The sequence below is a fragment of the Nelumbo lutea genome, chromosome 4, assembly GCF_056320005.1.
Source record: "Nelumbo lutea isolate HS-2025 chromosome 4, American lotus-T2T, whole genome shotgun sequence".
NCBI classification, from domain to species: domain Eukaryota; kingdom Viridiplantae; phylum Streptophyta; class Magnoliopsida; order Proteales; family Nelumbonaceae; genus Nelumbo; species Nelumbo lutea.
Window position 1 is genome coordinate 7,966,023 of NC_142687.1, and position 71,478 is coordinate 8,037,500.

General features: G+C 39.8%; 1 protein-coding gene and 1 long non-coding RNA gene across 7 annotated transcripts; one reads left to right on the forward strand and one right to left on the reverse strand.

Annotated features, from left to right (window-relative positions):
* Positions 1 to 9,570: 9,570 nt before the first annotated feature.
* On the reverse strand, positions 9,571 to 11,555 carry LOC148853709 (uncharacterized). The gene is made up of 2 exons (XR_016112476.1): positions 10,308 to 11,555; positions 9,571 to 10,104 (listed from the first exon to the last, which is right to left on the reverse strand). It is a non-coding gene; the product is annotated as an uncharacterized LOC148853709 (long non-coding RNA).
* Positions 11,556 to 26,972: 15,417 nt separating this feature from the next.
* On the forward strand, positions 26,973 to 60,093 carry LOC148853710 (uncharacterized). Of its 6 annotated transcripts, none has more exons than XM_088983764.1 (9): positions 26,973 to 27,339; positions 45,741 to 46,108; positions 47,391 to 47,585; positions 51,352 to 51,489; positions 51,586 to 51,672; positions 53,669 to 53,758; positions 54,284 to 54,342; positions 59,088 to 59,238; positions 59,326 to 60,093. In XM_088983764.1, exons 2-9 carry the CDS (start codon positions 45,761 to 45,763, stop codon positions 59,395 to 59,397), a joined length of 1,140 nt encoding a protein of 379 aa, XP_088839890.1. In that variant the 5' UTR covers positions 26,973 to 27,339; positions 45,741 to 45,760; the 3' UTR covers positions 59,398 to 60,093. The 6 variants fall into 6 exon arrangements, with proteins under 6 accessions (XP_088839890.1, XP_088839894.1, XP_088839892.1 ...); XM_088983766.1 differs by lacking the exon at positions 26,973 to 27,339 and adding an exon at positions 27,464 to 27,674; XM_088983765.1 differs by lacking the exon at positions 26,973 to 27,339 and adding an exon at positions 27,464 to 27,605.
* Positions 60,094 to 71,478: the final 11,385 nt, after the last annotated feature.

Consider the following 71,478-nt stretch of genomic DNA (forward strand, 5'->3'; position numbering starts at 1 on the left):
CAGTGTTTGATTTAAAACAATAGACTAATATGGTCACCGGGTCACGTTTCATTCAGGGTTGCATGCAACAAATTATACATGGTTATTATAATGTAAATGTACTCAACTTTAGTTTCAGGCTTTTAGTTTCAGCCTTTTAAGTCGAGATCAGCTTCCATCAGGGCAAAGCCCGTGCCCACACCGTTCCATCCGCATTTTGCAATTTTGCACTGGAAATTTCTCTTCATAAAATAAAGCATATAAGCAAGGAGATATTTTCAATACATGACTGTAAAAGCTGTTCGAATGAATTGCGCCCTGACCAACGCCAAATTCCTTTGAAGTTATGCCATGTGGTTCCTTTTTGAAGCCCAATAAACTTAATGGAGTTGAGACTGTCAACAGACATTTGGACTCCCCCCCCCCCTCTTTGTTCTTCAACTAACACTGTCACCACCCATCGGCACCTCCACTATGTCCTCCAACACCGCTGCAATCCCAACCTGTTCTCTCTCTCCTTTTCTTTGACACACCAATACCACTTTCAGTTATTCAAATTCTCTGAGATTATCCATGAACATCACTAAATGTCAAATTCATCTCCAAATGTAGATGACACCTGCATGAAATAAGAAACCCAAATAACATAACGAAGGAAGATACACACAGCAGGGTCCTCTGAGTCCATTATCATGGTTACCATTGGTTTAGCATCTTATTCACTAAGAAAACAAAGCGATGAGCTTTTCAGTTCAGGTTGTTCAGCCACTTCAGCTGTTATCAAACATGATATGGGTCCAAGTACAACAGTCCATGTTTGCTTTACACCTACAGGCCCATTATCATGTGTGAAACCCTCTAAGGAAGATAAGAGATCAAATCTGCACCCCACATGCACATCTCAACCTGCATTGGGAATATTTGTGGATAGGAGATGTTTCCAGTACACGACTGGGATATGCTGTGGGGTGTTTGTGGGCGCCTTCTGTGTGACACATATGTGACTGATATTTTGTATTTGTTTTTATTTTTATTATTTTCTATGGTGTCCAACTTTACAGCATGTTGCAGCCGTGAATTGAGAATATCTCCATTGAATGACAACATACAAATACAGGAGATATTCCCAAGTCACAATTGCCCATCCTGTACTATATGTGGGTTTGGCGTGGATCCGAGCTTGGCCAAGTCACAGTTATCATCTCTACTCAAACTATTTTTTAATAGATGTGTCTTAGCCCTTATTTGGGAGTACTTATTTTTTAAGTGTCGGGATCATAGAAAATCCCAAAAAAAGTATTTATTTGCATTTGATTAATAAACCCAAAATAAGTACTTATTTGAAATTACTGCTTAAAAAATGTGCTCAATTTTTTAGTTTTATTAAGGCTGCATTTGGCATTTCTTATTTTAAGGGCTTATCTCCTTAAAAACTTAGTTTTAATTACAGCCTAAGTGTTTATTGGATAAGCACTTTTTTTCCTTTTATTTTCCAATCTTATCCCCATCTTTTGACCTATTTTTAGATAAGGTATTCGATATCGAAGGTTCAAAACACTATAGGAAAGCCTATTGTTTCTCCATCGTTCTTTTTCCATTCACTTGTTTCCTTGTAATACTAGCGACCAAGGGAGAAAACTGTTACCCATGTTCATTTATAACATTTTTCTCCTTTTTTTTCTATATCTAATATATGCCTATGTTAAGTAAAGGTGAAAATTGTTATTTTCATTGAATATGCACTTAGGAGATAACCAATTCGCCAAACACTCAATAAGAATAAAGCGTTTGTTTTAAGCATAAATAATTCCAAAAAATTCACTTCCCAAGATGGATAGGGATCAGCTACAAACAAAATACTCCAAACATTGTCACAATAAGCTACCATAACCACACATTGGAATATCTCCCTTGTCATTTCATTCATATGGAGATATTTCAACGTGCAATGGCAATGGCACGTGGAAATAGTGTTGGGAGCATTGTTGGAAACATATTTGAATTCCTCCCAATATTAACAAATACTTATTAGATAAACACATAGAATAGGCTATTTCGGCACCTGATTGTTATGAAAATAGAGTGCTATGTAGACGACATGGTCGTCAAGACTCAACTTTCACAAGAATTAATACAAGACTTAGATTCTGTTTTCCAAATCCTGCGTCAGTTTAACATGAAGTTGAACCCCAACAAATGTGTCTTCGGTGTCACCTCGGGCAAGTTCTTAGGCTACATTGTCAATCGGCGCGGTATTGAGGCCAACCCGGACAAAATAAAAGTCATTCTATATATGAAACCACCTCGAAAAGTAAAAGAGGTTCACAGGCTAAACGGCCACATAGCCGCTCTAAGCTGCTTCTTGTCTAAGTCAGCAGACCGCTGCCTACCCTTCTTCAAAACAATCAAAGGCAAAGGGTTCGAGTGGACCTAGGACTGCCAGTTCGGGTTCGACGAACTAAAAGGTTACCTCGCTAGTGTGCCAACCTTAGCCCGGCCCGAGGTGAGCGAGGTCTTAGAACTGTACCTCTCGGCGAGAGACGAGGCGGTCAGTTCGGTACTGATAAAAGAAACAGACCAGGTCTAACGACCCATCTATTATGTTAGTAAAATTTTGTAGGGAGCAGAGGCAACGTACCCGGAGATAGAAAAACTAGCATACGCCCTAGTAATAGCAGCTCGGAAACTCCGCTCATACTTCCAGGCTCACACTATCATCGTCCTAACTGACAAACCTATTAGACAAGTTTTACTCAAACTCGAGGTTTCCGGTCGACTGACGAAATGGGCCATCGAACTCAGCGAGTACGACCTTCAGTACAAACCGAGAACCGCTATCAAGGCCCAAGTTTTGGCAGATTTTATCACCGAGTGCACTTTCAGCCACGAAGCCCCACAAGTCGAGCCCGAGGTCCCCAGTTCGGGCGAACCCGGAGCTCCTGAGCCCATAGAGTCCGAACCCCGTGAAGTAGCAGCCAGTGTGGCATCTCTCCTGGTCAGGCGAAGCGCGAACTGGGATGAGGAGCCCTGGATCCTTCACGTGGACGGTTCCACGAACCGGCAAAGCAGCGGAGCTGGAATAGTCTTGTGCGGCCCGGGTGGCACAAAATTAGAATACGCACTACGCTTTGAGTTCGCGGCATCCAACAACGAGGCAGAGTACGAAGCACTGATCGCCGGGCTGGACCTAGCGCGAAAGGTAAAGGCAAAACACTTGGTCATCTGCAGCGATTCTCATCTCGTGGTGAACCAAGTTACCGGCGAGTACGAAGCACGCGATCTCTCCATGATCGCATATTTGACCAAAGTAAAAGAAGCCCTGCTCAACTTCCGGTCAAACATCATCAGGCAAATCCCGAGGTCAGAAAACACTGAGGTCGACGCCCTGTCCCGGTTAGCCAGTACAAGTCACAACAATATGAGAACTGTGTACATAGAGGACTTACCTCGGCCTAGTATTCTCGGGGGGACAGAGGAGGTCGCTCCCGTCTTAGAGGCAGAGCCGAGCTGGATCGATCCACTCGCGAGCTTCTTGATAGACGGAACCCTCCCTGCAGAACGCAATGCGGCCAAGAGGGTGCAGCGCTAGGCAGCCAAATACGTCATAATAGACGAACGGTTATACCGACGGTCCTACACGCTCCCCTATTTGCATTGCCTGCGACCTGCCGAAGCCGAGTTCGTACTCCGCGACACTCATGAAGGCCTGTGCGGCGGACACTTGAGGGGCAGAGCACTCTCCCAAAAGGCACTTCGACAAAGATACTACTGACCAACGATGAAGGCAGAAGCTGTCGAGCTCGTCAGAAAATGCGACAAATGTCAGAAGCACGCTAATATCCACCATCAACCTGCCTCCGACCTCAAATACCTCGCCAGCCCGTGGCCCTTTGCACAATGGGGCATCGACCACCTAGGGCTATTCCCACCAGCAATAGGCGGAAGAAAATTCTTAGTTGTTGCAGTAGATTACTTTACGAAGTTGATAGAAGTCGAACCTCTAGCAACTGTTACGGCTCGAAACATACAGAACTTCTTTTGGAAGAACATAGTATGTCGGTTCGGGTTACCTCGGGTACTAATATCCGACAATGGCAAACAGTTCGAGGATATCAAGTTCCAAAAGTGGTGCCAGAACATGGGGATTCGGAAAAATTTCACGCCAGTCGCGCACCCGCAGGCAAACGGTCAAACGGAAGTAATGAACAGAGCCATCTTGCGCGGACTGAAAGCACGTCTGGATCGAGCTAAGGGATTGTGGGCCGAAGAGCTACCAAGTGTCTTATAGGCTCACCGAACTACCGAAAAAGCAGCCACGGGAGAAACCCCCTTCAACCTCACCTACGGCACTGAAGCAGTGATCCCGGCGGAAATCGAAATACCAACGTTGCGATCAGAAACATACGACGATCGGACGAACGGAGACGAGTTACGTACCAAACTCGACCTATTGGACGAGGTAAGGGACCTCGCGCACATTCGAACAACGGCATACCAGCAGCAGGTAGCTCGCTACTACAATAGCAGAGTAAAGCAACGAAGCTTCCGAATCGGCGACCTGGTCCTTCGTAAGATTATGGTGCCCGAACCCGGCATGGGCAAACTTGGACCTAAATGGGAAGGGCCCTATAAAGTAAAAAGAGCGCTCGGGGGCGCATACGAACTCGAAACCTTGGAAGGCAAACGGTCAAACGGAATCAGGCCCTATGTGCCACGAGGCAAGCCAAAAGGAACTTCGGCGTAGACAAACAAAGAAGAGCATATTATCAGCTCGGCAAAAAATCAGTTCGCGGCATAAAAGACCGTGAAAATTTAATAACCCGGACAGTGGCAAACAAAGAAACAGTCCGGGGAAGATGAGCAAGGGGAAAAAGACATACTCCATTGCAAGAAACAGTACATTGGCAAAAAAAAAAATTTACATGCTCGGAGCCACTTCTTCGCCATCGGAAGGCACTTCAACAACACCCGAAGGCCCTGCCTCTCCTTCAGAGTCCGGCTCGCCATCGGCAGCATTGGCCATCTCCTGAGTTATACGCGAAGTGGATATGGCACTTACATCGAGGTCGGGGTACGTATTCTGGATCATCCACCGACTCAACTTGAACCCCCTCCTGTAAGAGTCCACCATCAGATCGTCAAAACGCGGAGAGGCAATGTAGTCTTCAACTGCCTTCTTCTTGGCGTCTTCAATGCCTTGGGAAAAAATATGTGTTCTCTCCCCGATGTCCTCTTGAAGATATTCCACTTGATGCTGCAAATCCAACTTCAAGTCCGCCATATGCTTGACAAGTACCCCCATGGCCTCGGCGTCACGCTGAGACCTCGTCTGCCTGGCCATCGCGACGCGAGCAGCCTCTTCAACAGCGTAAACAGCCGCCTCAGCAGCCCGGGTATTTGCCTCTGCAGCACGGAAAGCTTCTTCAGCAGCATGAGCGGCAGCCTCAGCAGCTCGCGCCTGTCGCGAGCTCCTCTCCACTTGGGCTGCCAAGGCATGAATTGAAGAATTCACCTACCAAAAGAAACAAATGAGCAAATAATAGCAGAAGCAACAGAATAAAAAATGAAGACAGAATCTAACTTACCACCATGGCATTGTTACGGTGCGGCAAGCAACCTGATTCAAGGGAAGATCGGTCCACGCCGCGACCTCCTTAGGGAAAGTAGCGTCCATACTCTTCTAAAGAGCGCAGTTCGGCGACAACACGCTCCTAAACTCCCCTTGAGCTCCCGAGCCCGAGGGCCCAGCCCGCGTATGAGCAGACCCGGAGTGAGCAGGAGCACTTGAATATGCAGGAGCGCCCGTATGAGTGGTCTCAGCGTAAGGCGCCCCGGCAGTTTCGTGCACCGGTGGAGTCACTTCGGGCTCCCTGGGCAGATCCTCTGGCGTATGGTCTAGGGCTTGGGGCTCCTCATCCAGGGGCAGCTCGGTACGAGTTCGCTTGGCGACCCGCTTCCTCCTCTTCATACCTTGGAACAAACGCCCCCCACGAGTTCTCTCCGCGTCCATGACACCTGTAGAAACGAATTCGACATCAGAAAAAACGAAAAGAACAGAGCAAGCAAGAACCGCATAGATAGAAACCTACCCGAACTCAGGCCGGCTGCAATAAGCTTGGCCTCCGTTAAGTATTGGTGGCACTTTAAGCCTTGTCGCACCCATTGCCGGAGGCCCTTAATCGTCTCTTTATCGAGAGTCACACCTAAATCGGGAGCGGCCTCACCCCACCCGGTCTGAAAAGGCCATCATTGTGCACTTCGCACGCCGAAGTAGTCCCGCTTCCACGTCGGGACTTTGTTAGGAAGATCGTGCAGAAGCTTAAAACCCTGGCGAGGAATAAGGTAATACGCCCGTCTCCCCCCAAGAAGAGAACCCGCCTGTCTCTTGAGCATCAAGATAGAGGAGAATATCTCTAAGTCCAAAGGGAAGTTCTGCTCGCAAAAAAAGGAAACTGTCCCCACCAGGTTCCGAATAGTGTTCGGATGAAGCTGACCAATGGTGACACCGAAGTGGTTTATGACTTCGACGAGAAGGGGATGGAAAGGAAGTCGCAACCCTGCAGCGAGCTGCTCTCGAAAAATCATGATCCCGTCAGTACCGTGTTCCCAAGGAAAACTACCCGAAGGAATAAAATATGTGTACCCCCCAGGAAGATTGTAAGACAGAAGTATGGATTGAAGCCCCTCAGGCGTCATGGTCGAAGAACCAAACCTGTCTAGCATCCGACCTCGGCGGGAGGTAGATGCCAAACTGCCCGAAGCGACTCGGCCTACTGGTTCATAGTCCTCAAGCTCCACCTCAGGATCACTGAGGCAGTCTGGGGACACGGCTCGGTTGGTGGAACCTACGTCGGCCCTACTCGAAGAATCGTCTGAGCTATCAAAGCTAGACATTGGGGAAAAGATGGATTCAAGAAAGTATTCACCGGAAAGTTTGAAGAACAAGCCAAAGAACTGTGAAGACTGTATAACTAGCCTTGACGCGAGCTGGAAAAGACTTGGATGCGAGCTGAAATGTTGGACGCGAACTCAGTAGACAAACCGCAGAACTAACAAACCAACCGGGGTCCCCCACTATTTATAGCTACAATAACCAAGAATCGACCATGCAAACCGAAGACGATCCGACGGCCAACGTTCTTACCGACCGCACAACCCTTAAGGTCGAGACGTGATTGGCGCACGTCTTTCCGAAAAAAATGAAACGTCAGCGAACGTCTTTTTGAAACCGACGTCGCTTCGACACGCGTCTTTTCTGAAAGCGACGCACCACACGTCTCCTTGACAGTCGTCCGCGCACGTACAGCAGTGGCGCGCCTTTTTGAAATGACCCGCTGTCACGTCCCAGCGGCGCGAATTGGTTTGAAATTTAAAACGCGCGCTGTCACAACCACCAGCGTTCTTGAGTAAGCACGTTTCCAGCCTTCTCGGAAACCGAAAGAACCCTAGTAAAAGCATCTCGTGCAGTGAAGGTTCGAAGGACAGGACAAATCCACCTGCTACTTTGCGAAAACTCCCCGCACCATGGCAAGACCCCCGGCACAAGGAGTGAGGGGCAATTGATGAAGGAAGATTTGGCCCGACCTCTCTATTACGTGACACGTGACAGAAACAACAGCTCGGCAAAAGGGGCCATGCCTAGGCCGGAACAAGGGGACATGAGCGGACTGAACTCCCTACCGGGGGCCCGAACTGACCCACCTTGTAACAGCTCGGGATACACTTCGCCGAACTGACCTTGTAACAGCTCGGGTTATACTTCGCCAAACTAACCTTGTAACATCTCGGGTTACACTTCGCCGAACTGACCTTGTAACAGCTCGGGTTATACTTCGCCAAACTAACCTTGTAACAGCTCGGGATACACTTCGCCGAACTGACCCACCTTGTATCAGCTCGGGATACACTTCGCCGAACTAACCCACCTTGTAACAGTTCGGGTTATACTTCGCCAAACTAACCTTGTAACAGCTCAGGATACACTTCGCCGAACTGACTTACCTTGTAACAGCTCGAGATACACTTCGCCGAACTGACCCACCTTGTAACAGCTCAGGATACACTTCGCCGAACTGACATGCCCTATAGATACCTCCGAGCTCAAGATCGCCTCGCTCAGCACTTCGCATCACTTGGCACCAAAACCAAACAAGTCATACCACGCCTGACACTAAGGAAGTTCGTGCCCAAGGGCGCCGCACCTGACTGACTTTGGATCTGACGTTTGGCGGCAGCACCCTAAACGGCCACCTGCCACTGCCACTAACACCGCCATATCCAGTTAGATGACGGTTCTGTCTCAGCAGAAAGGATGACGGCCGAATTGACAAGCACAAGGGTAATCATACTTGACCTAACAAGGGCCCCGGGACAAGTGCACGAAGTGACTATAAGAGCCCCATGCCCCCCGACAACAGAGGTATGCAAACTTTGCGCTATCTGATATTACCTTGCCTTTGAAGGATTCTAACTTGAGCTTCGGAGCCTCTACACCGAGTTTCCCCCGGAGCTTCTCCATCTCCGTTTTAGATTCCTTGCTACCCCGTTCGAAAGCAAGGCAACAGAAAGCTAAGACCGACCGGATCGCGCTCCATCAATTTATAATTTAATGGTTTGGGATTGAATACGATAAAACATGACTTGAGCTCGATTCTAATCAGCTTCAAATTGAACTTGCGGGGTGACGACCCCTGCTTTGCACGGGTTAATGAGTGTAGAAAAACAATTCTTTTTTCATGCTTTGGATTGGAGGGGCTGCGAATTAGTTGAAATAAATTAATGACAATGGCCATGAGAATTTAAAGAGACAAACATCAAATATAAAATATTTATATATATATATATGTATATATATATATATATATAAATTAATATAAATAAAATATATTAAATTTTATTTTGTATATTTTTTAGCATAAAATATAATATATAAAAATATTTGTTTATTATTTTAAATATAATTATAGATATTTTATATGTTAAGATCTACAAATACTATAATATATATATAATTACATTAAGATTTTAATTGAACCAGATGTGTTCTATCTTAAAATCCATAAAAACACATCATTCACATCAAATGATAAAATTGGTGCAACGTAACCCGGAGACAAGAATAGTTCATCTCCAAGTCGGTTTTATGGAAAAAAAAAAAAAACTTTATATGAAAAAACAGACTAACAATCAGCCAATACGAAATTTTCAATGTCTAGAAAAAGCGAAGGCTCATCATACATGCCATCAAATATAAAGGCATCGACATTTATTGTCCAAGTACTTATAACAAATAAACAAATAAAAAACATTTCACTGTTTACAGATGCAATCAATTAAAGAGAAATGAAGGGTCGTTGAAACGAGTCAAATGACACTGTCAGCACTCATCCGTTTGATGTTGCAATCGAATAAAAAAGTAACGGAGGCTCATTGAAAGGACACCATCAGTTGTCTGACGTCCCGAGCCTCGAGCCTCAGCCTTGAGCCTCCTATATTGTCACTTGTGAGAAATGAAATATTTTTCATTTGCAATTCTCCACCAATCACTAACAACTGTCATATTAATTTTAAATTTCGATTAAATTCCGCACATTTAACAAATAACAAAGATTTTTTATTTTAAATCCCCATTCCATGAAGAAGAATTTTTTATCTGCCAAATTGGTCGACTTCCAACCATGAATATAATTCATTCCAATTCTATAAAAATCATAAAACAATTAATTTAAAAAACAAAAAAAAATAAAAAAAAGAAAGAAATCATGTTGGGTCGTTCAATTTACAGTTGGCTATTTACCCAGTTCCTCTGTAGTCTGTTGGCTACAGCTGGAGGAATCCGTGACTCCGTGGAAGGAGTCTGGCCGTCTAATCCCTTTGAGTCTTTGACGGTCATCATTAATACCCTCTATCATCCACACTACTACCTAAAAGCCATGCCGTTGATCAAGCACATCGAGACAACCATGGCTATCGCAATTGCACCATCTCTTCCTCTATGTTCCGATATTTCGTCAGCTCCACATCGAACACCTCAACCATTCATTCTTCTCTCTCTCACCATTGACTGGACCCACCTAGGCAAATCAATCCCTTCTTCCCTAAACGATACCTGATTCGGGGCCTTCCCTGTCAACAGCTCCAGTAACAATACACCGAAGCTATACATCAATACATGTTCGAAATGCCACTTTTTTTCATTTTAATACAAATTAAAAATGAGAAGAGGAATTTCCTTTGCTGTAACAGCTCGAGCTTCCATACCGTTCACCAGAGATAAGCGAGAGAAAGAGAAGGATTCCGGCTTAAAAAAAAAAAGAAAAAAATCGTACCATGCAGAAGAGCAAATAAACTTCCGGCGGCATGTAATCGTAGACAAGTAGCTTCTCGTCCTTTGTTTAGTAAAAAGCCCTTAGAGGAACCACAACTCCATCTGCATCTCGAATTCATTCTTTTGAACCACTGCATCCTCGAGTTTCTTCAGTACCACGGTCGTCCCTTCCTTTAGAACCGCTTTATATGAAGTACCGACACTTTCTTTCCCCAAAACCACCATAGAAACTCTCAGCAGATCTTCCAGATCGAAATTATAAGCCCCACCCTCGAAAAACACCAACTTATTTCTCTCGGCTTCCGCCACTCCACCTGCCATATCGTCCTTTGAAGGAGAGGTTCCCACCTCTGTAACCACCGACTGCGACCCATCATGATGCACAACTTCGCAATCACTGAGACGTGGTAGTCATGGGGAAGAGAGAGAGGGTTTCATGGGGAAGAAATAGAGAGGGGGAGTTGATGGGAGAAGCCTTGAGAGAGAGAGAGAGAGAGAGAGAGAGTGCATTAGAGAAGGGAGAAATACAAAGGGAGTTGAGAGAGGGGCCAGAGAAGTGGAGAGAATTTGAGAGCGTAGGATGATGGCTTTCTCGGCAAACTTCTCCTCGGAAGAGGTGAACGAAAAACGATGGGAGGGGCTGGTGAAGGTGAAGGTTAAGAAGTGCCGGGCAGTAACCTCTGAGGGTGCGGAATGGTTGGGAGCATGTAGAGGGCCATTGGCTGTCAAACATCAGGATGCCAGTGCTAGTCCGCCTGTAGCAGTCATGGGGAAGAGATAAGAGAGGGGGAGTCGAAGGGAGGACATGACAGAGAGAGAGAGAGAGGGATTCATGGGGAAGAGATGGTGGGAGGGGGAGTTGAAAGCAGGAACCAGAGAGAGGAGATGGCTTGCTTGGCAAGCTTGAACACCAGAACAAAGAAAGAGGGGGCAGAGAAAGATAGAAGAGAGAAAAAGTGAAGGTATTTGCACCCTGTAGTAGTCATGGGGAAGAGATAAGAGAGGGGAGTCGAAGGGAGTACATGAGAGAGAGAGGGGGATTCATGGGGAAGAGATAAGAGGGTGGGGGAGTTGAAAGCAGGAACCAGAGAGCGGAGATGGCTTGCTTGGCAAGCTTGAACACCAGAACAAATAGGGGGCAGAGAAAGATAAAGAGAGAAAAAGTGAAGGTATTCGCACGTTTAGATTAGTGTCACGATGGGTTGCTCTTACGTGGGGCATTCGCACGAGTAGATTCCATTTGATGCACGGAGAGACCATCCCAATCATATTATATATATATATATATATATATTTGGATCTCAATGTAAGTTACATTAGTTATTTGAATCCAAACTTGACTACTAAACAAGTTCGGCTAAAAAACTTGTGAGCATAGCTTAAATGTTTATAGGATATACATGTGTTGTAAAAATATATCATATATTTATAAAATATAAAAATATATTCATCTTCAAACTTTCGAGTTAAACTATGACTCACCAGATACTTAATCGAATCACATTCAAACAAATAAAAGAATTGAATTCGAGCTTGAATCTAATAATATTTTAATTGGAAAAATTTTTTAAAAATCTTTATAATTTAGTAAATTGACTAGATCTATTCCTATTTACTATTGTTTATATATTGTCTTAAAGTATTCTTAAGTTTTCTAGCAATTGATTACCTATATACCCATACTGTTATCATCCGTTGATATTTTTCAAAATCCTTACACATGTGACACCAAGTGACATATAAAATTATTTTAAAACTCAGTATTACCCTCAGTATAAGTTGGGTAATAATCACCACCGCCCATGAGAGGGATGACCCTCAAGCTCATGCCCATCATCGTGATCTTTCACACTAGTGTCTTGGGTATATCTTCGTTGTTGCTTTTGTCTCTACATTTTAGTCACTATTACGGTCTCCATAGTGGTGCCGAAAGATTTCGGTGCTGTTGTTATTGAAAGATCAGTCACTTTTATGATCAAAACCACCGAGTGTCTCGGATCTCGACAATTGTTGAGAACATAGGCTCAAAGAAGATTTGAAGGTTTCTCGTTCCAAAGAGAGAGATGTGAGAGAGTGAGTACTGAGGACCAGTGAGAGAGTTAGCCTAGTGGGAAAATGATCCAAGATAGAAACAAACCAATAGTAGCAATTCAATTAGAGCTCCTTCAATCTACGATCCTTCCATCCCTCTTCGTCATCTCTACCCCTAGTTCATCACCATCACCATCCTTGTTGCTGCAAGTGACATTTTCTCCCTTATCTCTTTGCCACCTCTCGTCTCCATATCTCTTGTTCTCTCTCTCTCTCTCTCTCTCTCTCTCTCTCTCTCTCACACACACACACACACACTTCCCCTATTTCATCACCCATGGTTTTTGAACTGCAATTGATTTAGACGGTTGGACCATTCGGTCCATGAACCATCCAAGCAATCGGTTCTATTTTACACCAAATCCAATCCCTGGCAAAAAAACCATTGAATCGGTCAATAAATTGTTGACCCTTTCAACAGTTTTAGGTCATTTTTTAATTTTATGTTTTCTTTTTATTTATTTTGTCAAAATGGACCATCTATTCATATTTGACGGTTGAACCATCGACTCAAAAATCGATGCCCATAATGGTTTCGATTTCAAGTCGTTTTTTAAAATATTGTCATCGCCGCCATTGCAAATTTGGTAACAACCTCTCTCACTCACTCTCCCACCATCTCTCTCTCGTCTATTCTTGGGACTCCACGTGGTCTTTTTTATTCACCTTCATCCACCTCGATTGGTTCTCTTCCGCCTACCACCAATACCCATTTCCCTTTGGACCCATCCCTACCATCCATAGTCTCTCCATGGTCTTAATATTCGTCATCATCTTCTTCAAGCTTCCGTTCTTCGTAAAAACCGGGATTCGAGACATCATTGTTTCACCAGTTCCACCCTTGAAGAATCGTCGTATAAAACCCCAATAAGAACCAAAGGAAGATTGATAAAAAAATGCTTCCCTTGATCTATTAAGAACTTTCACATCTCCTCTTCCTGGAAAATGAGTTGGTCATCAATTAAATTTTATTTTTAAAAATAAAAAAATAATGGAGGATAAATTTGATATTTTGCTTTTGTCGATATTTAATGATGATGAAATTGTCTAAAAACTTAGGGATACTTTAAGATAATTAGTAATTGAGATTTTTTCTTCATATTAATTACTTTAATTTTATATGCATTATAGTTAAGATAATAATTTAATAATTAATAAAAGTAACAATATAATTAAAAATAAACGTAAATGCTTGTTGTAAATGTGCATGCTCATTGCACATGGAAATTTTAAATTATAATAACACTTCTTCTTATTATTATTATTATTATCATCATCATCATCATTATTATTATTATTATTATTATTATTATTATTATTATTATTATTATTATTGTTGTTGTTGTTGTTGTTGTTGTTGTTGTTGTTGTTGTTGTTGTTATTAACTTTTGTATTCCATTTTTTCATGATACAAAAAAAAATTATTTTAACAATTATGTTTATTTAATATGATGAATATAGAACATTAGAAATGTTTCCAAATGGTTTTGACAAAATTATGCAATTTTCATTTTGTGTGTTCTATCTATTTTTTTTTTAATATTTATTATTCAATTATGACATAATGAGTTTCTTTGAAAAGTTGGACCATTGACCCACCATCTAAATAAGAAAATAGCTTTATTTTTGAAATAGTTTTAAGTTACATATTTCATCTACATTATATAAATAATTTATATTTATCATACTCAAATTTTGTTTGACATAATTAATATATAACTTTTTATATATTCTTTTGATTACCTGTACTTTTTTATTTTTTTAAATTTACTATATAGCTATCATATCATTGATTAATACATTTTGCCCAACTAACCCACCACTCAAAAAGAAAAATAGTTTGATTTTTATGTTGACATTAAATTTTGTATTACATTTCCATCATTGATAAACTTATTTATTATGTATAATACTTATTTTTGTTCAATATAATGAATGCATAATATTAGAGAATTTATTATTTGAGTATGGCATCATTTCCTTTCCAGGATGATTTTAAATTTGACATTTCATTTTCAACATTAATAAGAATACTTTTAAATTTCATACATTTTTTGTTTAGTATAATGAATATACAATATTAGAGATATGCCTAGTTCTTTTTATTTTTATTTATATTATATATTTTATTTATTTTATTATTTTATTATGATATTATTTATTAACCCATTTGACCCCACATGGTAGGATTGCTTACCCACCATCGAGAGGGAAGGAAATGGTTTTGTTTTTAAATTCACTTTTTAAAATATTGATTTTTATACTAACAAAATTAATGTCATGGATTTAATTAGTATAATTGAATGATGTAAAAAATATATCTTAAATATAGGATTTAATGAGAGAATATACCTTAGATATGATATTTAATGAGTGAAAATAGGAAAATAGTTTTATTTTTAATTAGTTTTACATTTTACATTACATTTCCATCATTAATAAAATCATTTATTATTTATCATGCTTATTCTTGTTTAATATGCAAAATATTGATGTTAAAAGTGTTCCCATTTTTGTTTAAATTTCTATATTTTTTTTGCATTTTATCTATTTTAAAATTTTATTATTTAATTGTGACAACATGGATTGTCCCAGTTGAGCCAAAGTGATTTGATTTCTTATCAGCACCTATATGAAAACACTTTTTTTAAGGTATATTTTAAAGTATAAGTTTTTGTGTTATTGAAATTATAAATTTATTATATATGAATTTAATTAGTATAATTTAATGATGATAATAAACAATAAATGCTCTAAATATAGGATTCAATGAAAGTGAATGCAAGTTAATGACTTAAATTTTAGATTTAATGAGAGGGAATTGAATGCATTGAATATTTTAAAATTACCCATTTTCAAGTTATTTAATATCAATAACCAATTACCCTATTTGTCCTCTTTTTTTAAAAAAAAATAAATTTAAACATAGAGGAATAAATTTCATCCTCAAAAAATTTCAAATATATTATTAAAGCTATTCGTTCTTTTTAAAACAGTACAAATATATAAACAATAAAAATAAAATTAATTAATGGATAAATTTCTTAAACTATTTTTATGGTTTAGCTAATTAACTAAGTGTACTCTTACAATTTGAAAATTGACTAACACTATCATTATTGTTTCAGACAATTGACTAACTCTACCTCAGTGTCGCTGGTGTCTGTTAACAAAATGACAGAAAAAAACTATTTTACCTTTTATTCTTCTTCAAATTTACATGAAGTCGGTGATTTCAACACTTACATCCCTGTGATTTTTGCACCTAAAAACCCCTTTCATAAGATCGGATTCTTTCTACTATATAATCTATTGTTTGGCTTAGAGAATCATCGGGAGGGGTGCCCACCGCTGCTGTTTTTCGTTCAAAGGAAGTAAGGGATGAATGAGAGAGAATGATTGCGGCCATTGTTGTTTTGGCCGAAGACTGCTCGACGAGGCGATGAGCCCTTCATTCTCTCTCCCTCTTGGCATAACCGTCGCAGGTGACGACAGCCACCGACAAAGGGCTCCCTCCCTCTCTTTTTCTCCTTTTCTCTTCATCCCTTCGTTCTCTCTCCCCCATTCACCCTCATCCCTGTTTCATCATCGCCGTTGTAGCAAGTTGCAGCAACGGCATACCCCTCCACGCACTTGGATACGGATGAGTGCTCTGTTCGCTACTTGATGGCAGCCCCTCCCCGCACCAGCTTCATACTCAAATCAAATGGGTTTGGTACGCGGCTTCTTTCTGCTCTGTTGCAACTTTCGTCTGAAACCTGTATGCAAACTGAATTGATGAAGACCAATCCTTTTCGTCATTTGAGAATCTGAGAACCATTGATGAAGATTTTCGAGTGGCAGATTATGGTACATACAATGAAGACGAAGGGGAAGGTTTTAAACTGAAGCACCAACGACGATGCAACAACTACGAAGATTGGTTTTCTTGGTCCGACTTCTCTCCCCTCCGCGCACAAGCTTCTCTCCGCTCCGCTACAACTTTCGACTTCTCTCCCCTCCACGGACTAGTTTTAAAGTGGGTTTGGTATGCGGCTTCTCTCCCCTCCATGCACCGGCTTCTCTCCGCTCTGCTGCAACTTTCGTCTGAAACCTGTCTGCAAACTGAATTGATGAAGACCAACCCTTTTCGCCATTTGAGATTCCGAGAACAATTGATGAAGATTTTCGAGTGGTGTATTCTAGTACATACAATGAAGACGAAGGGGAAGGTTTTAACACCGACTACGATGCAACAACTACGAAGATTGGTTTTCTTGGTTCGACTTCACCAACAACTACAATGGTTCTCTTTGATGCTCTCGACAATCTAGGCTCCGTCGAATATGAAAAGATGCAGAATCTTGGTCACTCCGATGACTCTAAGCAAGAGCAGAGCAAGATTGAAGCTATTATTCACCGGTGATAATCGGTATAATTGGAGCAGTGGCATAGATGAATGATCGGTATACGATGAAGGAAGATTTGGCCCGACCTCTCTATTACGTGACACGTGGCAGAAACAAACAGTTCGGCAAAAGGGGCCAAGCTTAGGCGGGAACAAGGGGACACGAGCGGACTGAATTCCCTACCGGGGGCCCGAACTCACCCTTTGTAACAGCTCGGGATACACTTCGTCGAACTGACCCACCTTGTAATAGCTCGGGATACACTTCGCCGAACTAACCTTGTAACAGCTCGGGTTATACTTCGCCGAACTGACCCTTGTAACAGCTCGGAATACACTTCGCCGAACTGACCCCTTGTAACAGTTCGAGATACACTTCGCCGAACTGACCCACCTTGTAACAGCTCGGAATACACTTCGCCGAACTGGCCTGCCCTATAGATACCTCCGAGCTCAAGACCGCCTCGCTCAGCACTTCGCATCACTTGGCACCAAAACCAAACAAGTCGTACCACGCCTGACACCAAGGAAATTCGTGCCCAAGGGCGCCGCGCCTGACTGACTTGGGATCTGACGTTTGGCGGCAGCACCCTAAACGGCCACCTGCCACCGCCACTGACACCGCCATCTCCAGTTAGATGACGGTTAGGCAGTGACGGTTCTGTCTCAGCAGAAAGGACGACAACCGAATTGACAAGCACAAGGGTAATCATACCTGACCTAACAAGGGCCCCGGGACGAGTGCACGAAGTGATTATAAGAGCCCCCTGCCCCCCGACAACAGAGGTATGCAAACTTTGCGCTATCTGGTATTACCTTGCTTTTGAAGGATTCTAACTTGAGCTTCGTAGCCTTTACACCGGGTTCCCCCCGGAACTTCCCCATCTCCGTTTCAGGTTCCCTGCTACCCCGTTCGGAAATAAGGCAGCGGGGAGCTAAGACCGGCCGGATCGCGCTCCATCAATTGGCGTCGTCTGTGGGAACGCTTCAAAAAGCCTCCCTCCAAACTTCGATAACCCCTTTTCTTCAAAAAAAAAAAAACCCAACACTCATGGCCTCCTCCAGCAACACCGGACGTGGCACGGAGACAAACGCCACCGGGGAGCAACTTCAAATCCCCGTAGTGTGCGTTGGACAGTTCACCATCCCCCTTTCGGCGGAGGGGATCCCTAGCTTGAACGCGCCACAAGCACTAGCACCCGTAAACCCTCCTACCACAAACATCCCCTTTCCTCTCCCCATTGAGAGAACCTTCATTGAACCGACTGTCGTCCCCCTGGCAGCTAGCCAAAACCGGTTGGAGGACCTGATGCAGTGCATGCGGGCAATGCAAGCCCAAATGCAACAGTTCCAGCAGCACCAGCTTCACCAGCACCAAGTACTGCACAACATCTCCCAGTATCACTATCAACAGCAGTTCCCCCAACTGCCACTGAACCAACCACTACTTCCGCCTCACCACCCCGCTCCGAGGCCGGTCAAGGCCTCCCCGCAGGATGGACGCCCCCACCAGGCGAAGGCCTCCCGACCTCAGAACCACCCCAACAGCCAGGCCTCGTCCCCAGGCCGAAGAGAGAAAAATGTCATCCCCGCCTCGCAACCCGCGGGCGGGTCGGGAACCTCGCCCGCGAGGTCGGCACCCCGGCGCTCCAAGCCTGAGCTCCCGCTCACCGAAAACCGATTCAGCGCCCTGGCGGCAGACTACCAGCATTCCGGGCCCATCGAGCTTGGTAACACGGAGGCCAACAACGCCAGTACAAGGCCCGCTCAACGGTGAAGGCGTTGGCGAAGTCGCCGAACCGCCACCCGTGCCTTATCGGAATTCAGAGGCAAAGACATGAGCTCGAACAAGGTAGGGGTTGCCCCGTTTCTCTCGGTTCCTTCCCCCCTCGCATCGGAACTCCTGGCGGTCCCCTTACCTAGAGACTTCAAGCTCCCACCTCTGGACAAGTACGACGGGTCCTTCGACCCCAACGACCGCGTTGACGCCTTTCAGTCCCAAATGCACATCGCCAGGGCCAGCGAATCATGCATGTGCGTGGCCTTTACCACCACCCTCAGGGGGGGTAGCCCGCACTTGGTGCCCCATAACAGAAGAGAGCTTCTTCGGAGTAGTCCAAAGAGAAGGAGAATCCATTCGGGGCTACATCAAGCGATTCAATGAAGCATGCTTGTAGATACCGCGGTTGGACCCCGCAGTGCAGCTCGCGGTGGCCAAAAGAGGGATGACGCACAAAGAATTCAAATGGCACATGGTGGCCAACCAGCCCGCAACCGTGGCCAAATTTCTCAAACTCGCGGATAAGTTCATGAGGACAGAGGAAGAAATCAACCAACGAACCAAAGGTGGGAACGAGAAAAGAAAGAGAGAAGGCAAGCTCTCCAACCCGGTGAATAGAAAAAACCCGACCCGGGAACCGAAGCCGAACCAGTCATTCCGGGCCCCCCTAGCAGTTCGGACGGACTACACGCCGTTAAACACGAGGCAGACGGAGATCTTAATGACGATCAAAGACGCCCAGTACGTTAAGTGGCCACCTCGCCTAAAGGGAAATCCGAACGAGAGAAATAAGAATTTGTATTGTAGTTTCCATAGAGACCATGGTCATAGCATCGAACAGTGTAATAACCTCTGGGACGAGATAGAGGGACTCATCCGTCACGGATACTTGAGAAACTTTGTACAGCACAACAATAACAATAAATCAGGTTGGCAAGGGGAGCACGAAAAAGATGCCCCCGAGCCTAGCAACAGACTTGCCGAACCGTTGCAGAAGCAGCCTCCGGAAGAGAGGCCAGTTCGGGGAACCATCCATGTAATAGTGGGAGGTGCGGTGGTAGCGGGGTGTACCTCGGCAGTAGCCCGGACTTCAGTTCGCGAAGCGGCCCTCAAAGAACGGAACCCCCCAAAGAGACCAAAGATCGAAGAACCAATCTTCTTCACGGAGAACGATGCGCGAGGGGTCCACTACCCCCATGATGACGACCTTGTCATTAAACTAAGAATCAGCGACTTCGAGGTCAGGCGCGTACTCGTAGATTCGGGCAGCTCAGCGAACATCCTCTTCAAATCAGCATTTGACCAGCTGCAGTTACAGAGGAGCGAGCTGAAGCCCGCGAGCACTCCCCTGGTGGGTTTCAGCGAAGAGGAATTCAGGCCCCTCGGAAAAGTAACAGTCCCGGTGGAAGTCGGCACATGGCCTTGTGCCGTCAGACTCAACCATGACTCCCTGGTAGTCGCTACCCCCTCCCCGTACAATGCCATAATAGGGCGGCCGATCACGCATATCCTACGGGCGGCGGTCTCCACCTACTATTTGGCCATGAAGTTCCCTATGGACTTCGGTGTAGGGGTAGCGCGGGGCGACCAACTCGAGTTCCGCAAGTGTTATGTGTCTGCCCTGAAGGGAAAAACCAAGGCGGCCGACGACCTCGAACTGGAGCGGCCTGCGGAGCAAGGTGAGGAACGAGCTTCGCCCACAGAGGAAACTGTCGCAATCCCGACCTCAGCTACGGACCCAGCTCGCACGTTAAGCATCAGAGCTTCCATCGAGGATCCTCTACGAACCCAACTGGTGAGTTTTTTACTTCAAATTTTAGATATTTTTGCCTGGTCCGCAACCGACATGCCCAGCATTAGCCCCGGACTGATAACTCACAAACTTAATACTGACCCTGTAGTCAAACCCGTTAGACAGAAGAAACGCAACTTAGCCCCAGAACGCTGGAGAGCGGTCGACGAGGAGGTCGAGAAGCTCATCGCAACAAACTTCATAAGGGAAGTCCACTACCCGAGCTGGGTGGCCAACCCGGTGTTGGTAAAAAAGGCAAGCGGCAAGTGGTGCATGTGCGTCGACTATACCGACCTGAACCGAGCTTGCACAAAAGATTGCTTCCCCCTCCCCAGAATTGACCGCCTAGTTGACGCGTCCTCGGGAAACGAGTTGCTAAGCTTCCTGGACGCCTACTCGGGCTACAACCAAGTTAGGATGGACCCATCCGATGAGGAAAAAACCAGCTTCATAACTGAGTTCGGCGTGTATTGCTACAAAGTCATGCCCTTCGGACTAAAAAATGCCGGAGCGACTTTCCAAAGACTTGTAAATAGGCTATTTCGGTCCCTGATTGGTACGAAAATAGAGTGCTATGTAGACGACATGGTCGTCAAGACTAAGTTTTCACAAGAATTAATACAAGACTTAGATTCTGTTTTCCAAATCCTGCGTCAGTTTAACATGAAGTTGAACCCCAACAAGTGTGTCTTCGGTGTCACCTCGGGCAAGTTCCTAGGCTACATTGTCAATCGGCGCGGTATTGAGGCCAACCCAGACAAAATAAAAGCCATTCTAGATATGAGACCACCTCGGAAAGTAAAAGAAGTTCAGAGGCTAAACGACCGCATAGCCGCTCTAAGCCGCTTCATGTCCAAATCAGCAGACCGCTGCCTACCTTTCTTCAAAGCAATCAAAGGCAAAGGGTTCGAGTGGACCCAGGACTGCCAGCTCGCGTTTGACGAGCTAAAAGGTTACCTCGCTAGTGTGCCCACCTTAGCTCGGCCCGAGTAGGGTGAGGTCTTAGAACTGTACCTCTCGGCAAGCGACGAGGTGGTCAGTTCGGTACTAATAAAAGAAATAGATCGGGTCCAGCGACCCATCTATTATGTTAGTAAAATTTTGCAGGGAGCTGAGACAAGGTATCCGCAGATAGAAAAGCTAGCATACGCACTGGTGACAACAGCTCGAAAACTCCGCCCATACTTCCAGGCTCACACCGTCATCGTCCTAACTGACAAACCTCTGAGACAAGTTTTACTCAAACCTGAGGTTTCCGGTCGACTGACGAAATGGGCCATCAAACTCAGCGAATACGACCTCCAGTACAAGCCAAGAACTGCTATCAAGGCCCAAGCTTTGGCAGATTTTATCGCCGAGTGCACTTTCAGCCACGAAGCCGTACAGGTCGAGCCCGAGGTCCCCAGTTCGGCCGAACCCGGAGCTCCCAAGCCAATAGGTCCCCAGTTTGGGCAGCCAAATACGTCATAATAGACGAACGGTTATACCGACGGTCCTACACGCTCCCCTACTTGCGTTGCCTGCGACCTGCCGAAGCCGAGTTCGTACTCCGCGACACTCATGAAGGACTATGCGGCGGACACTTGGGGGCAGAGCACTCGCCCAAAAAGCACTTCGACAATCATACTACTGGCCAATGATGAAGGCAGAAGCTGTCGAGCTCATCAGAAAATGCGACAAGTGTCAGAAGAACGCCAATATCCACCATCAACCTGCCTCTGACCTCAAATACCTCGCCAGCCCATGGCCCTTTGCACAATGGGGCATCGACCTCCTGAGGCCATTCCCACCAGCAACAGGTGGAAGAAAATTCCTAGTCGTCGCAGTAGATTACTTTACGAAGTGGATAGAAGTCGAACCTCTGGCAACTGTTACGGCCCGAAACATACAGACCTTCTTTTGGAAGAACATAGTATGTCGCTTCGGGTTACCTCGCGTACTAATTTCCGACAACAGCAAGCAGTTCGATGATATCAAGTTCCAAGAGTGGTGTCGTAACATGGGGATTCGACAAAACTTCACATCAGTCGCGCACCAGTAGGCAAATGGTCAGACGGAAGTAATGAACAGACCATCCTGCGCGGACTGAAAGCACGTCTGGATCGAGCTAAGGGATTGTGGGCCGAAGAGCTACCAAGTGTCTTATGGGCTCACCGAACTACCAAAAAAGCAGCCACGGGAGAAACCCCCTTCAACCTCACCTACGGCACTGAAGTAGTGATCCCGGTGGAAATCGATATACCAACATTGCGATTAGAAACATACGACGATCAGACGAACGGAGACGAGTTACGTACCAACCTTGATCTACTGGACGAGGTAAGGGACCTCGCGCACATTCGAACAGCGGCATACCAGCAGCAGGTAGCTCGCTACTACAATAGCAAAGTAAAGCAACGAAGCTTCCGAGTCGGCGACCTGGTCCTTCGTAAGATTATGGTGCCCGAACCCGGCATGAGCAAGTTTGGACCTAATTGGGAAGGGCCCTATAAATTAAAAAGAGCGCTCGGGGGCGCATACGAACTCGAAACCTTGGAAGGCAAACGGTCAGACGGAATCAGGCCCTATGTGCCACGAGGCAAGCCAAAAGGAACTTCGGCGTAGACAAACAAAGAAGAGCATATTATCAGCTCGGCAAAAAATCAGTTCGCGGCATAAAAGACCGTGAAAATTTAATAACCCGGACAATTGCAGACAAAGAAACAGTCCGGGGAAGATGAGCAAGGGGAAAAAGACATACTCCATTGCAAGAAACAGTACATTGGCAAAAAAAAAAAATTTACATGCTCGGAGCCACTTCTTCGCCATCGGAAGGCACTTCAACAACACCCGAAGGCCCTGCCTCTCCTTTAGAGTCCGGCTCGCCATCGGCAGCAATGGCCATCTCCTGAGTTATACGCGAAGTGGATATGGCACTTACATCGAGGTCGGGGTACGTATTCTGGATCATCCACCGACTCAACTTGAACCCCCTCCTGTAAGAGTCCACCATCAGATCGTCAAAACGCGGAGAGGCAATGTAGTCTTCAACTGCCTTCTTCTTGGCGTCTTCAATGCCTTGGGAAAAAATATGTGTTCTCTCCCTGATGTCCTCTTGAAGATATTCGACTTGATGCTGCAAATCCAACTTCAAGTCCGCCATATGCTTGACAACTACCCCCATGGCCTCGGCGTCACACTGAGACCTCGCCTGCCTGGCCATCGCGACGCGAGAAGCCTCTTCAGCAGCGTAAATAGCCGCCTCAGTAGCCCGGGTATTTGCCTCTACAGCACGGAAAGTTTCTTCAGCAGCATGAGCGGCAGCCTCAGCAGCTCGCGCCTGTCGCGAGCTCCTCTCCACTTGGGCCGCCAAGGCATGAATTGAAGAATTCACCTATCAAAAGAAACAAGTGAGCAAATAACAACAGAAGCAACATAATAGAAAAGGGAGACAGAATCTAACTTACCACCATGGCATGTGTTACGGTGCGGCAAGCGACCTGATTCAAGGGAAGATCGGTCTACGCCGCGACCTTCTGAGGGAAAGTAGCGTCCCTACTCTTCTGAAGAGCGTAGTTTGGCGACAACACGCTCCTAAACTCCCCTTGAGCTCCCGAGCCTGAGGTCCCAGTCCGTGTATGAGCAAACCCGGAGTGAGCAGGAGCACTTGAGTATGCAGGAGCGCCCGTATGAGTGGTCTCAACGTAAGGCGCCTTGACAGTTTCGTGCATCGGTGGAGTCACTTCAAGCTCCCTGGGCAGATCCTCCGGCGTATGGTCTGGAACTTGGGGCTCCTCATCCAGGGGCAGCTTGGTACGAGTTCGCTTGGTGACCCGCTTCCTCCTCTTCATACCTTGAAACAAACGCCCCCCACGAGTTCTCTTCGCGTCCATGACACCTGTAGAAACGAGTTCGACATCAGAAAAAACGAAAAGAACAGAGCAAGCAAGAACCGCATAGCTAGAAACCTACCCGAACTCAAGTCGGCTGCAATAAGCTTGGCCTCCGTTAAGTAGTGGTGGCACTTTAAGCCTTGCCGTGCCCATTGCTGGAGGCCCTTCACCGTCTCTTTATCAAGAGTTACGCCTAAATCGGGAGCGGCCTCACCCCACCCGGTCTGAAAGGGCCATCCTTGTGCACTTCGCACACCGAAGTAGTCCCGCTTCCACACCGGGACTTTATTAGGAAGATCGTGCAGAAGCTTAAAACCTTGGCGAGGAGAAAGGTAATACGCCCGTCTCCCCCAGGAAGAGAACCCGTTTGTCTCTTGAGCATCAAGATAGAGGAGAATATTTCTAAGTCCAAGGGGAAGTTCTGTTTGCAAAAAAGGGAAACTGTCCCCACCAGGTTCCGAATAGAGTTCATGGTCGAAGGAATAAAATATGTGTATCCCCCAGGAAAATTGTAAGATAGAAGTATGGATTGAAGCCCCTCAGACGTCATGGTCGAAGGACCGAACCTGTCTAGCATCCGACCTCGGCAGGAGGTAGACGCCAAACTGCCCGAAGCGACTCGACCTACTGGTTCATAGTCCTCAAGTTCCACCTCAGGATCACTAAGGCATTATGGGGACACGGCTCGGTTGGTGGAACCTACGTCGGCCCTACTCAAAGAATCGTCTGAGCTATCAAAGCTAGACATTGGGGAAAAGATGGATTCAAGAAAGTATTCATCGGAAAGTTTGAAGAACAAGCCAAAGAACCGTGAAGACTGTATAACCAGCCTTGACGCGAGCTGGAAAAGACTTGGACGCGAGCTTAAAGGTTGGACGCGAACTCAGTAGACAAACCGACCGGGGTCCCCCACTATTTGTAGCTACAGTAACCAAGAATCGACCGTGTAGACCGAAGACGATCCGATGACCCACGTTTTACCAACCGCACAACCCTTAAGGTCGAGACGTGATTGGCGCACGTCTTTCCGAAAAATGCGAAATGTCAGCGCACGTCTTTTTGAAACCGATGTCGCTTCGACACGCGTTTTTTCCAAAACTGACGCGCCACACGTCTCCCTAACAGTCGCCCGTGCACGTACAGCAGTGGCGCGAATTGGTTTGAAATTTAAAACGCGCGCTGTCACAACCACCAGCGTTTTTGAGTAAGCATGTTTCCAGCATTCTCGGAAACCGAAAGAACCCTAGCAAAAGCATCTCGCGCAGTGAAGGTTCGAAGGACGGGACAAATCCACCTGCTACTTTGCGAAAACTCCCCGCACCATGGCAAGACCCCCGGCGCAAGGAGTGAGGGGCAATTGATGAAGGAAGATTTGGCCCGACCTCTCTATTACGTGACACGTGGCAGAAACAAACAGCTCGGCAAAAGGGGCCAAGCCTAGGCGGGAACAAGGGGATACGAGCGGACTGAACTCCTTATCGGGGGCCTGAACTCACCCTTTGTAACAGCTCGGGATACATTTCGCCGAACTGACCCACCTTGTAACAACTTGGGATACACTTTGTCGAACTGACCTTGTAACACCTCGGGATACACTTCGCCGAATTGACCTTCTAACAGCTCGGGTTATACTTCGCCGAACTGACCTTGTAACAGCTCGGGTTATACTTCGCCGAACTGACCATCGTAACCGTTCGGGATACATTTCGTCGAACTGACCCCTTGTAACAGCTCGGGATACACTTCCCCGAACTGACCCTCCTTGTAACAACTCGGGATACACTTCGCCGAACTGACCCACCTTGTAACAGCTCGGGATACACTTCGCCGAATTGGCCTGCCCTATAGATAACTCCGAGCTCAAGACCGCCTCGCTCAGCACTTCGCATCACTTGGCACCAAAACCAAACAAGTCGTACCACACCTGACATAAGGAAGTTCTTGTCCAAGGGCGTCGCTCCTGACTGACTTGGGATTTGACGTTTGGTGGCAGCACCCTAATTGGCCACCTGCCACCGCCACTGACACCGCCATCTCTAGTTAGATGACGGTTAGGCAGTGACGGTTCTGTCTCAGTAGAAAGGATGACGGCCGAATTGACAAGCACAAGGGTAATCATACCTGACCTGACAAGGGCCCCGGGACGAGTGCACGAAGTGATTATAAGAGCCCCCTGCCCCCCGACAACAGAGGTATGCAAACTTTGCGCTATCTGGTATTACCTTGCTTTTGAAGGATTCTAACTTGAGCTTCGGAGCCTCTACACTGAGTTCCTCCCGAAGCTTCCCCATCTCCGTTTCAAGTTCCCTGCTATCCCGTTCGGAAGCAAGGCAACGAACAGTTAAGACCGGCCGAATCGCGCTCCATCAGTATCTATTTGCATTCACAAATTGATAATGGAGAGAGAGACCTGGAAGAGACAAAGGCGGATGGGGAGGTATTAGAAAAGAGAGAGGGGTCAGGGTACGATGGCAATATTGGGTTTTAAAAAAATGTATAAATCATGTGGGGTCAAATGTGCATTAATTGTGATAGAGTGTTAACAATAGACTAGAATTAGTCGTTAATCAGAAATAGCAAGGATAGTGTTAGTGAATTTTCAATCATAATGGTAATTTAAGAAATTTACCTTTAATGTTCTAAACGATATAGTTATTTTAATAAATTTGCCTATTTTAATCGAACCTATCAAATTATTGGTTCGATTATACCCCTATTTACCACGCGCGTTTTATGTCAATAACCGAATGAACTGTGCGTTTTCATCTCGGCCATTTGCGTCCACGATTCATTTTTTTGAAAGGAATCGGTCATAAACACATCCGCGCCAAAATCCTCTAAATCAATATCGAGTAATTCGACTATCCTTTTACAAATTTATCGTTTCTCGAAGGATTTCGGAGCCCTAACCTACATCACCATTCCTCTCTCTCTTTCTCTCTCCCCGCCCTTCAACCGGCCTAGATTAGGTTTGCTTGAGAAATTTACATCACTATATAGATCAGGCACTGCATAGAAGATCTACAACCGGCGTAGATAGGATCCGAACGCAGACGCCTCTATCGATATGGTGAGGGCAAAACCAAGATCGTGCTCTCCTACTTGTTACAGGTATCCTAAAACGAAGAAAAATAATAAGGAAAGTTTTAGAACTCAACCGTTGGATTAGTTTATAATCTAACGATGGATGTGGTCCAGGTTTTACTTATAAAAGGTTTGTTTTGGGAAAACTTTTATGGTTTATTGTTTAGGAAAAAAAAGAAAAAAAAGAGAGGTTTTGAGAAGAATGTGATAAGTGTAAGAGCAAGTTCTCTTATATTTAATTTTTGTATAGGGAGTAGAGTAGGTAGATGAACAAGTAAGGTTGCAAGGTAAAGGTATTGTATATTATTTCTCATTTTCTTTTATAGTGAAGAACGGTTTCATCCCTCCCATAGGCATAGATGGTGAGGATCGACCACCTAAATCCATTGTTTTGTTGATATTACTTGTTTTCTTTTTGTCTTTGTTTGGATTTCCTTATTAATGTTATTAGATTTTTTGTTTGCTATTTTATTCAATCACTTTATTGGTTTTATCCTGTGAGTGGTGAGTCTAACAAAGTAGAATCAGAGCTCCCAGGTTGGTGTGCATAAGGTGTTTGTAAAATTACTTAAAATATAACAACAAAAGATATACATTCTTAATTACATATTGAGAGGTTTGGTGGTAGAGGAACTTTTCCCTATGATAGAGGAGGGTGGATATCTTGGTTTAACAACGCTTAGAGTGTTGAAAGGAAAGGATGAGAAGTCAAAAAACATGAAAGATACTGAATGGGAGGATATTAAACAAGGTGCGTTATTACGATTTGATTGCTCTTAGTTGATAATATTATGTTTAATGTTATGTAGGAAGGTTTTCCACCAAAGTTGTGGGAGAAATTTGAAAAACTTTATTTGAGAAAAAAATTTAACCACAAAGTTATATCTGAAAGGGCAATTATATGGTTTAAAGATGATATCTGAGAGGGCAATTATACGGTTTAAAGATGAAAATCTTTTGGAACACGTGTTCAATGGTATCTTAGATTAACTAGGAAAAATTGATGTCAAGGTGGAGGAAAAAGATAAAGGTTTTTTTTTTTGTTTCTTACCTCGTTTCTTGATTCATGTTAAAACTTCATGACAACGTTATTATATAGGGAAGGTATAGTGAAGTTGGAGGAAGTTACCACACCTCTTCTATTCAATGAGTTGAACAAAATCTACATATGAAAATTGACAGGATTTTGCAATGGTTATGTAGGGAATTGATTAGAAATGAATTTCTTCTAACAAGGATCTAAAAGTGGCAAGTAGGAATGGCAATTCATGTTATCTTGTAGTGTGAAGGTGGGGGTATTTGAACATATGGATCGACACGAACATGACATAATTAATTAATCATGTTAAATTTTCAAACACGAATATGACTTATTTATTACATGAGTAACACTATTTATGGATCGACATGCACATGACAATTAATGTTATCTTGTAGTGTGAAGGTTGGGGTATTTGAATATATGGATCAACACGGACATGGTATAATTAATTAATCATGTTAAATTTTCAAACACGAATGCAACTTATTTATTACATGAGTAACACAATTTATAATAAAATGACACATATAACTCGAATTAACATGAAATCAACACTATTAACCTGTTTAAATTAAACAATAAATATGCTTAAATTGTAAAATAAACATTTAATCATCCATTATCTAAAAAAATTCATAAAAACTATTCAATGTCATTTTTGTGTGAAGTGGGTTGACTCGAAATTGACATGTTTATTAATCGGGTTAAACGGGTTGACAAAATTTTGAAACGAACACAATTAAAGTCAACCCAAGCCCACTAACTTCGTATTATGTTAGAGTTGTGTTCACATGTCGTGTCAAATATTGCTAGTCTTAGTGGTATGCCTAGATCTAAAGTTAGAAATAAGGGTGAGGTACAATGTTATAGATGCAAAGAGTTTAGTCACATGAAAAGAGATTGTGTTGCATGGAAAATGAGTGATGATGAATTTGGAAGTGTGGCAATTGCATTGGATGACAAGGGAGATGTTCTCACAATCTTTAAGGTCATGCACATTTCTTCTATAGATGAGTGAGCTTTAGATTTCAGATGTTGTATGTTTATTCCAAGGGGAAATATTTTGATATTGTAAGAGTTAGCCGAATAAGGGGTAGATTAGTCTTTTCCATCCACTTTAAGTTATATGCTTATGTGGCAGTTCTAATTAGACTTCTTGTCCCTTACTTAAGTGGGGGCAGTTTAGTCTTTGTACTTAATTAATTCCCTAATCCATATTATGGTCGAATGGCTAAACCAGCAGGACGTTGCTCTCTAAATCTCCTTCCCTGCTCCTCTCTGGTCGTGACCTCATTTTTTTTCTTCTTTATGGGTTGAAAACGGAGAACACAGATTCGACCTAGGTCTGAGAACACTTCAGTCCTTCCTCTGCGTAGAACTTGATTGTTTTTCAAGAAAAACAACTCCAGAAGTAAGTGGATGGTCGACTAAAGATCTCCATCAGAGGTTGGTTACATTTTTTTTGTGCTATTGGTATTTTTGGGTTGAAAGCCTTCAAAATCTGCTTGGACTGATCAGAACCTAGAGAACTAGGTTGTTTGTAGCCTTGGTTCTTGGAAAAAGGTCCAAGAACAAGCTGTGTTTACAGTGGCCGAATGGTGTAAGGGTATATTTGACCCTTTTATGTGGGTCTGTAGTTGTTTTGAAGCCTTTGTTGGTCATAAGTGACCTGAATTGAATGACAGGTTACTGCAGTGGTAGTAGTTGATGTTTTCTTTGGACTTGTATTGCCTTCTGAAAAGGCCAAACAGATCTGTACCATGTATGACAGCTATGGTTGTGTGGTGGTGCTTGTGATGTTCAACCTCTATTGAGCAGCTTCAAGAGGGCTTGTATGTGGTTAGTGAGTTGCTGAATTAATGTTAGTGTGATTTATGGTTTTGTGAAATCAATAGTGGTGTGAACAAGAACAAAAGTTTGTACCTATCAACTGTGTTTGGGGACGGTTATAGTGTCTGGGACATCTGTACGTTTGGGGATTGATTGATTGTGGTTGGTTGTGAACAACGGTGATTGATTGTGACTTGTTGTGAACCTATTATCTGTGTTTGGGGACTGCTGTAGTGTCTGACACATCAAACTCTTGACAACAGTACTTAGTTGGCGGCTGGGAATTAAGATTAGAAGTAGCATTGGAAGGGCATCATGGCAGCAATTGGAGATGGTTGTAGTGATCAGAAACCTAGTGTGGTGATTCCCTTTGACTATCTGGGTGTGTAGATGACTTCAATTAAACTTAGTGGTGAGAACTATGTATCATGGGCCAAGTCAGTGGAAGTTTTTTTCAAGGCAAAGAGGAAAGTGAAGTGTGTGAAGGAAGATAAACCACCAGCTGACTCTTCAGATCATGACATGGTTATGGAATAGTATGAAACCTAAAATAAGTGCCAACTTTATGTTCTTAGATACAACTAAGGACATGGGAACATGCCAAGAAGCTTTATTCTGGGCAAGATAGCTCTACGAGGGTATATCAGCTCTATTAGGAGTATTTTGATCTGCAACAAGGGAGTAAAACCTTAGAAGAGTACTATGCCAACATGAAAAACATCAGAAATGAACTAAATGTCTATCACCCCTAACTCTGGATGTTAAGGTTCAACAACAACAAAGGGAAGAAGATAGTGTTGTCTCCTTGGGTGATGGATTTACTTGTGACATCGTAGGTGTTGGGATGGTGAAAATCAAAATGTTTGATAAACACCTTGGGTGGTGTGGCATATGTCCTAAAGATGTATAAGAATCTAATATCACTTGGCTAGTTGGACTGTAAGAGTTATAAGATCTTTGTTGTAGGTGGAGTCATGAAAATCATATGCGATGGTATGGTCTTGATTAAGGGAGAAAAGTGCATGGGCTTATATATTTCTTTTAGGAATCTGGTGGTTCTTAAGGCCTTAATGAGTTGTTGGAAATGGAGTGTACAAGGAAGTGCGGCCACATGTGTGGTGGGGGATTTTTTTCCAGCTTGTATGGTGTCAAGCAAGGGGATCCACTCTCACCCTTCCTTTTTACCTTACTTGATCATTACTAAGGTCAATAGAGAAGATGCCATTAGGAATTGGAGAATAGGGAGACATCAAATCCCAATTACCCACCTTCAGTTTGCAGATGACCTAATGATCTTTTGTGAAGGAGGTTTTAGCAAGAAGGTAGCAAACCTAAAGGAGCTAATCAAAGGATTTGAAAGGGTTTCTAATCTAAAAATAAGTTTGGAGAAGAGTTGCATAGTGGGTATAAACTTGGAGGTTGGGGAGATTGAGGTTATTGCAGAGTGCCTTGAGTGTTCCATCTCTTCTTGGCCTATGTCTTACTTAGGGCTTCCATTAGGGGCAAATCCTAGGGAGAGCAGATTTTGGACCCCAATGCTAGAAAAGTTCGAGAAGTGATTAGCTTTGTGGAAGAAGAATTATATCTCTTTAAGAGGGAGAATCACCTTAATAAGAGCTACTTTGGTTAACTTACTTATTTACTTTATGTCTGTTTTTAGGATACCAGCTAGGGAAGCCAAGAAGCTGGAGAAGTTGATGAGAGGCTTCTTGTGGGAGTCGGGACAAGAAAAAAAGGGTCTGTTAGGGAAATGATTGTGGCGATGGTCATTGGAAAGTGAGAGGCTGTGGCATGAGGTGGTGGGAAGCATTCCCGGGAGTTTAGAGAATGGATGGGATGTTGGTGTATCAAGGCAGGCTAACCTGGCAACACCTTGGAAGGCCATTTACAACACGCTTTCTCAATTTCTCAATTTTATTAGGTATGAAGTTTGTGTTGGCAATGCTGTTCGCTTTTGGGAGGATATTTGGGTAGGAGACACCCCTTTAAAGGACATGTTCCCTTTGTTATTTTTTGTTTCTTTGTTTAAAAAGGAGGTGGTCTTAAAATTTGTCTCATCATTGGGAACACCCTTGGCTCCTAATTGGGATTTTGGATTTCGTAGGGGACCAAGGGATGATGAAATTGAATCTCTCTCTGACTTGCTATGTTGCCTTAATCAGGTTTGCTTGGATCTCTCTAGGCCAGATAAAAGGGTGTGGGCTCCTAGACCCAAAGTAACCTTTACTTGTGCTTCTTATTTCAAGTCCATCTCTCAGCCTTACGCTCAACAACCCTTTCCGTCAAAGGAAATTTGGTGTAGGCTAGTTCCCCCAAGGACTATGGCATTTTGCTGGGAAGTATTCTATTGGAAAGTAAACACTCTAGATAACCTACAAAAGAGAAGACCTTTCCTCTATATTTCTCCCAATTGGTGTATCCTCTACAAATCTCATGGGGAGGATTGTTACCATCTACTAATATCTTGTCCTTTTTCTACAGACCTTTGGGCTTGGCTACTATCGTTGTTTGGGAGTAGTTAGAGCCTACTAGCAGAAATTTGCATGATTTTTAACCATTCTACTTTCTCTTGGCCTACAAAAAGAGGGAGTCTTATGTGGAGATGTGGTCGTGCTGCCCTGATTTGGACTCTTTGGGAAGAAAGGAATGCTAGAATTTTTCAAGAAAGGAAAGGAGCAGTCGAGAATTGAAAGATTGTGTGTTGCATAGGGCAATACTTTGGATGAAGACTTTGGAAATCTTTCACCAATTCTCTTTTAATGACCTTTGGAGAAATTGGTTAGTAGTAGCGAGGTGTTCACCCTTAAAGGACAAGTTAATTACAAGTTGGTCTCCTCCATTTGAAGGTTCATTGAAGTTGAACTTTGATGGAAGTAGCATGGGTAATCCAAGATTATCTGGAAAAGGGGGTGTTTTGAGAAATGAGGATGGAGAGATTGTATTGCTCTACTTGGGTCCTTTAGGAGTTGGAGACTCTATTAGGGCAGAGCTATTAGCTACTGTACAAGGGGTGCAGTTTGCAAATCAGCTGGGGGTACAACGTCAAATAATTGAAGGGGATTCCAAGGTAGTGGTGGGTTGGTTGAAAAATCTTGAAGATGCTATATGGTGCTACAAGAACAAAATGAAGAAATTCAGTTGGTTGACAAGGAATATGTTGGTCCCTTTACAGTGAGTGGGGAGATTAGCAAATACTTTGTCCAATGTGTTAGCCAAGCAAGGGGTAAATAGGGAGGAATTGTTTTGGGCTCAGTTGTGATTCCTGTATTTTTTTCCTAGTTTACTTGTAAGATTCAAGGAGGGGCTGCAGCTCACGCCTCTCCCCGGGATGTTGTATGAATTCACAACTCTAAATCAGTTTTTGAATTAATAAAATTTACTATTACTCATCAAAAAAGGCGGTGCAGCCACACAAAGTCTTTTTCATAGTCAAGGTGAAGACAAATACAATATGCTTCCAAGGTACAAATCATGATGAAAGGAATGTTCTTGTTGGGAAAAATGAAGGATCGAGGTCTCTCTTTGGTGTTAACTAGGATTGTTAACTTGAGTGCAAGTAAACAGATTGGTTGCTTTCTTTGAATCAAGTAGAGTTAGGATGAAGTGATTTAAGTTATGTGAAGCTAGTAGTGTTTTTCAAGGCCAATGAATGTTTGCTGTATTTGCGAATATGTTGAGGCACAAATGGAACATCTCCAAGGTAGTTGAAAAATAAGCTAAAGTGGAGATTAGTGGGGTTGTTTACATATAAAACGATTCTTTTGTATGTAGGATTTGGGGGAAGTTTGCTTTTTTCCTTGTTGAAAAGTAAAAAAAAAAAGAGGGATTGGGAAGAGTGCTCTTGGTGTAAGAATGTGTGTTTTTTTTTTTTTTCCCTTTTGTTTTGTTCTTTGAGTTGATAGAGGAAAGGGAGAACATGTGTACAAGGGTTAAGGGTTGTAAGCGACAAGGTATCATGTACTTTTTCTCATTTTCTTTCATAGTAAAGAACAAATTTCGTCTCTCCTATGAAAATAGGCGGTAAGGCTGATCCATGTAAATCTTTTGTATTCTTGGTGGTACTTGTTTTCTTTTGTCGTTGCTTGGATTTCTTTACTTTTGTTGCTATTAGATTCTTTTGGTTGTTATTTTGTTGAAGTACTTTGTGGCTTTATCTTGTGGGTGGCCATTGTAGCCTAACAAGCATGACCTCTACGAAATCTTCATAATAATGAATTGTTAAAATGTTTCATTTTACAATTTTATTTTATATATTTTAGAAGTCTTTATGTAGCATCCAATGTTATATCGGGTATGTATTGTTCTTGACATCGGTATGCTAGGTGTGTGTAGGTGTTCGAGTACCATAGCCAAACCATAGGTTTACTCAAAGCGAATTAGGTTTTATTATTATCACATAAAAGTTAGTAATAGATAGCAAAACTTACTTGATGCTTGTTATGTCTTTCAACATAGAAGACTTAGTTGGTGAATCTCATACCATTTTTCTTTCTTTTTTCTTTTTTTTTTTTTTTTATGTGGGGCAAGTTGTGAATCCATGTACCACTTAGTAATCTCTTGTTTTTTTTTTTCTTGTTGGTATCTAAGAGCATTTCTTTCTAAGTGAGATTGATAGCTTATATCAACATTCCTTCTTTTTGAGATGCATGAACAACTATTCTCAATGATTTAAAAGATGCGCATATGTGCCTAGGCACACAGGTGAGGTGCATGTTAAGGTTTGCACCTTGCCTAGCCCCTAGGCACATCACTTTCAAAAGCTTACGCTTGGTGCACCTTGTGCTTCAGTTCAGGCATGTACCTTTTGAAAATTGGTGCCTTATTTTATTTTATTTTTTGTTTTTTATGTTTAGCGGCTGGGCTAACCCCATATTTGCTAATGTTATTCATTCATTCATCTTAATAAAAGATATTTTTAGAAAACAATTAAAATTATAAAATCTTTTTTTATACAGATTAAGAATTTAAGACCTTGATATGGACTTGTTTGGGCTTGTACAAAGGTGGTTCATAGAATTAGGAATGCAGTGTGTTTAACATCACATTAGCTATTTGAAGCAATGCAATTGGTTCATAGAATTATGCTTGATTTTATTTTTAAATTTTCATTTTAAATATGTTTTACGTGTTATTTTATGTATCTTAATTTGAGTTAATAGGTTTTTTAAAATATTTATTTTAAAAATTAAGTTTATATTTTTAATTAATGGTATGTTTAATAAATATATATATATATATATATATTTTTATTTTTTGGCTTTTTCTTGAAGTTTTTGGCATTTGTTGAAAATTTTAGCATTTATTTTTTGCATTTTTGTGCCTTGCATAAAAAAGGCATGTGCCTTGCCTTGCGCCTCGCGCCTCGAGTGCAAAATGCCCCTTGCAATTTTAAAACACTGGTTATTCTAGGGATGAGAAGGGAGGAACATAAGCATCCTTTTCAACAGAAGTTGTGGTCAAGTGGTCTTAGTTAAGTTTATATCCATCAGGGTGGGGTATAAGGGAGAGAGGTGGACTCTTAGGAATTAGGACTAAGTATTGGAAATGCTTGGGAATTGTCCCGAGGGATGACTTAGGGCTTATTTTAGTCATCCTAGCTAATATAAAACTCGAGTATCAACCACAGGTTATCTGTCACATAAGTCCGGGCTAGTGTTAGCCATAGTTTTGAAGGTGCCAAGGTGAGACTAGGTAGTGTAGGATAGGTTTGCTTGTTGCCTAGTTGACTAGGTGGGTCCCTAGGCATTGCCTAGGTGTTATTTATTTATTTTTCAAATAAAAACATTAAATCCTAGGTAAGTCTCTAGGATCCATGGCAACCAGCCACCATCATCCAATAACAAAAAGAACAAAATAAAAAAATAACCCAAAACGCAACCATCTTTCTCTAATAATTATCAATGTTTGTTTTTTTTTTAGATAAAAGTAATTTTATTAATTAGAATAAAAGAGAACAGTATACATCATACAACTCTCCACAAATAGGTGCGAGGTGCAGCCTCTAAACTACATCATAAAGCTTACATGTGAGCCCAAAATAGTTGATTTCTATGTACTCCTTGTTTGGCTAGAAAATCTGCCAGCCCATTTTCTGATCTTCTTTCGCATTGAACTATAACTGAGATATTTGATATTAGCCATTTAAATCTTCTCAAGTTGCCCTTGTAGGGCCAAGCCGCCATCTCTGGCTCTTTTAGCCATCCTATATTTGGAGTCACCTTCAATCAATAAATTCTCCATTGCCATCTCTTTTGCAATTTCTGCTCCTTGTAGTATAGCTTGGACTTCTGCATTAACTGAATCTCCTATCCCGATAGGACCAGAAAATAGAGCTACAATCTGTCTCTAAGCATTTCTGAAGACTCCCTCAATTCCAGATGGCCCTGGTTACCCAAGTTGCTGCCATCAAAATTTAATTTAATAACACCTACATCAGGAGGCTTCCGTTCCACCAAAGGCTTATTCTTGACTTAAGAACATTTGGCTACTTGCTCCCAATTCCTCCTTATATCATCGAATGAGTAGGGAGTGAGCAGGTCCAAGGATTGTACCCAACTTATGGCTCTACTTAAAATACTTCCAGCACACAAGTCTGATCCCTCTCCTTATCATTAAAGATTCTGGCATGTTGTTCCTCTCAAACTGTCCACACCAAAGCAGCTCTAACACACCTTCACAAGACTCTTCCTCTTCTCTTTGGCCACCTGAAAGTTGTAGGGTAAAAAAGACTACAAATCTGCTCTGGTTCTGTCCACCTACACCCAAAAAGATCAAAAAGCTTTTCCCAAAGGCTTACAACAAAAGGGCAAGAGATTAGTAGATGGTAACAACTTTCTTCATTTGCTTTGCAGAGGGTACACCAGTTAGGGAGATACAAAGACCAAGAGAGACTTCCTAAGTCCCAACAGAGGGCTCCCACTTTTGGAGGGACAGGTTTGGACCAAACGTCCTTGTTATGAAAAGGCCGAGGCATAGAAAAGGAACACAAGGAGGCGAAGAAGGAAGAACAAGAAAAGGAGCCCAGGGATAGAGGCTTCCAAATGCGAGTATCTGGGGAGGAAAAGTCCAAGCAAATAGGATCAAGAGTTTTAAGGAGCAAAGCAACCTGGTCAAGCTTAGAACCTCTTAAATTTCTTCTAAAACCCAAATTCCAGTTGAGGACAAGGAAATTGGATAAGGACAAAAACCTTTGAATTGGCTCATTTTTAAAACACGAAAGGGAATACAAGGAGGGAAAAAGGTCTTAAGGTAAAGTCAACAATCCTAACATCCTCCCAGAACAAACCCTATCTAGTACAAGTATCATACTTGATCAAGTTCAAGAAAACATAAAGCATACTATGAATAGCCTTCCATGGAGAATTTAGCATAACTTGCTGAGGTACACCAGCATCCCAACCATTGCTTGCAACACAATGCACACTTCTTACAACTTTGTGCCAAAGTCTTTCCCTTTCTAGAGGCAACCTCCACAACCATTTGCCTTGCAAAGCTATATTCTTCTTCCTTAGATTGCCTAAGCCCAAGCCCCCTGCTCCTCCTTCCTACACACTATTTCCCACCTAACCACATGATCCTTCCTCCCTTCCCTAGTCTCCCACAAGAAATCCCTCATAAATTTCTCTATCTTCAATATCACCCTTTGTCTCATTCTAAAGACTGAGAGAAAGTAAGTTGGCAGGTTTGTTAGAGTAGCTTTTATTAAGGTGATGCGATCCCTGAGGGTGATATATTTTACCTTCCAAACTGCCAACTTCTTTGTGCATTTTTCCACAATCAAATTTCAATATCTTCCTGCTCTTGGACTATCTCCTAAAGGCAACCCAAGTACTTCAAAGGCCAACTAGATGTAGGGCAACCTAAGGACTTTGCTATCTCACTCATCTCCTCGACTCTAAATTTACCCCCACTACACAACTCTTTATGAAATTAATCTTAAACTTGGACACATTCAAACAACTTTTACTCGCTTCAACTTCCTAGCCTTTAGTGGGTCTCTAGTATCACAAAAAATGATTGTATCATCCACAAATTGCAAATGTGTTACTACAATACCCTCTCTACCTATCCTCTAGCCTCTAAAAATATCCAAACCATCAACTCTTGAGATGAGTCTACTAAACACTTTAGCTATTAGAGTGAAAAGGAAGGGAGAAAGGGGTCCCCTTGTCTCAAACCTCTAGAAGCTGGAAATGAGTCCCTAACCACTCCATTAACTATAATCGAATAATGGCAAGTTTTTAAACAAGAAGGCCCCTTGACATACGCTTTCTCTCCAAAACCATAGTTTCTCAAGGACTCCAACAAAAAAGACCAATCAGCCATATCATACGCTTTCTCCAAATCTTGTTTAGACACAAAACCTTTCTGTCCCCTTCTCTTGAAGTCCTCCACACATTCATTTGCTATCAAATTTTGGCTTATTAAACTGGGTAGGGCTAGTTTTAATCTTTAGGACAACACTTTGGTCATAATCTTATAAATGTTAGTCACTAGGCTGATGGGTCTAAAGTCTTTCAATTGGAATGCAACTCCCTTTTTAGGTATCAAGGCCAGGAAAGTGGAGTTGATCCCTGGACTGATAAAATGATCATCTGCAAACTCCACAAAGACTACCCACAAATCTAACTTGACAAATAATTATCATAAAAGTGTATATACTTCGTATTAAAACATAAAAAATCAACATTTTTATTGGTAACATGCAACTTTATTGATTTTAAAAAATAATTAGATATGTTTACGAGAATGATAAGTGCCAATCACCCCAAAGTGGCGACCTTTCCCCCCTTTCTCTATCCCTAAAGTGTTTGAAATCATGTTACAAACTTGTAACTAAGACCCATCATAAAGAAATCAAAGTTCATAAAAGATAAAGATAGAAGTAGGAGGAGGAATTGGACAAAATGTTATGTTCTTCATTGCTTGTCAGTTCTGGTTTTGAAGTGTTCAAGGGTTCTAGATAGCATATACTGATTATTGACATGCTTGTTGATTGAACCTTAACAAATAAAGAATAATAAAAAGAAAGCTAAATGGCTGAAACCTCCTCTGAAGTTTGGTAATTGCAATAACTTTCCCTGAGCTTTTTGACACAGTTGCAAGTAGACCCCCTATGTAGGAATCCTCTAACAAGATGCACGAAAATGTCTAAAAAACCCATGCAGTTACTTTTGACCAAAATGTTTATTTTCCAAAATTTTCTGTATATGAATCACTACCCCAAGCTTCTCCAATCTCTTTTCCAAAATTGATTTATTTGTCAAATTTGCCCTTCATTTCACTCCCTCAAAGGTAAAGCTACAACTTCAAGCTCTATTTTTTCTTGTTGTTTGTAAACTTTGTATTGTTTTTTATGTAGAAATCAGCATTAGTGCTAATTGCTTGGTTATTTTGGACATTTTTGTACCTATTATTAGAGGATTTTAACATAGGGGGTCTACTTGCAACTATGTCAGAAAGTTCAGGGGAGGTGATTACAATTACCAAACTTTAGGGGAGGTTTCAGCAACAGTCAGAAACTTCAGGGGAGGTTTCAGCAATTTACCCTAAAAAGAAACTAGTATATAAACCCATGAAATGAACAATTTAGTATGATAATGACTAGTTTATTGTTATAATCTCAAAAATAAAAATATAAAGATGTTTTATAGCTTCATATGGAAAATAGCTAGGCACTTGGAAAAAAAGATCATTTGATTAAATGGGATATGGTCTACAAAAGCAAAATACAGGGTGGTTTGGGTGTTGGAAATAAAGAAATGAGAAACTTAGCACTTTTGGGAAAGTGGTTGTGGAGACTGCTATTGGATAAAGTTAAACTTTGGCATAAGGTGTTACTTAGTATATATGGTTAATTGGACGACGGTTGGGATGCTAGAGCTGTTGCTAGAACTACAAAGAGATCCCCTTGAAAGGCTATCAATGCAATTCTCCCATAGTTTCTTCCATTTGTCAGGTATAATGTTTGCATGAGTAACTTAATTAAATTTTGGGGACCTACTTGGGTGGGTCTAACCCCTATATTGATTTCCTTCTCTTTTGCCCTATCTTCCTTTAAGGGGGGCCCATTACAAAATTTGTGGTCCTTTCAAATTCAAACAATAGCTATGATTTGGGTTTCAAAAGGGGGCTAAGGGAGTTTTAGGTTCCAATTTCCATTGGTGCTTGACTTGTAAAACTCCTTGGTGGTGTGTTCTTGGATTCTCTTAAATCTAATGGCTGATTATGAACCCTTTCCCCCTTTGGATCCTTTTAACATGCTTATTTTTTTAAGACATTAGTTTATCCTTTGCCTTCATTGCAGTCATGGGGGGTTTACCATGAGAAAATTAACACTTGTGACTTTTTACAGAGAAGGAGAGTAGGAGACATCACTCCTGCTTATCTCCTTATCGGTGTGTTCTTTGCAAGGCAAATGATGAATCCTATTTTCACTTACTAATCTCCTGTCCATTTTCTATTGGCATTTGGGATTGGGATTGGTTTCTTCCTAATTAAGGATATGTGTTAGGGTGTAATAACCGATGTTACAAAGCCTGTAGGAGAGACATCAGATTTTGCAGTTACAATGGGTCTTCACCAAGGTTCATCACTTAGCCCTTATTTATTTGCATTAATCATAGATGAATTGAGTAGACATATTTAGGAGGAGGTCCCATGGTGTGTATGTTGTTTGCTGCTAACATTGTCTTAATTGATAAAACTAAAAAAGGTTTAAATGCAAAATTATGTTTATGGACAATGCAATATGACCTTTATTAGGGGGAGGTCCCATGGTGTATGTTGTTTGCCGATACTTTTTTTTGGTATCAAGGGACTTTGCTGATAACATTGTCTTAATTAATAATGTGCAATTTAATAATAATAAAGGATTAAGAGCTTTTAAAATAAGTAGGAAAAACGTAATATATGATATGTAAATGTAATAATAATAATAGTAGGAGTGCAAAGGAGGATACACTTAAGATTGTAGATCAAGGGATAATGCAATTTGACCTTTTTTGGTACCTTAGTTTGATAATTGATAACAAGGCAGAGGTTGGGGAGGATGTCACTCATAGAATTAGAGCAGTATGGACAAAATGGTGGGTGCATCTAGAGTCTTGTGTGATAGATGAATGCCACTTAGATTGAAGGGAAAATTTCATATAATAGTTGTAAGGCCAGCTATGTTGTATGGAGCAGAATGTTGGGCAATCAAGAAACTACATGTCCAAAAAATGAGTGTTGCAGAAATGTGCATGCTAAAATGGATGAATGGAAAAACTAGAAAAGATAGGGTCAGAAATAGTTATTTGAAAGAAACCTAGGAGTAGCTCCAATAAGCAACAAAATGAGAGAAAGTAGACTAAGATGGTTGGTTCATGTGCATAGAAGACTACCAACAAAACCTGTAAGAAGAAGCTATATGTTGCAAGTTGAAGGGGTTAGAAGGGCTAGGGGTAGACTAAAAAGAAATTGGGTTAAAGTAGTTAGAAATGACTTAAGTGTCCATAATTTAATAGTGGATATGTCATTAAATAGAATGGAATGGCAAAACTGGATTCATGTGGCCAACCCCATGTAGCCGGGATAAGGCTTGGATGTCGATGATGATTTAGGATTGGTTTCTTGATTTGTTTGGTTAAAGGTGGAATCCTCCATCTAACATGTCAAGCTTCTTTGCTCTCACCTTGTTTTTTTGACCAAAGAAGAGAGGTAGAACATATGGGGAAGTCTAAGAGCTGCAGTAACATGGACTGTCTGGGAGGAGAGGAAGACAAGAATTTTCAAAGAAAAAGAAAGGAGTAAGGAGACACTGATTGAAGATATCATCATCAGAGCGGTTCACTGGCTACAATCCCTAAGGGTTGTTCTTGGACTTCTCAGTGGATGATATCATGAGGAAGTGGCTAATACATCAACAATGAAAGTTACGATTAGTAGGTCTTGGACACCACAGACTGATGGGTACATAAATTTAAACTTTGATGGAAGTAGTAAAGCAAACCTAGGCCCTTCAGGTCTAGGAGGCATATTAATGAGTAAGGGCATGCGGTGGCACTTTTCTCAGATCCGATTGGCATTGGTGATTCTTTGAAGGCTAAAGTGATGGCAGTTATGGAAGGGGAAAATAGAGCAAAGGAGCTGAATGTACAAAACTGATTGTTGAAGGGAACTTGCAATTGGTGATTAAGTGGCTACTAAACAAGGGAAACAATTTGTGGATGTACAAAAATGAGTCAAAAAAGTTTAAATGTATAATCAGTGGTATAAATATTAGAATTCAATAGGTGCGAAGGACGGCTAACAGCATGGATGACTCTTTGGCAAATCAAGGGGTTGGGATGGATCAGATTTTTTGGTTTTAGTTGTAAAGATTTTTGATATTGATCATAAGCTCTTTTATCTCCAATTTGTACACTTTGTAATTCACCATTATTCCTTTCAATGAAAGTTAATGTTATTGATAAGAAAAGCTAGGCACTTGAGTGAGGTGACCCTCCATGGGTGCCTTGTAGCTTAGGCACCACCCTGATACAATGGTATTAGGGTTGTGAAATGACCCTAAATTAGGATAAATAGATATTTAGGCGTGTTAAATGAAAAGTTTTTTTTTTTTTTTTTAATCAATGGTTTCAAAATGATAGTTATGAAACCTATAGGGTAGGGTGATTTATCATAGGGATATAACAATATTTTCTTTTCCCTTGAGGACAAATCTTGGGAGTCAAATAGAAGCAAGAATCAAAGGATAAGGTAGTAAAATATGTTTTAGCAAGCAATAACTTCAAAAAAGAATAATTTGCTATCAAGAGTTTATAAGAAATAAAAAATGATTCAAAAAGGCAAATGGCAACAAAGCAAGGAATCAAGGAAGGAACCAAGATCTAATCAAGGTCAAACAAAAAGAGTCTTAAGGTTCAAGAAAGGATGCAAAGAAATTAGATTTGAATGCAAGAGGTGCAAGAAAGTTTAGATCTTACCCAAGAAAAAGAGCAGAGAAGAAGATGAAAACCCAATATTTATTGCATAAACCATTCACTCACTCTATATCTGGATGGCCTTACAAAATCTTATTTAAGGAAGAGAGGATTGGCTATATCTTAGAGTCACTTTCGTACTATTTTTTTATCAGCAAAGAGATACTTTCCTACTATTACCCATCTAATGGCGTTGAAACTACTGAAGATGGACAAGTTTTGGTACTGTAACATAGGTGACAGCAAAATGATGAACCTACAACTTTAACAGAAGAACTTCATCATAAGCAGATCCCATGTGCTAAGACAACTTGAAGAAAATCTTTTATAACACTAACTCAGTAACACTCTAAAAAGCTGAAACAAATATCTACATCTAGAGAACTCAATTAATAAAACAGCCAGAAACAAACATCATATAGAAATTTTTTTCATTACACTACTCTAACTTGGCACTTAAAAAGTTGAAACAAATACCTACATCTTGAGAACCCAATTATGAAACTGCCACTGGAACCCAAAGAAAGGAGATTCCAAGCATCTCTCATATGAGTGAGAGTTTTTATCTACTGATTTCATTGCCTAACATGTGTAGGCATGGCATGCCCTTGGTGGAATGCCTTGCCTGGATGCCATGGCTTATATTAAAAAGGCACCTGGCTAGGCTACAAAAGTCACAAAGTTGGCACCTTGTCAAAACATTATCACTGTTGCTACATCTTATTACTATGTGTTTTAGTACATCTTTTCATATATTATGCATATTATTTATGCTTTGTTTAGGGTTTTATTATTGATTCATAAAAGATCCAAGGGTTTTAAGAAGAGAAAAAAGAAAGAAGGATAAAGAGTTCTTTTCATTTTTCAGTCGTTACTCTCTCGTTAACTAGAAAAGGGGCGCTGATCCTTCTTCTACCATTTTTGATACTCTGTATCTCTCTCATTATTATTTTATTGTATAAACTTATAGTCTTCTTTTGTTGCTAATAATTTTTGGCATGAAATTTTCTATTAAATATTTATTTTCTTGATGAGTAATTTTGCACCTTTATTGATTACATAAAAGAATAATATATGTAGAAGTGGGTTCAAGTATTTGAATATTAATTTTGTTATAATGCTGTTTGAATATAATTGATTTAAAATGCCATGATCTCTTAAATACAATGGTTTATTATGTTTTGGGAGGAAAATTAATGTTGTTAGTAAAGAGTATTGTTATTTTTCAATTTATGTGCATGTTGTTTGGTATTTAAAATTAAAGAATTAGTTTAAAACCTTGATTTTTTTTTTTAAATAAAAAGGTGTTTCCTAAGCGACTAGACAATCCACTATCCCTTAGAATCACCTAGTTGCCTTGACGACTATGCTAGAGACTGCGAGCCCCACTTTCCTAGGTTTCTCTTCATTCTCTCTCTTCTCTTGTCTTCTCTTTCAACTTTTTTGAGCTCAACTATCAAAGACTAGGGAAAAAGCAATGAAAAGCCATCATTCATCATCAAATAAAGGATTGAATTGATCCTAGGTAAGTCTCCTATCAATTCCCTTCAATTCTTAACGTCCACATACCTTTTCTAGAGATAAACTCTCTCTCTAAATCATCCTTATCAAACCTTAGTGAAAGCTAGGCTAAATTACTGATAAAAAACAGGTTTGGTTCAGTCATCCCCATACCTAAAGATCCTTTTCATCCCAGTAAAACAGTTCCAAAAAAAAAATCTCACTAAAATGCCTAGATATTACAAGTTTATAATTTTGAAACCTTCTCAAAACCCCTACAAGTTCAATCCTTTTCTTTAGTTCACCAACCTAAACATTCCTTTAGAACAGTCCGAAGAAATTTCCTTCTAATTTGAAGATATTGTTTTTTTTTTCTCTCTAGTAATTATTTTTGTATATATAATTACTTGCCATTATAGGTGATGGGGTAGTCTGCGGTGTTCTTTGATCTTTTTTTTTGGATTTTAAGACCTCTTTTTAGTTTAATGTACAATTACTGTATAGGTGCCAAGCTTATAGTGCCTATTGAGGGGACTCACCCCTATTTTGAATTGAAATACATATACTGATATACCTAACATTTCTTCAAAAAACAAAAAAAGAAAAGAAAAATTCTTATATTGCAGGAATTTCAGCAGTAAACTAGCTCCCTAATCACTTCAATACTTCATACAGCCATATAACCCTAAACAAACTCTCATCCAGCTTTCCTATATCTGCCTCTGCCCCTAGCCCCTCAAACCCAAACCTTGGGCTTAATCCCATGTAATCATGATTTATTTTTTTAGTTTCTTTCAAGTTTGTTACCAATTGAGTGCTGGAACATAGCAGTCCTACATCAAATTGGTATTAAAGCTATCAATCCTACACAATAGTTTAGGATCAGAGCAGGTAGTCCTATATCATTTGATATCAGATACCAGTCCTACATCAGTGTGGCTTATGCTTTTCATTGACCTCAATGTCCTCTTTTGCTGGAACAATGTCAGCTTGCTTTCTCTTTTGAACTTCACTCATTTCTCCTTATAACTTTTAACCACTGTCACATCAGTCAAGTTTTTCAATTTGATCATGGTAATTGTTGTGTGCAGCTGAGCTATATACTGTTGTGATGTCAGAAACTCTAAAGAATTCAGTGGCTCATGCTGAAGAGAAGGAAGTAGGACCTAATTACTTTGGTTACTATATACGTGAAATACTGGAGCTATCCTCTCAAAAAGAAGATGATCTTTTGCCTCTTTCTTTTGATGCTTCTATGTTAGCTTCAAAGACATGTACAAAGGAGAATGTTGAGGACATAATTGACCCAAATTGTAATGGTAGAGATGCTAACAGCCTTATTGGTTCAAATTCTTTGTTTAGTAATAGCATTGGATATGGGCTTCCAGACATCAAGAGAGAAAGATTGAAAGCATCACTTAAGCAAGCTGTGCTTGCCCTGAGTCAGGAAGTTGATGAGGTATATTTGGATATTTGTTTTTAATGCACAGATATTCATGCAAGAACAGATCAATCATAGGTGTAGATTTGGTGAATTGCTACTATGTGCATGATAAATCATATGAATTCTTTGCTTGTTTTAGAAACAAAGTCATGTCTTTTGATTTTATATGGTTTGGCTGGCCTATCTAAGCATTTCAAAAGTCCAGTTATAGTAAGAGGTCAGTGGGTCATTTATTGGATGAGGATATCTCAGAAGCATTGTCAGTTGGATCTTTAATTATAGTGAACTAAACTTGACTGATAAATTGCAATGGTAATGTTTGATCCATAGTTTTCAAGGCGTCTAGGCGATTCTGGGTGACACTGGGACTGGGGCACCTAGTCGCCTAGGCGATAAAAATTTTTAACATAAAAATCTTACTTTTGGCTAGTTCCCTAGTTTTATATACCATTCAGCATGTACATTAATTGAAAAAATATAATTTCTCTTTATTTAGAACATTAAATTTCCTCTAAAATGTAGCAAATCATCACATCTAAAAGATAAAAATCCTTTTCATATACTAATTTCATTATTTTCAAAAATAATACTGCTATAATAAGGATTTAATAGAGAAATTTCATATCAATTAGCAACTAAAGAAGGCTAGCTTTACATGATAAATATTCAAGATGGAAAGTAAAATAGAAAAACCAAGGACGGAGTTTCTGTTTTATTTAATCGGAGAGAGAGAGAGAGAGAATAGAATAAAAAAACAGAGCCTCTTTATAATTCTTTTCTTTCTTTCTTTCTTTTTCTCACCTCAATACCCTTTGATCTTTTAAATTTCAATAGTAAAACATTAAAACAAAGCATATTTTTTAATTTGATATATAGTGTATAATAAAATGTATTAATACATACATTAAAAAGATACATCATTATAAATGATATTATAAAAGGCGCCCACCTTGTCATTTTTGTCGCCTAGGCGGGGCGCTTAGTCGCTTCGGCAGACGCCTAGTTGCTAAAAGTCAAGGCGTTTGGGCGAGGTGCCCAGCCAAGGGTGCCTCGGCGACGCCTTGATAAATATATGGTATGACCATACATTTGCATGATTTTGACAGCATGACTTTGTCCAAAAGGAGTTCCAGTGATTGAATGTTTTGGTATTTTGGCTGTTTTTCATTTTGGTTGGTTAGGACACGTTTTACATAAATGATTCTATGGTTCTTCAATTCCCCATGCGTCTCAGCTTATGGTGAGTTTTTCAATAATCCTGTAGTTACAATAGTAATGCATAATATACTGTATGCAGATGCTTGGTCCTGTCTTCCGTATGTGCCGGATACAAGCACATCTAAAGGACAAAGAGCACTTACAGAATTGTTCAAGAACATTTGATAGGGATGTGATCCAACCTCCTAGTAAGAAGCAGAAATTATCCTCTACCCCCCATATGAGTGGTATCGTGACATATTGTGGAACTGATGGCTGTGGGTTCTATCGAGAGGTTTGTATATGTCACTGCCCTGTCTCAAAATTTCTTGTATTCTTATTTTTTTTTGATAAGTTAAAAGCTTTATTAATATCAATAAATTTTAAGTATTACAATCATCCCTCGGAGAGGCGTGAGATGCAACCTCTCCCAACAATGTAACATTTAACAACTTATAGCTGGGCCCAATACAATAAGCTCCTGCTCACCCCTTGTTTAGCTAGACAACCAGTCATTGCATTTTCTGACCTCATCCAATGTACCATCACATTCGTGTTCCTCATTAATCATTTGAATTTCTTGATTTCATTTCTGTAGCACCACATCTTCAGCCAGCCACCCCACTACCAACTTAGAATCTCCTTCAATCGACAAATTTTCTAAATTCATCTCCTTTGCAATTTAAACTCCTTGCAGAGCAGAAAACATTTCAGCTCTAACAGAAACCCCTACTCCCACTGGTCCCAAGAATAAAGCAATGACATGTCATATTCTTATTATTTTATACCAACACAAAACTCAATTGTAAAAGAGATACAGGTGCATCTATGCATCTTTCAAAATGGTAGTGGATTCATCTGATGCTAATGGGAGCCTTGGACCAAGAGCCCACAAATCTACACTCATAAACCCATGTAAGGGGCCTGTGAAAAGCACTGGAGGAATTCCTCCAGGTGGGGTCCTAAGGAAACATGTAAAGGTGTATCTCTAGCCTGGAGGTACTTAGAAAGTTATACACATTGTAGTGGAGTCATCTGATGCTAATGGGAGCCTTGGACCGAGGGCCCACAAATCTACACTCATAAGCCCATGTAAGGTGCATGTGAAAAGCACTGGAGGAATTCCTCCAGGTGGGGTGCAAGGAAAAATGTAAAGGCGTACCTCTAGCCCGGAGGTACTTAAAAAGGTATACACGTTGTATGAGACTTGTGTGTCATATGCTCTTACCTTCTAAGCAATTTTTTTACAAGAAAATATCATATAAGTTGGGGCACCATTTTATCATATGCCCCATTACATATTAATATAATACAAAGGAAAACCCTGTGAATTTGTTTCTTTAAATTTTTATTGTAAAAGATTGTAAATAGAAGTGGGGGCACAATTTCTTTGATTGCTTTCAATCTTTTACATTCATTCGAGTATGAGATTACACACTTGTTTATGTTAATGCAATGCAATTTATGTAAAATGTTAATTCTGAAATTCTGGTTTGCCACACCACATGTATTGATGGCTGATGGTACTTGTATAATAATGGATTATGATATTTCATGTGCTGAGACTTCAATTTGTGATGATTTTATTATTTGAAATTGCAAATATGAAAGAGGAGATGGGTTGGTGGGACTATATTAACGAAAAAAAGAAAGTTTAAGTGGCTGATGCAAGGAATGGAAGTTGTTTTGATATGGACAAAAAGAGATGCTAATTGCTTTGCTGATTTGTTGGCTAAACAAGGGGTAGGAAGAAATCATATGTTTTGGGCTGTTTTGTAAGTGTGTATATTTGTTTGGGGAGAGTTAAGAGTGTTTACCTCTCCTCCTCTTCGTACCTTTTTATTTTCCTTTCTTAATGAAATTCAGTTATTGATAAAAAAATGAATTTTTCTGATATTTTACAAAACTTCCTTTTTTGGTTATTTTCTATATTTATTTATCTTTTACTTATTTTCAACTATTTAATAATTTAAAAACCCATGCTTGGGAGGTTCGTGCATCTTGTGTTCTGGTTTATGCTTCATGCCTTAGGATAGTGGAATGATTTGTGTCGTGTCTCTCTGTTTTAAAACATTAATTAAAAGCTCTGCATTTATGAGGTAACCTGTTGCACCTTGAAATATATTTTCAAGAGGTTTTATTTGTAAGGTTATGCAAGGTTCAAAATATCGATACACTATGCAAAGCTGGAAGAGGTGTATTGATACTTTGAACCTTTTGCTTTTTTTTTTTTTAGTTTTTCCCAAAATTTCACTAAGGGGCTATTTTTATATTCTTTAATTATTAAAGAAAGAATTTCTTAAAACTGCATTAGAATAGGCATATTGTTAGTCAAAAGATACAATATAACAAGCCCTGTATTGGGTGTCATATCGAAATTTTGAACATTGGGTAGATGTTGATATTGTCTCTGAGCTACCTTCCAAGTCTCATATTAACTAAGATATGGATCATTAAACCAGTTACCCACATCTCTCTCTCTCTCTCTGACAGTGCATTAGGGTGCCTCTGCACCATTTATGAGGGTGACGTTTGGTAAATGGTACCATGGCTATTTCTACTTGAAACGCTGCTACATCAGCACCACCTAGGGGTTTTGAGTTTAAATGTGAATTTTCTGTTTGGTTGACACTGTAATGCCATTGGTATCAAAATTTTGATTCTTGATGCCGACTGAAGAAGTTTCATGTCAAAATGCCTGTATTTGCATTTTGACATGTAATGCCATTGCCTCTCTAAGCGTTTGTGCCTGAAATGGCAATGGTACCAAACACAACCTAGATCAGGTGTGGCAATTCCTTGTGGACAGTGGTGGCAGTACCTTATGACTGCATGCCCATAAGGTTAGCATTCATGTATCTTCTCAACTTGCTCTATTTGACTGAAAAATTATCACATCTTGGGATTTCTTCTCAGGAAAAAAAACAGGAGGATAAAAGGAATGAGAGAATAGGGGAAAACTTGAATATATAGGTACAGCGCGCACTTTTTAAAATTTAAACACTAGAACCATGTTAATAATAGAAAAAACTAATTAAAATCTAATATTCATTATCTTTTTGTGATTCCTTGAATTTAAGAGAAGCCACAATGATCAAAAATGAAATTATAAAGTAAAGTTTAAATTTAAACAAAAGATTGATTACATTAACCAAAAATTGTTGATGATAGTAACTTTTTTTAAGCAAAGTTGAACCTTTTAGGAAATTTAGGAAGCAAATAATTTGATTTTTAATGGAAGCTAAATTAAATTCTTTTTAATATGGCTAGATAATCCCCATTGATGAAATTCAGTCATGTTAACGGATCCAGAGGTTCTTTTGTACAGGTAGGTTTTGTTAGATTGCACCAAATCTGTAGAATGAATAAGGTTAATTTAGTAGAAGGAAAATGAATACTTCTAATTCCAAAACTAGTTTTTCTCCTTGTTACCAAAAAAGCAAAAAGAAAATTTTGCGTTTCTTTTAGTACTTGCGAACTTTGGAGTTTGGTAAGCAATTGCCTAGTAAAAAAAGTGAGAGTAGATCAAGTCAAACTAAAATATTTAAAAGTTGAAAACCAAACATCGGAAAACTAAAGTATATTTATATTTACTACACAATAGAAATTTGTATATTTGTAGTTTAAGTCAATTGGAATGTTAAAAATTATTAAAAACTCTGAAAATAAAACTTAGATAACATGGATAACATGCATAAATGCTTGATACTGTATATTTGAGATACGATAACATCTACGGAATGATTCATAGTCTAGCCCAAGACCACTAAATTATTCTCAGCCCTACAACACCATGATGGTCTCCTGAAGTGTAATTTCTGCCTTTTTTTAACAGAAAATCTGGAGATTTCATTATCGGGCAGTTGAGTCGCCTTGTACAGACGATGTTGAGGGCCCTTTACTCCTTCCCCTGCCCCTAGCTTCAGCTATGTAAAGTAGAATTGGAGATTATGGCAATTGAAACTGCAGAATCATTTACTCTATTGGGTTTCAATAGGGAGAACAAACATGCTGTTGTTTCTAATTTAAGAGAACCTATAGCTGTTCCTCTTCTGGCACAGGGATCAGAGTCTGGAGACATGAGCAATGACTACAGTGATGCAGTTTTATCTAGCCAGCTTAGTGATACCAAAAAGAGATGTGCTGAATGTCATACTACAAAAACCCCTCAGTGGAAGGGTGGTCATGCTGGGCCTAAGGTTTTTGACAAAATCCATTTCCTAGGTTCCTTTCTCATCCTTTTTCTTTTCCTTTGATGTTATATTGGTTTCTCATGGTTTATGTTATTGTTTCAGTCTCTATGTAATGCTTGCTGGATGAGATACAAAAAGAAAAAGATGTCTTTTTCGGATTTGAACAGAGAAGAAAAGGAAAGTGAAGAGGTACTAGCATTGAGATTGTTGTTTCTTTAAGCTTAGGTTTTTGGCTTTAGTAAGAGAGTAACTACACAGATATATGATAGGGAAACTGAGAAGTTGGATGAGGAAGGACAACTCTCCCTCTCTCTCTCTCTCTCAGACCCAAAAACTAATAATATGGACTTTATTGATTAAAATTGCCATGTTGAATTATTTTAGCCTAATCTTGTTAAATCTTGGCTTGGAAGATCTTGTTTACATTTGTTAATGCTCGGTTTGGCCGAGGACAACACTGTACCTCGGTCCGAGGACGGGTGTAGCCGAGGACTTGTGACCGAGGTGATGGATATCCGAGGTCCACGGTGTCTGATATCATAGGTAGGCGAGGATCATGGGGTTGGTTCTGCAAGGAGAGCAATGTCAGAGGCCTCAGGTGAAGACCCGAGGCGAGGACTCCGACGGTCAAGTTAGTATTGTGGTGCGAGGTGGACGAGGTCTGAGGTGCAGGCACCTAGACGAGGTCACTGGAGAGCAATGAATCTCAAGTGCTAGTGAGAGAGCTCAAGTATTTGATCCTTTACCTGGAGGGGGGTCACCCCATATTTATACTTGAAACCGCCTGGAGGTAGGTGAGCTCGGATGGCGGGGATTGAGTCCGTACGTGGGGTGCATGGCCATCCTAGGCCGCCAAGTGGCCCTGTGCTATTGGTTCCTTGAGTTTTGTCGAGCTGGGCAGTGTGCATTCGCCAGTTGGATCTGCTTTGGCGTGTGCAGCCTGACACGTGTGAGTCCCGCGATTGGTCAGGGCCATCTGCATCTACATCAACATTCTTATTTGGAGCATTTCCATATGTCAATCTAGAATGGGTTCTGAGAATAAATCCTACGAGGTAGGTGATTGTGGGCTGTCTTGGGCTATGTGTAGCACTGGGTGTAATCTTTATCATTTCCATTTTCGTATTGTGTTGATTATTCAAGATATAAAAAAGATCATTACCCAATGTTGGTCCCAAATATCTGAGATCTTGGGAGGGTTGGACTGGATATGCAATCATATGTTATATTTCTGCGAGACCTTTGTCTATTAGAAACAGATGAATTCTAAGCTGAGTTCCAATCCATGCTACAAGGGATACAGATTGCTAGAAATTTGAACCTTAACAAATTGCTCATTGAAAGGGGATTCTAAGTTAGTGGTTGGGTGGCTGAAAGAATCCGAGTACAGTAATATGGACTTCTAGGGAGGCTATCAAGAGAATTGAATTGCTGACTACCAATATGGAAATGAGGATTCAATGGGAAAGGAGGTCAACGAATGGACTATCTGACTATTTAGCCAAAGGAAGGGGTGAGAAGGGATCAGTTGTTTTGGGCTCAGTTGCAATTCATGTTTTATACCCGGACCGCATCTCGTGCCTTGGGTCCGGATGTATTGATTGTTGTATTTCTTTTTCTTTTTTCTCTTCAATCTTGTTTTAGTATTAAATTCTCTTTTATTTATAAAAAAACATGAGTATATGGAGAGATTTAAATCCAAGCCTAATAAAGTCACCACAAGATCATATACGGATATATCACCTTAGCACCACTCAATTACATGTATAAATCTTCAAAAAAAAAAAAAAAAACTTAAATATCATCTTCTTTACTATACAATGCTGATACTTGCCTTGGTTTCACAATCAAACCACCATGCAAAAAATCTAGTCCATTTATTTTACTCTCTTCACACCCTCTCTCTCTCTCTCTCTCTCTCCCTCCCTCCCCTCTTGCACATGCTCCTCAACTAGTATTTATAATTAAGGTACATGTAAAGTGTCAGGCCAGGCTTGATCGAGCATTCTAGGTATCTAGCCAAAATCCTGGCCTGTTCTTAATTGATATACAGTGGACCCAGGGTCAGGTCTGGTCATTGCATCAAAATCTGGGCTGCCCATGTTGGTCCCTACTTTTGAGTACTTGCACTGTGCCCCAAGTGACTGATAAAGTGTGGTACCATGTTTTCTTTTTGTTTCCTCAGGTGAAGGATGACTTACTAGTTCTCCTAGATAATTGCGGACCAAGGGCTGTGGAAACTGTAAAGAGATATTCCAATGAATTATCTGCAAAGGTAATTCCATGAAATTATTCTTAATTACTTGTAGGTACATCCATATTGTGTAATGTGCTATCTGAAGTCTGAACATCTGTGTTTATCTGTCTGATAGAATCTGGTATACTATGTATTCTTATTTTAAACTCTTATATAATTCATATAATTTTTACATAACTAGTTATTCCTTACATGAACGAAGATATGTATTATAATGTATGAAATGGATTGTTTGCTCTTGACTTGGTGTTTGTACTTGTAATGTGTTTTCTTCTGATGGCACAGTGGATGCCCTGCATCACTGACAGACACCAACAGACATTTGTGTCCTTGTGATATGGGTAGTAACATTTTTTTTTTTATCAATTATAGGCAGTAACATGTGGCTCATAATATTGTTAAATAGTTCACTCTTAATTCTTGTCTTTATGATATTAAGTTGTTTGGTTTGAGGCCTCACTCAATGCCAAGATCATGTAGTTGTAGGGACCTAAAAAGAATGATTATGGATGTGTCTAGCTGAACTAAGTTACTTGTTTCCAGCTAGGGCACATGGAGCAGCAGCTTGAAGAACTTCTTGACATAGTAATGTCAAAATGCAGGTATTGTATTTTACATGTAATTGAATGCATATACTGATTAATAACAAAATCAAAATGCTTAATTACCAATGAGAGCGATATAAAGTAGTACATCACAATGAGATGAAGAACCAAAAAACAAAACAAAAACAACCACCAAGGCTGACCGCTTTATGTGTCCACCTTACATATATAAGAAAGGTTGCATCCTTTATCATCAATAATTTTTTTTTGATAAATGATTGAAAATTTATTCGAGAAATTCAATAAGATATTTCAATACAGCTTGCCCAAAGGAGGGGCACGAGCTGGTGCCTCTCCACAACAACAACAATGCACTACCTCAGACTAGTAACAAAAAATTTACAAAGCTGCCCAGAATAAAAACGTTCCCTTGACACCCCTTGTTTAGCTAACCCATCCGCTATGCTGTTAGCTGGTCTACCCACCCACTGAAAATTAACATTCATGTTCCTTGAGAACCATTTATCTTTCCTCATAAAATTCCTGTGGCACCAAATCACTGAATCTGGATTTTTTAGCCAACCCACAACAACTTTGGAATCTCTTTCAATAATCAAATTTTGAACTCCTAACTGGTCCGCAATCTGAATGCCTTGTACTGCCGCTAGAAGCTCAGCTCTATTAGAGTCTCTTATACCCACAGAGCATGAGAATAAAACTAAAATCTCTCAGCACCTCACCAATCCCTGATGGACCCGGATTTCCTTGGCTGCTACCATCAAGGTTCATCTTTGTCCAGTCTTCTGAAGGAGGTACCCACACATCTAGTACCCTGTTCTTTCTGTTACTGCTACTAGCCACAGCCATCCAGTTCCTCCACATGTCATCAAAGGAATATAATTTGAAGGAATCTAATGATCTCAACCAATGGATTGCCCTGGTCATAATGCAATCCTTTACATTTTGAACATTTCTTTCCTCTTGGAATATCCTCGCATTTCTTTCCTCCCAAATTGTCCACGAAGCAGCAGCTCTAATCCTCCTCCACATTGTTTTACCAATTTTTGTGGGCCACACAAAGAATGAAGGATCAAAGATCTGATCTATGACTGTGGTCAAATTCCATGTGCAACCAAACAAAGCATAGATCCAACCCCAAATAGCAACAGAAAAAGGACAGGTTAAATGTAAGTGAGAGCAGTCCTCACCATTAGCCTTGCAAAGTACACACCGATCAGGAGACAAATACATAGAAGGCCTTTTCTTCTGCAATAAGTCTGAAGTGTTGATTTTCTTATAGAACACCTCCCAGCAGAACATAATAATTTTAGGAGGTGCAGGTTTAGACCAAATCTCCTTAGCTGGGAAACCCACTTGTCCCGAGGGAGAGCAAAGGGACTTAAAAAAGGAAGCACATCAGAACTGGAAGGGTCTAGAAAAACGCTTTCAAGTAGTGACAACAGGTCTGAAACTCAGGAGAGTTCATGATCCCTCAAACCTCTACAAAACCCAAAGTCCCATCTCAAAGGATATGGAGAATTAGATGTTGGAGGAAAGTGAGACATTGTTTTGCCTTTGTAGCAAGAAATGGAATTTAGAGAAGGGAAATTGTCCTTAAGGGCAGAATTGCCCACCCAGAACAAAACAGAAGTACCAGAATTGACATCATACCTGATATAGTTGAGGAAAAGATAAAGAATACTCTGAATTGCTTTCCAAGGAGTTGCCAGAGTGGCTCAACACGATACACCGGCATCCCATCCATTTCCCAAACTGCCATGTATACTATCTATCACCTCATGCCAAAGTCTCTCCTGTTCTAAGGGCCATCTCCACAACCATTTTCCCAGGACTGCTTTATTCTTCAAAACTAAATTCCCCCGTCCCAATCCACCTTCCTCTTTCCTCCTACACACTATTCCCCAATTTATTAAGTGATCCTTTTTTTCCTCCCCTGGCTCCCAAAGAAAAATTCTCATTAAATTCTCTAATTTCTTGGCACCTTTATTATCAATAATTAAAATTTATAAATGGTTAAAAGTGGAGAAATAGAATTAAAGGAGAATACAAGGAGAGGACTGAGGGGCTTATTCAAGTACAGCCCCCACAATGGACAAGTCGTAAACTAGAATACAATCACCAGGAACACAAAACAGCCTGGGCCTTTGAAATGCACTCTTGGCTAAGCTACCAAGCAGCTTTGGAGTCTACTAATGAGTTTTCCACAGTATATAATTATAAAAAGAAAATGAAAAATACAATAATAAGTTCACAACACCAAACAATGAAACATGGTAATAGTTTGTCCAGTGGAACCTATCATTCATTAAAGGAGGGAGGAATCAAGGATTAAAGTATTGACATCGGGTATAGTATCCGGGAATTCAGATACAGATACACTTTGGAAACGCATGGATATGAACGAAAAATATGAAAACAGATGGATACATTAGGGAAATACATACAAATTCCACAAATACATTAATAACACTAAATTTAAGACCAATATAGTCACAAATAGTATATAAATACAAAGAAAAATTATATTTTAATGGTGTTTATAAAAAAATATATTACAATTAATATATTGAGATGCCTAGATATCATATAATTTTATTTCTAATGCATCAATCAAGAGTCCAAGACACTAAACACATGTGCATATTATATTTTAATTATTATATCACTTATTTTTTATTTTACTATTTCAATTTTTTAACATTAACAAAAAAAGCAACTAAATATTAAATTCTCAAATGCAAATTAAAATACCAAAACATAATTCAAAAAAATATAATATTAACTTAAAGTATATCAAATTTGTTAAAATTTTTAAGATACATATCCTATACAAATTCATAATTTTTAATTACTAAAATAATTATTCAATTGTTAATATTTTTATTTCTATAAATAATTTGAAATAAAAAATCATTTTTTGAAATAAATGTAGTAAATTTAATAGATTCATTTTAATATTATATTCTTCTTTATTTTGTAAACAATATTTTTATTTTTTATAAATAATAAATATCTTGTTATTACTTTTTAGTGTAAATTAAAACATTAATTAATAATTTTTAAAAATGTATAAAAATTTAAAATGCATATCATGTGCAATTTAAATATTAAAATAATAATTTTATTATTAATATTTTGTTTGTATAATTTTATTGATATTAAAAAGCATCTTTTTATACAAATATGGACTTGATAGATTATTTGTTTTATTAATTTATAAAATACTATTTTTGAATGTTATTCCTTGGAATAGTTAGAATTGTTAAATGTAAACACGTGTTTTTTGTTTAAATTGTATGTCAATACAAAAACGTAATAAAATTTATTTTATTCTATTTAGTAACATATGATAAAGACTGGCCTGATGGTTCAGAGTGTAGCGAAAAATGGCACGTCCGAATGACCTGGGTTTGAATCGGAATAGCCGCATTTTTTATGAAGTATAGAGAGACACGGTGTTTCATGTGTATCGCCTTGTACCAATGCATATCGGTTGATATAGTACGATACATGCCGATACGCATCCATATAGGTGCAATACGAATGACTTAAGGGATAGGGGATACGTTTCTATTCGTAGCGTATCCCGTACCGTTGTCAACTATACCGATACAATATGCCCCGTATCGGGCGTATCGTGTCAATATTTAAATCCTTGAGAGGAATACACTTTACATGCTATGTTTATGTATTTTAATTTTAGATAATGGGTTTTTAAAAAAATTATTTTAAAATTTAAGTTATATTTTTTATTAATATTATGTTTAATATTTTTTTAATTTTTTGATTTTTTAAGCTTTTTTTTTTTGTATTTTTTGCGCTTTGCATAAAAAAGATGCGTGTCTCACCTTGCGCCTTGGGCATAAATTGCCCCTTGCGCTTTTTTTGTGCTTTGCGCTTTTAAAACATTGAGTATGACAGATCTCCATGCCCTAGGCCTTTAAATGTGGAATTGTCTCCTTCGTGCCACACCTTTATCTGGGCATAATATCCCGAACATCCATGGTTCAAAGTATTGGTACTCTCATTATGCGAAAAAGTTTTATTGAATCGATACACTTAATTTGTTTCATCTGTTTTGTATGACAATTTGTAAGTGGGTATGTTTTATTATATATTTACATTTAAAACGGTTAAAATAGTCTAATTCATAGTATTTGGAGTATCGATGTTTTTGAAAACTGGTACATATTGTATGATACTATAGATACTTCAACCCTGTTAACAGCCATGAAAGTTGGTGTTTCTTGGATTGTTTTACAGTGAAGCATAGTCACCTTTCACCTTTAAGAGATGGAGCTATCTTTCTAGTTATTTAAAGATTTTTAAAGCAATGGATGATGAACACCAAATATCTTCCAAAATACCTTTCCTACACTTTCCAGTTCAGTAGTGCATGGAACCCACCAGTTATGTGAAGCCCGAATCTTCTGCTTTTTTGCATATAATACATAACTTTAAAATCTAGAAAACATGTTTTTTTTTTCAATGGATAAGATCTAAAAAACATGTTTCAGGCATGATGATGGCTTATATATTAAATTTTCTAAGTCAGAATAAGTACCTCTATAGGATTTATGTACATAACCTGGGTAGCTCATTTGGATTAAATCTCTTCCATCAGAAGTGTAGAGTTTGATTATGCATGCATAACCTGAATAATTATCTATTTTTATCCCTACTTTTCTATGTTTTTATTGCTTGTTCTTGGTTGTTAAAGATTTCACCTCTGGCTTTTCAGTTTCCCTGCCTATACTGAAATCTATCCTCCCTATTTGCAGACCAATGTCTCTCACTGAGAAGCAAGAACTTAGAAATTTGATCCAGAAGCTGCCCCCAAAAAACCTTGATCGCATTGTGGAAATTGTCCAACGCAATAAGCAGGAAGAAAGTCATTCTTGCAAAGAGATAAGTATTGAATTGGAAAAGGAGGTAATATCAAAGTTTAAGTGATCAATCAGCGTACATGTATATTTACATATGACCTAATACTAATGATCTGTTTCATGGGTTCTTTAGGACAATGCGACACTTTGGAGATTGTACTACTATGTTGAAGCAGTTGCAAATGCTGAAAAGCTATCACCATAAGTTCACTCTGGATTCCCCATTTCTTTTCTGATTTTCTTTCTAGGCTTCTCTATCTTGATACAGGAATCTCGGTAAAACCTTCTTGAATATGGCATGAGGTGTTGTATCAACAAGAGCCTTCTTAAGTGGAAGGTAGAGAAGTTCTGGGACATCTTAAAGCTACGCATGTCGAACAAGTTCCCCTTTGTACAATATATGGGGCAAGAACCACACGATGCATCATTTTGGTATTTACCGAAAACAAGAAGGCCATCTTTTTGGCTATTAGTAGTACTAAGTGCTGTGGACATCTAGCCACTGAAATATTGCATAATCTGTAAATATTTTGATTTTCTGGTTTAACTTTTGGCTTAGTGACATAGATGTATGAGCATGAACTTGAGGTTTTTCTCCTGAACATCTGCGGATTGCAAGCTACTTTGCTGACACATTTGCTGTATCACCCAATTCACCAATTCTGGTGTTACAGTTGCAACCTGCTTTACTTGGGTCCGTCCTTGTTTGACCTCTTGCCACCAACGTCAGATTTAACATGCAGGCTCTACGATATACATTGAGCTGCATATACATGTATGCAAAATTGTTTGATTAGCTTGCATTACACCAACAGAAATGTCTGTTCTGTAAAAAAAAAAAAAAAAAAGTAACACATGCTACCGTTTTATTAATATTTTCTTCTTTGTTTCATGATTTTAACTTGGTATTGATTGTCTTACATCGTGGAGTTCATGTTTTCATGAATATTTTCCTTTTGACGAGTATTTGGATGCAGTAGGGCCTGTCATTTCTCCTTAGCTTATTCTTTCCTGTAGTAGGGGATTGGATCGAATGGGATAGAGACAGAGTAGATCCAAATTTGATTTGTTTATATTCGAATTGATTTGAATCTTATCTATGAGATTTATAACGGATTCCAAGAGAAATCAAAATTGTGATAGGATATTGAATAGCATTGATAAACTAAAGGGCAAATCTCTCAAATACTCTTAAGCTTTAGGAAATTAACTTATTCATCTCTACTGTTTAGAAATTGTCTTACAATACCCTTAAGTTTGCTGACAAATGATTAAAACCTCCCTTGTTATCTGCGTATGTTAACAGAAAGATGAAAAAGACTATTTTATCCATCATTCTTTAAATTTTTTAAATGAAACATTTGAAACAAAGAATTGGGACATGAAGCCAAAAGAAAATCCTTTGGTTTTACCGTTTTAGAGCATGAATCCAAAGCATAAAACCCAATCTAACGTGTTTCCCCCACTTGTAAACTACCCAAAACGGACCTTTGCATTTTTCAACAATTGATGGTGCCCCACTTTGATTGATATCTCTCAAGACATTTTGCCCGGAATAAGTGAAGATTGGGCAGTTACATGATTGCGTTTTCCCCTACTGATGGTTCTAGATTACTCGAAGAGTTCTATTCCAACCGAGGGAACAGGAAGTGGAAATGTAATCCAGAGGTAGAGTAATGGCGGCAATACTTTTTCTTCTATTCCTCCACTTGTAAGTTTTTGAAAAAAACTGAAATATGGGGAAGATCGGATATCCAGATCCAATTCGATTATTGAAAAGTTGCATTTGAATCTGATATGAAATTTGGTCAGATTTGAAGACCTTGAATTTGAATTAAAATCATAATGGATTCAGGTTGGGTTCAGATTTAATCTGACTGCATTTGTTTTTTTTTAATACAAAAAAATAAAAAAGTTTTATGTATAATAAATTAATATAAATATACATACTGAATTTATGATATATATAAATTTATATATAATATAATATAATATAATATATAAAATATATTTTTATAATTTAAAATATAATTATATAAAATTTGTATATTAAAATCAATAAATATTATAATATAATTGGCTTCAGATTTTAACAAGATTGGATGGCAATTTCACTCAATTATTAATTGGATGTAGATTGCAAAATCTGAATCCGATCCGATTACATAAATACATCTCTGAATCTGAGATATTTGGATCAAATGTCATATCAGGCTATAGATTTTCAGGTATCATTTACAAGCTTATCTCTAACCCAGATGCTGAGATCTCTAGCAAGATGAGTATAAACTATGGTCAGATTGGATTCAAAGTGAACTCAGATGCAATTCCATTCATTGACAATCCTGTACAGAACAAAGTTATCCGTTGCTTCACTATGAATTTAGTGGTATGGAACTAGACATAAGTTGTAAGAAAAATCCGCGAGACTACCAGAAAAAAGAATAGATATCTTCAAAGGAGTTGGAATACAAGAGACTAACTAATTTTTAGTTAGACTCCTTAGACTCAAACCCTTGCAGTTACGCTTATGAATGTCTTCCTTTTGGTTTTTTCTAGTTCAGATGCATTTGTCTTGAAGTAGTCATGATGAAACATAGCTTCCCAGTTTGAACATGGTGGCATGCCCAGAATATTATGTGATCTAAATCACCTCTCTACTGATGTGCTTGATAAAATTTCTTCCACCCTTAACAGACATGGATATGTAACTGCTGGCAAGTGAAATTTGGAGATGTTGAATTTTATTTTGAAAATTTAAAAAATAATAGAGGGCACAATTGATCACAAGCAGGTAATATTAGGTTTTAAAAAAAGTTTATAGTTGGTGTCACATGTGAACAGATTGTAATGGAACACTCATGGAAGATTTAATCAATTGTCATAAAACTTAGGGATACTTTATCACAATTTCTAAATTTCTAAACAGGAGAGAATCAATTTCAAACTTAGAGATGGTTTAATAAATTTGCTGTAAATTAAACTAAAACTGACTTTGACGTTATATGAAAGTAATAACACAACACTCAAACCAATTGTACTAATAGATAAATATAACCCATTTGTAGCATATTGCCTTCAATTAAGTCAGAAAATATTTTAGAAGCAACTAATTATTTGGTTCTAATTTTGGCTACGGAAGATATTTCACAGGGAAATTTGTACACGCTGAATCTGGGCAGTTGGCTCGAAAATTAGTTCTATTTTACCCTTACCTGTTCCTTGGCCAAAAATTATTGATTTGGTCAATGGTCTACTGATATGGGCAGTTGAACGCCAACCCATTTGACCTGAACAATAAATTTTTGCTGTTTTTTATTTAATTAATTATTTTTTAATTAAAATAGATTGTCCATTCGAATCAGACGATCAATCTCCTAACCTAGAAACTAGTAGCTAAAATGATTTCAGTTTTAAGTTGATTGGGTGGTAAATTGCTGCAAGGGGTAAAACGGGATTTTTTAAAAATTAAATAGGTCACGTGATGTTATTTGTTAATAACATTTTAATAATAAAAGGTATATTTAAGTCTTTTGCCTTAATAAAATTTGAAGATAACATTTCAATGTTCACTTGGCATAAAGGGCAAAACATGGAGCTAGAATTAATAATGTCCAGCTGGGTTAATTAATACAAATCCTGTTATTATCTGGGTTGGTACTTGGTAGAGTGAGTTGAGAGGCAACCGTGAGCAACCCAACTTAAAGAGGCGCCATGATTGATTGGGGTTTAATCATTTATCTTTAAACTGATGCAATCCGTTATCCATTGCTTCCTTCAACTTATTCAATTTATGAGGGTGAGTAACGGCTTTTGGCTTTCCCGCAGTTTTCATACAGTTGTGTGTTTGATAAAAATCTGGAGAACCCAAATCAGCTGTCAGTTGGTAACTTGAAGAGTTGTGTGTTTTTACCATAGTTGCAGGTCACGCCCGTGAGTTTGAAATTTTTCCTCAAAAAATTTTTCTCACACCCACCAAAACAATTCTCACCCCCGATTCTATCAGATCGGAGAAGTCAGGTCCCTGTCGAATGGGGAAAATTGCCATCCCTATCCTGTTACTCATACACCCGTAAATTGGGTACATCTTCCCCTGCATAACATTATGCAGGAAGATAAAATATGTGGCTGTGATGTTATGTGGACAAACATGAACAGAGTTCTTGTGGACAGGAGATCCGAACTTTGTTAATTAGTACCAAATAAGGTAATAGTTGTGAGCTCCTGCGTCACTTCTTACATGATTTGTATATAATATGTAGGTGTTAGAAGAAGAAGAAGAAGTTTATTTCTAAGTTAGTGCATATTGTTGCTTGGCCGTAAGTTTTATTAAATGCTTTAAAAACTGACCCAGAAGGGCCAGAATCAGAACTGTTTTGGCCATCAGTTTTTAGGTCAGTGGTCCAATCTTCTGGTTCAAACAGATGGTCCATTATAATTTAACAAAATAAAAAAATAATAATTAAAATAAAAATGACAAAAAAGCGTTATTTAAGTTGAACAAATTGAAGATTTAACTGTCCAAATCACGATCAAATGAACAGTTTTTGGCAAAAGAAGGGTTCAACAACGATTCAAAATCCATGGTTTTACTTCTTTATATTGGACAGGATGATATATAATGAAGACACTTTAATCATTGAAAAACCTTAAAACAACTTTTTTTTTAATAAATGGGGAATACACAGTTTACGTCATAAACGGATTACATACAGCCGCCATATTTCCTAGACCAGGTGGCTGGATATTTTGTAAGATGGTCTCAACACAGACAGCCTATAAGTTATATATCTTTGATGAAAAAGGTGGGAATTACAATGCTGTCATTGGTGAAACTTCATCAAAACAGCCCAATGAAAGCAGATCAATGGAAATTTCAGCCAATGTGAGGTCCAATATTGACCTTATTTAATAAATAAAGCCTCCCATCATCGTCATCATCATCATCATCATCATCATCATCATCATTATTATTATTATTATTATTATTATTATTATTATTTGATAGAATAGTACCACCTCTATTATTTCATCATTGGATTATTCTTTAGATGTTCAAGAGTGAATATATATATATATATATATATATATATATATATATATATATATATTAAAACAAAGCAGTTAAGAAATTTTCTTCTTTTTTTGAATTTTTATTTTTTTATTTCATGTCATTTTTGAAACAACCAATGAGATGCAATTTTTCAATAACCTAAGTAATCTCTTCTCCTAAAATTTATCCTAAACTACCTCCCCCACTTTCTCCAGAATTATTTCTAATTTCTATTTATCTTCTAAATTATCTCTAATTCCTATTTATCTCCAAAATTATCTCTAATTCCTATTTATCTCCAAAATTATCTCTAATTCCTATTTATCCTCTCTCCTACTTTTTATCCATATCTATCTAAAGAAAGTTTGGATTAAAAATTTTAAGAATTATTTAAATATTCTAATAAAATTATATAATAACTTTAAAATATTTATTAAAAACACAAAAAATAATTTTACATTTCTACAAAATATATCACGAAATTATGTACTAACAATTTAAGTTATGTTTTTATAGATTATCAATTTAAATGCTTTTTCAAATATTTAATAATATGTAATAGCTTTGAATTAATAAAATTCAAATAACAAAAAATTTAAATTTTTATAGAATATTTAAATAACTAAATATTTATCATAACTATATTTTAAATAGTTAAAATAACAAAATTATCTAATAAATAATTTTGTATTTTTACAAAATATACCACGAAATTATGTACTAACAATTTATAAAAAAATCTCTAAAATAGAAAAATAATTATGACATAATTCGAGAAAATAACTTTAAAAATTAATATTTATTAATAATATTTTTAAGCTCTTAATCTGTATTTATTATACAATTATATATACTAAAATTAATATTTATTGTATTTCAGTATTTATTTATTGTTTTTTGTGATAAATGTATTTTCAATGATTATGTATAAATTTATTTTATTTTGTTAATTAATAGAAAACTTTCAATAATTATTGGATATTAAACTATTATTATTGAAATTTTTAAATTTAATTTATTGTACTTATTGTATTTTAATTATAACTTGTTGATTAATATTTATTAGAAATTAAACTATTATTTGAGATTATACTATTTATTGACTAAGTTAATATATTTTTAGTACTTATTCAATATATTTTCAATAATTGTATATTTTCGCTATAAATTTTTAATAATTATTGGAGATTAAACTATTATTATTTATTAGAGATGAGATTTGAAGGTGCACGATCTAGAAGCTCCTAGTTGGAAGATTACCTTGACACTAGTCGCGTAGCGAGCTGGACCAAGCTACAAGACAAAGGATCAGAGAACCTGGGGTGGCTAACCCGACGAGGTCACTCTGATTGCGAGCTGAAAGCTTGAATGCTAGAATGGTAGTGAGCAAGTAATCGCGCATACTTGAGTCTTGGGGGTTGATGCCCTTATATAGCTCGGCTGTCGTGGGTCTCGCGAAACACTCCTAGAATCCCTAGACCATGATGTAGGGATCTGTTCCGCTTTGGAAGGAGGATAACGTACCAGTTAATGAGGCTTACCGTTTCCCTCCGATTCAGACAGGGCGAGGATAAGGCCTACAGTTATGCGGTACGATCCCGAGAAGTTTGGAGACAACTGGCAAGCTTCTAGGTTCGGTTATGTAGCACCTCGGTGTATGTGGGTATTGAGGTGCTTTGACTCTGAAGTGACCGAGCACCCGAGGTCTCACAATCTACTGGGATGGCACCACATGCTGAATTGTCGTCTAGCTGGCAAGCCGCATCCATGTGTCATTTACTTATTAGGTTGGGCCAAATCACCACTTATCAATTGCCCCCCACTCCTCGTGCCAAGAGTCCTAACCCAACACGGGGAGTTCATGGTGAGCCCAGGTGGATTTGGCACGACTTCTAGGCAGTTCGAAGGGTGGCTCTTCGGTCGGACCTTCATGACCCATTTGGCTCGACCAGGGAATACCCCAGATCGCGTACTAGATACGCACGGACGCTATGCCATTTGTAAACACTGTGGACATCAAATCATGCACTCAATCGATTTCAATCTCAGGTGGTGTGCATCCGGTTTTCATGGGAGCCGTCAGATCATGTAGATCTTGACCGTTGAGTCCCGGTCATGGTGGCTATAAATAAGGGCCAGAAGGGCCCATTTTTCTCGCCACATATTGCGTACTCGAGTTTGTTGAGGTCGTGCTTTAGTCTTCCAGGTTGGCTCGATTTTGGAAACCATTATGTGGACCGTCTCCTCCATCTGGGCAGCTCGCTCCTCAATGTACTCTGTTTCTTGCTCTAGCTCGACATCATCTGCCAACTTTGCCTTACCTTTTAGTGCAGATATGTAGCACTTGTAGGATCGAGTTGGCTGCCTCGTACGACCCCTACTCTGTAATCTGTCGGGAGCTTCATCGCCAAGTAGTATGTTGATACTATCACACGTAAGACGTGCTGGATGGGCCGACCTACGATCTCATTGTAGGGGGACGGAGTTGCGACCACTAGGAAAGTATGCTCGAATCACACTATCTTTGGCCACGTCCCTGCCTTTACTTGTATCGTGACCCGACCAAGGGGTCTAACGTCTTCGCCGTTGAACCCCACTAAGGGGTAATCTGCTGGTTTCAAGTTGCCCTACTTCAGTTGTAGCCTGTCGAAGGTCCCTTTGAATAGGATGTCGGTCAAACTGCCTGAGTCCACCAAGATCCGCTTCACTTCAAAATCATTTATGACGAGCTTCATGACCAAAGCGTTGTCGTGAGGATACTGTATTCCATGCGCATCATCCTCGGTGAAATAAATGGGCTCTTCCACCCAAGGTTGCTTCGGTGGGTTTTCTGCTTCATGCTCTAGTTCTCTGACCGAGGTCTTCCTTGCTGCTGCGGTACTCCCTACTACAATGGATCCGTCGATCATGTTGATCACCTCGCAGATCGATCTCTCTTCAGGTAACTACCGAGGTGGCTGCTCGTTCTGTGTACTCGACTCCAAAGCGTCTCTCCTCCGGTCTTCTTGTTGGTCCCTCTGTTCTTTCTCCTCATGCAAGATGTACTTCTTCAGTTACCTGCGGCGAATGAGCTCTTCAATCTCTTTGCAGAGGTTCTGGCAGTTTTCTGTATTGTGACCGTGGTCTCGATGAAAATGACAGTAGACGTTCGAGTTCCTGGTCACTGGGTCTCCCCGTAGCCTGGGTGAACACTTGAAGAAGGAGGAGTCCTTTATTGCCATCAGGATTTCTCCTCGCTTCACATTGAGGGGAGTAAAGGTTGTTCTCTCTAAAGGAGAGGTCCTGGACCGCCGACCTGACCTGTAACTCTTGGAGGGGGACTTGTCTAGCGAGGTGACTTGCTTCATCTCAACGATTTGCTCTTCTTTCTTTTGTGCCTATTGTTGCTTGCTCCTTCATCTTCTCTTTTCCTCTTCTCACCCTGCTGGCTTTCCGATTTTTGGTTGAGCTGTTCTTCTGTGCTTATGAACCTCTCCACCATTTCTAGGAATTTCGTGATGTTTTTTGGGCGATTTACTCTGACGTACCATCTAAACTCCTTGTGTGTAACTCCCTTCTGTGCTACAGTGAGGGGCATTGTTGGGTCAAGATCCGGTATCTGCAAGCACGTTTCATTGAAATGCTTGATGTAGCTCCGAATTGATTTGTTTTCCCTCTACACCACGTTCAGAAGGCTCTCTTGTGATTTCGGGCACTTCTTACTAGTATGAAGTGGGCCGTGAACATATTGACGAACCGTGCTTAACTTTTGATTGAGCCCAGCGCAATGTTCATGTACCAAGTCCGAGCTAGTCCTTTGAAAGTGGTGGAGAAATCCACGCGCATGCACGCTTCGTCTGCTCCGACGAGATGCATTTGAGATTGAAACGCGTCTACATGATCGTTGGGGTTGAAACTTCCATCGTACTTTTCCAATGGGCGTACCTTGAAATCCTTTGACATCGGGGTTGCTAGTAGTTCGGGTGACAGGGGGAGGGCCGAGTCAACAAGGTAGGAGCAGGCTGTGTAGCTACCGAGCTCACTTCCTCCCTTTCTCTGCTTCGTTCTTGCAGGCGGATGCTCCTTGCTGGTGGGGGTTGTTCCTAGCGGAAGAACGGTGAGTCTTACAACGTCGTTGCTGCTGCTTCTTTGCTGGCTCCACGTTGGTGCTGTTCACTTCTGTGTTATCGGGTACTTTGATTCTAGTTTGCTCTCGCTCTTGAACACTGTTGCGAGGTGGATTAGGGTTCTTTCCTTCTGCTTCTTCCCAGTCGCGAGACTAACGTTGGCTGTTGTGGGGTGCCAAGGGGACTCGTCTCGAGGTCGCACCTCGGGCCCCAAGTTGGCGATCATCGAGTCGTGACTGGCGATTCTCAGGTTGTGAGTATTGTTGCTGGCTATTCCTTTCACGCTGGCTAACCTCGGGCCTATCTTTCAGGTTCCCCCTTTGAGAAACCGGGGGGGGGGAGGGAGTGCTGGTCGTTGATCCTACCCTGAGGTGGGGTCCGACTCCTAGGAGGGACCGAAACCTGTGAATTTCCCTCACCCCGAAGAGAAGATCGGCGAACACTCTCATGAGGTTGCTGGTTTTGGGTTTGATTCTGGTATTGACCTGGTTGCTGGTTCAGCTGTAGTGGTGGAAATTGCTGCTGGTACTGCTGATAGAAATAATATTGTTGAAATTGTTGGAACTAATGCATTTGTTGCATCTGAATCTGCATGGTTCTAACACTTTGAACTAAATCGTCAAACTGGTGATGCCCTACCCAGGAGGAATCACCGAGGGTTCCAAGAAAGTGGTGTTTACTCGGGGCAGCAGGATGCTTATCTGCTGACTCCTCTGCTGCATCGACAAAGTAGGGACCCCTGAGGTAGTGAGGGGGATGGTGAATGGTCCGATAGTCACTAAAGGGCCTTGGGGGAGTGATGTCGGGTGGTCCTGCCCCCTAGTGACGCTCATGTCGATGCCCTTGCTGGTGTTGCTTGAAGATGCCATTGAGAGAAAGTAAGGTGAGGTGTGAGGTTGACCTTTTAATCGTTTCCCACAGACGACGCCAATTGATGGTGCACGATCTGGAAGCTCCTAGTTGGAAGATTACCTAGACACTAGTCGCGTAGAGAGCTGGACCAAGCTGCAAGACAAAGGATCAGAGAACCTATGGTAGCTAACCTAGTGAGGTCACTCTGATGCTTAAGTTAGTATTGCATTCTAATTGCAAGCTGAAAGCCTAAATGCTAGAATGCTAGTGAGCAAGTAATCGGGCATACCTGAATCTTAGGGGTTGATGCCCTTATATAGCTGGGCCGTTGTGGGTCTCACGAAATGCTCTCGGAATACCTGGCCCATGACATAGGGATCTGTTCCTCTTCAGAAGGAGGATAACATACCAATTGATGAGGCTTACCGTTTCCCTTCGATTCGAGCGGGGCGAGGATAAGACCTACAATTACGCGGTATGATCCTGAGAAGTTCAGACAACTAGCGAGCTTCTAGGTTCGGTTATGTGGCACCTTGGTGTACGTGGGTATCGAGGTGCTCTGGCTTCGAAGTGACCGAGCACCTGAGGTCCCGCAATCTGCTGATGTGGCACCACATGCTGAATTGTCATCTGACTGGCAGGCCACATCCACGTGTCATTTACTTATTAGGTCAGGCCAAATCACCCATCATCAAGACTATTAATTTAGTTGAAATTATGAGTGTTCATGAGTTGGTTCGGTTCGATCGTAGATTATTTGGCTCACTCAAGTTGAATCGGTTTGGGTCGATTTTTTTTTTTGGTTGGTCAGTTCAAAAGATTTAAACTTAATTTTTTTTAATTTTAAAAATTCAATTGCAATTATTAAAAAATAAATTTAAAAACTAGATTTATGATATAAAACATTTTAGATTAAGAAATATGAGAAATTTCCCACTTTTCCATATTAAAAATATAATATATTACTATCCATGGTTAGGTTGTTCGATTTTGGATGGTTTACAAATGACCTAAGTGAAATTGATCCAACTTGGTCGAATTAGGAAATTTTTGAACCAAAGCCGACCTAAAATATATACTAGAAAACCAACCAACTCGGGTCGAGTTGATCGGGTTGGTCGGTTTCATCAATTTGATGAATAAACCTAACTGAAATTAATTATTGTTATTTTTGTATTATAAAAATTTTTATTAAAAGTAGTATATAAAATATGAATAATTATTAATTATTTAAATAGTTTAAAATATAAAATAATTGTATACTCTTATGTGATTCTATTAGGGTCATTTACTAGAACACATCTTATAGTTTTACTTATTTATTTAAACCTACCTTATAGTTTTCATTTTATTAAAACATCCCATATATTTTACAACTTATTTACTTAATCAACCTTTCATTAAGGAGTGTTTGTTTTGCCATTAGGCCCATGATTTTTGTATTCCAAAAATACCCTTAACACTTTTTTTTTGTACAGAAAACAAAATTAACCAAATATAGCCAATAGAGTGGTTTCCTGTGTCTTATAAAGGGCAAAAATGGTACTTTTATTTTTATTTTTATTAAATTTATTTAAATGAACATTAGAGTCAACATCGTCATTTTCCACTGTCGTCTAATGGAAGATTGATTAAATCCATTACAAATTATAAGTGGTGTTTTAGTAAAATTTTAACTATAGGGTAGATTTTAGAAAGTCCATGAAACTATAAGGGTTATTTTAGTAAATGACCATTTCTATGATTTAGCCTTCGCTTAATAACTCTGCTAGTATATTTATAAAACCAACAACCATGATCGGTCTACTAATCAAACTTAAAGCCGACTCACCATTATATATATATATATAAATGAATTAAGGGTCCGTTTGGTTTATAGTCAGAATCAGAATTGGAATTGAAATCAGTAAGAATGGGATTTCATTCGCTAGGGAGGGGTAGAGAATGGAAGCCAAGACAAACAAGTATCCGCCGCACTACAGTAAAGATTTTCCATATGGAATAGCTTTCAATTTCAAAAGCCCAACGACCCAAATTTTTTTGAAAGACCCCAGTCTAATTCCATTTATTAATCAATCAAGGATTCACAATTCTCATGGTATCCTCAGACAAAGCATCTTCAATACAGAGCATTTATCCCACTTATCAGTTACAACCCAAAGACCCAAATGAGTTCAACTCATCACTGGTTCATATCCCCAACCCTCTACCAAGCTAGGCAAATGATATTCAAGGCACTGGTTTCATATAACTTGATTCGCTTCATGAACAAGCT

Coding starts and splice junctions, on each gene's coding strand:
- LOC148853710 (XM_088983764.1), top strand. CDS start 45,761: ATGTCAGAAACTCTAAAGAATTCAGTGGCTCATGCTGAAGAGAAGGAA. Junction 51,490..51,585: donor GTGGTCATGCTGGGCCTAAG/GTTTTTGACAAA, acceptor TTATTGTTTCAG/TCTCTATGTAATGCTTGCTG. Junction 51,673..53,668: donor AAGAAAAGGAAAGTGAAGAG/GTACTAGCATTG, acceptor TTGTTTCCTCAG/GTGAAGGATGACTTACTAGT.